The sequence below is a fragment of the Zootoca vivipara genome, chromosome 11, assembly GCF_965207765.1.
Source record: "Zootoca vivipara chromosome 11, rZooViv2.hap1.1, whole genome shotgun sequence".
In the NCBI taxonomy this organism is placed as follows: domain Eukaryota; kingdom Metazoa; phylum Chordata; class Lepidosauria; order Squamata; family Lacertidae; genus Zootoca; species Zootoca vivipara.
Window position 1 is genome coordinate 29563107 of NC_142594.1, and position 72089 is coordinate 29635195.

Below are 72089 nucleotides of genomic sequence, written 5' to 3' on the forward strand. Positions count from 1 at the left end.
ACTAGTAGTAGTAGTAGTAGTTATTATGCCACTCATCTGACTGGGTTCCCCAGTCACTCTGGGCAGCTTCGAACAAATTAAAACACATAATATGATAATTCATGGCATACCTTTGTTTTCTATGCCAAACTAAACCTGCAGTTGCCAGGGCTGGATTATCTGCAGGTCAGCACAGACACTCAGAGTAAAGTTGTTTCTTTCTGCAAAGAACCTGAATACAAACAGAGAAACCTACAGTGAATTTGACCCCAGTAAAGCAATTGCCAGAACTGACAGTCTGGGCCTCCCACTTCCCCTTAAGTCTCATCCCTGCCCAGCAGTTTTCCCTCTGTCAGGAAGGGGGGCCTTGAGCTCTCTGTGCTCTTTGCTCTGCTACAGGCAAAAGTCTCCAAGCTCTTGGAGACAAGGAGAGAAGGGAGTTGTACACAATAGGGCTGGCAGGCTCCTATTGCAGCCTCATCCCCCACCTCCTCTTCAGCTGCCTGTCCCACACCTGCAGTGCTTTCTGCCCCTTCTTCCTCTCTCTCACTCAAACCTGTTACTTGTTCAGCATCCAACCATTCCGTTCCCCCTTCCTCCTCTTCCATGTCCCACCTCCACTTCCCTGACTCAGAGCCGAGAACCTTTTGTCTCACAAGTTTTCAAATTGGGGTCTGCAGGCAATGTGTAGATATCAAGAAAAGAAAATACACGTTTTAAATGGTGTGGGTGGGAAATATACCACTTTGCTTTAAACATGCTTGAAACGTTGGGGGCGAGGGGGAACTCAAAGGACCTGCTGATTTATCAGTAGTGACAAATACTTGCTTCTAACATGTGTTCTTGCCTTAAAGCCTTACTAAAGTCTGACCTTACTCAGTTATCAACATGGCATGTTTTAACAAATGATTATATCATTTGAAGGATTTTTTTGACAGGCAACTGAAGAGGGAATTATCAGGCAGCTGCACTTACAGAAGATCTGGACTTGAAAGAATGGTCTTCTTTGCCATACAGCTGCCTGTATTATTATTACTTTAACTACTGAGTGATAGATATGAGCTTCGGGTTTACACACCAAAAGCGTTAAAATTTAACCTACAATTACCAACCCCTGCATGGCTCTGCTATTAATTTGACTATTAATTCTCTTCTCTTCGACTTCTTCTTCCTTTCCTTATTTTTGACTCATACTCCTTGTCCTCCTCCTGCAATTTCTTGACTTGCCCTTCCTGTCATTCAAACCTTGCTTTTTAGTAAATATGTGGAGCTGCTTCTGGGGGGGGGGATCTCTGGAGACTTCATTTGGTCAAGAATGCAGTCATAGGAACATTTGTGGATGCCCAGATATGGAAGCAAAGGACATCCATTGGACAGTAGTTGGTTACTACTAATTGGTTACCAAGTAGGATTCAGGATGTTGGTGGCTACCTTCAAACCCCCTAAATGGATTGGCCCTGGTTAACTTTAAAGAAAAAAACAGACTATGTGGCTCTACATAGGATCCATATGTCATTGCCTTCTGTGATGAGTCACTGATTTGCATGTTGCAACATCTGGCTAGGCCAGGAATCGGGGAACAGTGACTCCCCAGATGTTAATGGACTACTCCTATAATCCCTGACTATTGGCCATGCTGTCTGGGGCCAATGGTGATTCAACAGCTTATGGTGTGCATATCCTTATTGCAGGCAGTTTAGTATCTTTGGGCCCTTGACTGATCCTGCCCAGCAAAGCTAGCTATCTGATTCTCCTGGGCAGAAACAAATACAGTGGTACCTCTAGCTACGAACTTAATTCGTTCCGGAGGTCCGTTCTTAACCTGAAACTGTTCTTAACTAGAGGCGTGCTTTTGCTAATGGGGCTTCTTGCTGCCCCTGCGCCGCTGGCACACGATTTCCGTTCTCATCGTGGGGCAAAATTCTCAACTCGGGGTAACTTTTCCAGGTTAGCGGAGTTTGTAACCTGAAGCATTTGTAACCTGAAGTGTTTGTAACTCGAGGTACCACTGTATAAGGGAGCCTCCTGATTCAGTTGGGCCTTGCTTACACACCACAGGCTGCATTTACAATGCAGTTTATTCTGTTTCCCAGACATTTCCTTGTTATATTTCAGCTCTCACGTGACATAAAAGCCACTTCCAGAATACTAATGGACTTTAGCATATGTTTAGTGGTCATTCCTGTCTTATTTGATTCCAGAAGAAAAAAAAAGCCATTTGCTTAACCCAGAAGAGCATAGGAGTAAAGCAATGAAAAGGGGGTTTGGGTGGCTCTGTTTGTAAGAGTAGGTCCTGCCATATTGAATGATGGGTTCCTTGCAAGTGCAGAACAAACATTATGCAGAAGTTGTGAAAGTGCCAGTTCCATTGGATTTGGGAGTGGGCGCTGTGGTCTAAACCACTGAGCCTAGGGTTTGCCGATCAGAAGGTTGGCGGTTCGAATCCCTGCGATGGGGTGAGCTCCCGTTGCTTGATCCCAGCTCCTGCCAACCTAGCAGTTCGAAAGCACGTCAAAGTGCAAGTAGATATATAGGTACCGCTCTGGCAGGAAGGTAAATGGCATTTCCGTGTGCTGCTCTGGTTTGCCAGAAGCGGCTTTGTCATGCTGGCCACATGACCCGGAAAAACTGTCTGTGGACAAACACCAGCTCCCTTAGCCTATAGAGTGAGATGAGCGCGCAACCCCAGAGTCGGGTGGGAGATTAGCAATGTTGTCCAATGACATTTGTTGTGTGCCACGCTACACCCACTGGTGTGAATGAAATTAAATGCGGCATTCTGCCATATCAGTCCAAAATCCACAGTTCTGTAAAGCAACAGGTACTGCCATGTGAAAGGAATATCCCCCAAATCTGAATGTACTTACAGTCTTCTTGAGCTTGCATTGATCCGTTGGTCCCGATTTCCAGCAAAGCTTCTGAATTTTGGCTACAGATTTCTCTTTTCATTGACATACCATCGATGACCATTTTGCTTGGAGGTTCTGTTCCTGGCCCTTGCACATGCTTGCAGAGTGTTTATCAAAATAATAATAATAATTTTATTATTTATACCCCACCCATCTGACTAGGTTGCCCCAGTATAAGTGTGTCCCACCTTATTATGCTGCGCTCCTCCTCCTTCCCATTACACCCCTCCCCCTCCCCGTCACGCCCTGTTTTGTGGCATTTTCGGTCACTTCCGGGTTCAGTGCTGTGCCCACATGCGTGATGGTGAATCGGATGCGCATTAATCGGTCATTGCCTGTACTCTCCAGTTCTAACTCCTGGTTTGTTCCTAGTTTCTGGTTCCTGGCTTCTGATTTTCCACTAACTGCTGGCCATTGCTCAGTCCTGACATTCATGGAAACATAGAAAACTGCCTTACGCAGAGTCATTGGGCCACCTAGCTCTACAAGTGTTGCCTCCAGCGCTGGTCATACTCAGAGTGGACCCCTTGAAATAAATGGACATGACTAACTTAGGACCAGTGGACGTGGGTGGTGCTGTGGGTTAAACCACTGAGCCTAGGGATTGCCGATCAGAAGGTCGGCGGTTTGAATCCCTGCGAAAGTGTGAGCTCCCGTTGCGTGGTCCCTGCTCCTGCCAACCTAGCAGTTCGAAAGCATGTCAAAGTGCAAGTAGATAAAGAAGTTCCGCTCCGGCGGGAAGGTAAATGGCATTTCCATGTGCTGCTCTGGTTCGACAGAAGCGGCGTTGTCATGCTGGCTGCATGACCTGGAAGCTGTACACCGGCTCCCTCGGCCAGTAAAGCAAGATGAGCGCCACAACCCCAGAGTCGTCCGCGACTGGACCTAATGGTCAGGGGTCCCTTTACCTTTACCTTAACTTAGGACCAATAATTTCAATGGGTCTTAGTTGGGTCCAGCCCATGACTTCTTTTTAAAGGTGTAATCTCATAATATTTACTTTAATGTCATTCACAGAAACAATCACTGTATCAAATGATAGGTACATCACACGCACATGCTAGAAACAAGCTAACGTATTACGCTTACAGGAAAATGTTGTATCTTGTACTAAGTATTGCGATTTGTTTATTTCATTTTAAAATCACTTACGCTGTGTCCAAAACATTGTAGTATATTATATACCCCTTTCCTTTAAGCGTCCTGACCCTATTTTAAAAAGAGTCCTTTAAAAGATATTCTAAAAGGGAGATTCCAGCAGAACGTTCTTGTTTATCTGGAAGGAGCTACTTAAATGTTTAATGACATTAGCTCCTTGCAAACAGCATTCATTTCCTGCATATGCAAATGTTCTTAATGTGAAACCCCCATAACAGGTAGAATGTAGAAAGTTAATGAAGCCATGTAATTAGAATCACTATAGTGACTGCATTCCCCAGAGAACAATAATGTGATAATATACATGGGTTTTCACATTCTTTGGAAACAACAGCTTATAATTTGAAAATAGATAGTAAAATATTTTCATTATCTTCCTCTGTCTCCTAAGGCAAATGGCAGGTACAAATAGATGGTGTTTTTATTAACTTCCAGGGATGTGGGGGTGTATTCGCTATTATGGAATGGCAGAAAATATTTGAACCTTTTCTCAACCTCTGGATGCGAAAGCAAATAGCTATTGGTTTTGGTTAAGGTCTCCCCTTGCTTATTTGCTTGTTTGTTTTAAATCATAGGATAAAGCTAGAGGGAAACATGGAGAACAATGAACAGATTTTAAATCAATCAAAAAAATTTAAAAAAGGTTTTGATAGTTGACAAATAGGGTTTATTTGAATGTGGACAAAGTACTGTTATTGTTGTGGGCCTCTGTTTGTCTTGAGAGAGATTGGAGTCCACCTTCTCTCTGAGGCACAAGCCTGGGCAGAGTGCATGGAGGTCCAGGGCTACCCAAAAAAACAAGACCCGCCCCCCTCAAGCTCGCTGATGTGGTTCAAAGGAAAGCAGAGGAATACGTCTGGCACCAGTTTGGCTGCAGGAGTTGCTGAAAGGAAGCATAGAAGATGCTATCCAAACAGTCTTAGGGACTCCACTCCATGGGCGTAGCCAGGAATTTTATTGGGGTGGCAGGCTTTTGTTAGGCGGGACAGGCTATTGTTGGGGGGGGGAGAACCTCAGATTTGTGAGGAGTTCCAGCCGATCACGCAGCAATGGCGGGCGCCGTTCTCCTCAGCTGAATAAATAAAAAATATATTTATTTTTTGATCTGGATAAATTGATTAATTATTGGTGAAAAATAGATGATATTTTTAGAATAGAATATTTGAGTGTTAATGATAAAATGTGTTAGATTAATTTAAGATGTAAGATGAAAACTGCTTAATTGGAATTTTAAAATGGACCCAGTGAGGGGGAATTGAGGAAGTCAACAATGTTAAGTAAACGATATAAGATTCGGGATGCTTTTCTTTTTATATGTTTTGTTTTTGTTTTTGTGCTCTTTTTTCTTGTTTGAGTTTCTGTTTTTTTATGATTATGTATCCGGAAAATGAATAAAATTATTTGAAAAAAAGAAAAAGAAGAACCTCAGATTTGTAATGATTGGTATTGATTTGGGAGGGCAGCTGCCTCCCCTGCCCCCACCTGGCTACGCCTATGCTCCACTCCAGATTTGTCTAGGGTTCACTCCTTAGCTTAACCTTTTCTTCTATTGCAGATGTCCTGCAAGGCAGCAGGTAGGTAAGGTATTAGAAGTTTCAGTATATTAGAAGTATTGGACTTTGTTTTACGTTTTGCAAAATAACATAACACGGATTTGTCCATTGCCACTGCCTGTTCTTAGATGACAGAAGGACCATCAATGCATTCATCTCTCTAGAAATGGCTTCATGTAGAGGGAAGTCGGGTCCTCCATCATGGAGGGCACATGTTGCAGTGAGATCACCAGAAACTGCCTCCCTGTTGTGGGGCAGGACCGTTTGGATGGTTGCAACACACCACTGGTTGCCCCTCTGTTGCTGGGGCAGAAATTTGGTCAGCTGGGTTGGCTATTGGCTGCTGAGGGGCTACTTAAGCTGCTGCACATCGCTGGAGAGTTTCACTTTCTTGTGACGAGCAGCGGATCACCTGCCCTCTCTCTCTATATTTAGGATTGTTCTTATGGCCTTGCTATGCCTGTCTAGGGGTCGTCTGTTTTGGAGCAGTGGCCCAGTAGGAATTTTGCCATTTGGCTGATTGGCTGGTGCCACTTGGTTTTTGCCTACCGTGTAGCAAATCGTCACAACTTTGTAAGGTTGGCGGTTAGGCATTTGTTTCAATGTTTGGGGGAGGGGATGTGGTTGGCTGTGCCTGCCCCTCCATGTGGCTTATGCCTGGTATAAATGGTGGCCCTGGTGGATTTTTTTTTTTTAAAAAAAAAGTCCCCAGAAAAATTTGCCATAATTTTAGTCCATATTGCTCTTAATAAAAAAGGTAAATGACTCCTAGATGGTTAAGTCCAGTCAAAGGCGACTATGGGGTGTGTTGCTCATCTTGCTTCAGGCTGAGGGATCCGGTGTTTGTCCACAGACAGCTTTCTGGATCATGTGGCCAGCATGACTAAACCGCTTCTGGCGCAACGGAACCCTGTGACGGAAGCCAGAGCGCACAGAAACACCGCTTACCTTCCTGCTACAGGGATACCTATTTATCTACTTGCACTGGCGTGCTTTCGAACTGCTGGGTTGGTAGAAGCTGGGAAGAGCAACGGGAGCTCACCCAGTCACACGGATTTGAACTGCCGACCTTCTGATCAAGAAGCCCAAGAGGCTCAGCAGTGGCGGAGCTTCATACTTCAGCACCGGGGGTCGGAGAGCAGGCAGGGGCGGGGCTGGTGCACATTCTGGGGGCGTGGTGCATGTTCTGGGGGCGTGGCGCATGTTTCTGGGGGTGTGGTGCACATTGAGGGGCAGGCCGCGCCGCCCATAGGGCGTGGCACACATTGCGGGGTGGGGCGCCCAGCACGGGCGGGCAGGGGCAGCCACGATGTTGCCCTTGGGATCGTGCTGCCGGGGTGGAGTGCCCCTATCGACCTGCCCTTCCTATGCCACTGAGGTGCAGTGGTTTAGACCACAGCACCACCCACATCCTTTAATATCATGAGGCCTTCCTGAGTGAGAAGTGGAGGGTGCCGGCAGCAGGCTACAACCAGAAGATCTGTGAGACTGAGCCCCAGGAAGCACAAAGAAGCTCTGCTGGAACGGGTTTGACATTTGAAGGAGCTGCTTGGGAATAGCACAATTTGATCCCTGGTCCCTTATCCACATGTAAGAAACAAATGAAGCACATATATTGTTCTGCTTGATCCCAGGGCAAGTAGAAGCTGCAAGCAAGAAGTCTCACATGTAGTCCCTGCATGCAGGAATTCTTGCATGCAGCTGTATACACACATGCATGTGTCCTTATAGGGGGCAACAACAGGGTTGCCAACACCACACCTACACCACGCCCGAATTTCTAGGTGGCTTTGCATAGCTGACCATTGGGGTGGGCTGCTGCTGCTGCTGCTCAAGGCACCCCTCACTTGGCATGATATTCATCCTTGGGTTGGACCTGCTATTATACACACTTTTGCAAAACACTTTTTTTCAGAATACGATGCGCTTTGGTACCCTATCTACATTTAAATAGGTGCATTTTTCATGCACATTCAACCCTAATATATGCATTTTTGTACACCTGGTCAGAGAACTGCATTGCAATAATTCAGAGAAGTGCAAAATTTCACTGTTTCTGTACGGTTCCTAAAAATGAATGAATGAAGTGAATGAGTGAAGTGAATGAAGTGAAAATGAATGAATGAAGTGAATGAGGTCGGTTCACCTTTGAATGTGAACCGAATGGAAGTTCTCCCCCGTCCCTACACCTGAGCCATATCATGGCTTGAGATTTGCTGGGTAGCGGGATTTATGAATCATTCAACATGCCTGGTTTTGTATACTGTTCTGGAATAGGTTCCCCGAGGCAATCTTCACAGTCACATTTGTTTAACAAACTAATGCATTTCTCATGCTGGTCTGAGTGTGGATTTGAATGTACTTTTAGCATGCTAAGCTAGGCATTTTCTTGTAAGCATGATGCTCCCTCCTGACTTTGGCTAGAGAAACTAGAGGCGAGAAGACGGAGAAGTGGAACACTTTGGATAACTAATCCTGGTGCCTTCAGATGTTGTCGGACTACCACCCCCATCACCCCTGACCATGGACCATGCTGGCCGGGGCTGATGGAAGTTTGAGTCCATCAAAGGAGAGTCCATCAACAACAACAGAGGTTTCCCCATTCTTGGAATATGGACTTAGGGATAATTATTGAGTTGGGATAATTAGGCAGATCCCCACATTATGTTGTTTTAGACACATGATTATACCTTCTTTATTTCAGCAACATAGAATTTAGCCACCTAAAGGAGTTTTACTGATTTCATTAGGAGTTTTACTGATTTTGTGATCATTACTTTATATTTGTTTTTAAATCATTATGTGGATTTTAGCTGATTTCTATCCACAGTTTTATTACGTTCACCGCTTGGAGAGCTCTTTGATTAAATGGTTTATAAATCTTTTTGAATGAATGAATGCAGATACATCCTACAAGCTTTGAAAATGTGCAGCAAGTTAGTGCTTCATAAGTGCAAAAAACATCCTGTTCAACTTTAAAAAAATAAAAGTTTCTCTATCATGCTAAGGCACAGTCCATTGAAGAGTGTTCCTTCCTAGGTCTGATCCCCCACTTCACAGTACAGGTGAATTTAGAACAGCACCGCCTCAGATTTGCGAGCTGTGCAAGTGATTTAAAAAGAAAAAAAGGCAAGCGGTGCATGGTGGCTATAAACAGAATCCGGATAGTAAAGCCTGAGACTATTCCTTCTGAAGAGGGAAGGGGAAAGAAATCAGATGCAATAAAAGACAAAATGGTTTTCTGTCCGAGTGCCAAACCATCTGTGAGGTTTTTATTCCGACTCTATTGACACTTATTGTGGCACTTGTGGCTGTAATTATACTGAGCTGATAAATCCAGCGTTAAGAACATTATAAAATAAAGAGATGTATAACAAAAACCTGATTGCAACGAAGCTATGAAAGTGGCAGAGAAAAGACACAAGGAGCGCGGCTAGAAACATTGCTAGGAGGATATTTGGCAGCTAGATGGCTTTGGAAAGGACAAGAAAGTTTGCCATAACCTTGAGCAATAATCACAGAATAATCCTTTGCCACAGTCTGTTGCAAAGCTGCCTTTCCTGATTTTTTAAGCAGGCAAAAAAATTACCGAGTGAAAAGTTGTTTCTCTTTTACTTTCTTACACTTGCAAGCCATCTTTCTTCCATCATGCAGCCCGAAGTGGCATACAGTTGATTCGAGGAAGTCACCCGCTGACCAGACCAAGGCCTGCTGAGCTTCATCACGGTGGTAGGCTCATATGCCTATAGACCCAGGAGTACCCAGCATGGTGCCTCCAGATGTTGTGAACTGTACCTTTCATAAGCCTCAACCAGCATAGCCAATAACCAGGGATGATGGGAGTTGTAGTCCAGAAAATCTGGAGGGCACCATGTTGGCTACCTCTGCTTTAGACCAAAACCAGGGAAATAATAATAATAATAATAATAATAATAATAATAATAATAATAATAATAATAATAATTTATTTATACCCCGCCCATCTGGCTGGGTTTCCCCAGCCACTCTGGGTGGCTCCCAACTGAATATTAAAAACACAATACACCATTAAGCATTAAAAACTTCCCTAAACAGGGCTGCCCTCAGATGTCTTTTAAAAGTAAGATTTAAAAGTTTATTTCCTTGACATCTGATGGGAAGGTGTTCCACAGAGCGGGTGCCACTACCGAGAAGTCCCTCTGCCTGGTTCCCTGTAACCTCACTTCTCACAGTGAGGGAACTGCCAGAAAGCCCTCAGAGCTGTACCTCAGTGTCCGGGCTGAACAATGGGGGTGGAGATGCTCCTTCAGGTATACAGGACCGAGGCCGTTTTAGCTTTAGCCCAGATTTTTCCCTTGCTTTGCAACTTTGGCTAACTCTGAAAGGGGTTGTTTTACTAATCCAGACCAATCTTCCTCACTATAAGCACTTTACTACTGCTTGAACCAATGGTGGTGCAGCCTTCTGAATGAGATGCTACTGTTCCCAGGGCCATTACTCAGAAGGGAAATGGCTGTCTCATTGGCCAGTTAATAATTTTTCAGGACTCACCCTGGCCCTGACTAAATGGGGATTGACATGCCCAATTTAATAGGGGTGTCATGCCACACCCTAAGCTCCCACTCAGGAAGGTGACTCAGATGGTATTGTCCAAGGGAGTAGACAATGAGCCAGGGGGTGCAAGCAGGTCAATCCTGCAAGTGGAGTCAGTCAGGTTTAAATAAGCGGCTCCTCCCCAAAGCTCTTTGCTTTGCCCCAATTTTGCTTCTTCCATATGCAATATGAGCTTTGCTAGTTGCCTGTTTCAGGGAGCTGAGTAGGAGGTTTGGGGGAGCCCCAAATTTGCCCTGGGACTCTCTCCCCGCCCCCTACTTCATACTGCTTGGAGTTCTTGTTCTGGAGCTTTCAAATGATTTGATTTAGTCTAGGGAGTAGTCCTGAGTCTTCTTTGAGGTGTAACGGCCAAGAGTACTTTGCCAGTGTGTCTCTGCATGAGCTGGGATGAGGGACCTCAGCTGGTGTAACCCCAGGTGAACCTGGGCTCAGAAAAATGCATTAAACTCTCCCCCTCCGAAATACTACTGTCATTGATCATAGGATCAAGTCTCTGGATGACACTGGAGAACCATTTACATTCCTTTCTCTTGCGTGTCATACATTGATTAATTTAAACACTGGAGAAAGGAAGATAAAATTCTTCTGTCCAAATGGGTTGGGGTTTTTTTGGTTTGGTTTGGTTGGGTTGGGTTGGTTTTTTTTGCCATCATCTATATAGCAATTGCATATGTCCGTATAGTTTATGCTATGGTTTTCTCAGTAGTGATGTATGGAAGTGAGAGCTGGACCATAAAGAAGGCTGTTCACCGAATAATTGATGCTTTTGAATTATGGTGCTGGAGGAGACTCTTGAGAGTCCCATGGACTGCAAGAAGATCAAACCTATCCATTCTGAAGGAAATCAGCCCTGAGTGCTCACTGGAAGGACAGATCGTGAAGCTGAGGCTCCAATACTTTGGCCACCTCATGAGAAGAGAAGACTCCCTGGAAAAGATCCTGATGTTGGGAAAGATTGAGGGCACTAGGAGAAGGGGACGACAGAAGACGAGATAGTTGGACAGTGTTCTCGAAGCTACAAACATGAGTTTGACCAAACTGCGGGAGGCAGTGGAAGACAGGAGTGCCTGGCGTGCTATGGTCCATGGGGTCAAGAAGAGTCGGCCACGACTAAACGACTAAACAACAACAACAACATAGATGAAAAGAAAGCACTCCAAAACTAATTTGCTACATTAGTTCCTATTTCGGGAATATTTCTGTAGTCACAACATTCTGCGCTAACACCACCCGGCAGGAATGTTGCAGCTTCCCTGGTTTCATCAGCTATTTACAGTAGATGTACCCCGGTGAGATGAAATTAGGAACAAAGGATAACAAAATATACTGTGCTGATAATCGTCTGGGAGATTGCTTTTATATATTAGATGTAACATGAAAGCTTCAGAAATGTTTAGGGCAGCCAATATGCATTTTCGCAGCGTGATTTAATAAAATTGCAGGATGTGACTCTACAAACTAGTGTAAGAGTCATTACTTTCATTAAGAATATTACAGAGAATAAATTAACCTAAAACAATAAAACCTGAGTTGCAGATATATGTAAGTCATTTACATCTTCTTGTAGACTCATTTGGTGGAGGAAGAGAATGAATGTGTTATGTTGGGTTTTTCATTAGCATTTGCATTTCAATTGACTTAGAGGCATACCATAAGAATGCAAAGGCAATAAATATCAGCCATAAATGAGAACCCGGCACAAGGCATTTTCTTTCTTCTCCTACCCCCCCCCTCCTCTCCCCACCCCCAAAGATGTTCTGTGCCATTACACTTTAATAGTTGTCTTGCATTTTCAATATGAAAATGCTTTAAAATGTGCTACAATTGTGCCATCAAAGAAATCGGAAGGCATATTTTATACGGCTTTGTTATATATGTTGACAGTCAATATCATATTTCGACAAAGAAGGAAGGGGGAAGGGAAGCTTTTGTCCTAATGCTTTAAAACCAGAGAGTGATGTCCCCTTTTCTACCAGGGTTGCTCAGATATTTGTTGTACACCTTCACACCACTTCTGTTAAATAGCATATGGAATTAAACTGCATTTATAAACATGATGATTTATTTACAGTGATTGACATTTTAAGGTGGTTTCATTAGCATCTTCTTAACATCCTGGTATACACACAAGGATGAGCTGCTTACTCCCGTCCCCGGGGAACAATAAGACTAACTGAATTTCCTCTAGCATCTAACCACAGAGCCAGTCTATTTATGCGCCAGCTCTTCTGGGAATAAGAGTCAGTATAAATTGGTATAACCATCTGAATTGCTTTCATTGCCTTGTATTACTTGCATCATGTTTTCTTGTGAACTACTTTGCCACGACTTAGGCTATCTCAGGGTTGCTTTATAATGAACCATGTGCAAGACAATCAGAATATGCTCAAAATGTAGATGCAAGAGATCACGACCGTCTTGCCCGTCTCCATCCTTCTGTGTGCCTGTCCTCCAATAATTAGATCCCCTGTCTGCCTAGTTTTAACTTCTTTTAATATTGTGTTTTTAATGGCTGTAACCAGTGCTGGAAACTTATGCTGAAGGGTGGGTGAGAAACCCTACAATTAAATAAATGAAAACAAAATAGACTCAGCATCTAAAACATACATCTCGTTTCCCTGGTAGACTGCTCACATACCTGAAGCCTGTGATCTATGCTTGTAGGTCATTTTGCAGATATACTCTGCAGTGCATGGTGGTTGACCATGCTGAGAGGGCAGGGCCATTTGTGACAGGGATGGGGCCAGCTGCAGTGATCCAGATACTGCCACACATATAGGCTGGATCTAGACACATCAAAGAAGCATTTCAGTTAAACGCGTTGCAAACTTTGTATGGGAAATCGAGTTAGCAAAAACGGAACTCCACAGTGCCATCTGGTGCCACAGAGTTAGAATGCATAAGCAACACATATAAAGCGCATTTTCTTTGCCAGTATAGCTGAGTCCATAGTGTCAATGAGTTGGTTTTTTATTCAATCGCTAAGATTTAGAAGACAGCAAATGCATTGTAAAACTGAAAACATTCCAATATCCTTGTAGGAAGCCTGATCCTATGCTTCTGCTACATATAAAGTGTCATCTGATATTTGGTTGTGGAGCAATGTCATCAGCTCTTCCCATCTGCGTTCCCTACAGCAGGGTTTGGGAATTTGAAGTCCTCCAGATGGAGTTGGACTCCATCTGTCATCAGCCCCACACAGCATGGCCAAGGGCCAGGGATGGTGCAAGTTGTAATCCAACAACGTCTGGAAGGTTATAGGTTCTGCACCCTGCCTTCAAGCCTTATCTGGCACTGGGTTTTGGCATTCCTAATTCCTCATAAGATTAAGATGCTAATTACTTTCTACAGCAGTAGAATTTCAGCAAAGATACACAGAACTATTCTGCTGGGCTTCTGGTTCCATTTTGAGATGTGCTGCTTATGAACAGGACCTGCTGAACCCCAAATCATTCCAAACTATCATTTGGCATGGCTTATTTTTAAGGGTTAATCCTAAAAAGACTGCTGTTTTTTCATTTTGAAAAGATGGGGCCTGGTGTCTCTGAGAGTTTAGTTGACTAGGAGGCTGTGGACAAGTCAAAAGCTGGAGGAAAAAGGAGAGTTCCTCAGGATAATCATGGCGGAAAGGAGATAGAAAAGCCAAACCAGGGAGGCCCAAGTGCTCTGAGGGTAAATTAAAGACCTGGGACAAGCAAATAATTATAGCATCAAGGATTGTCAACCCATCTCTTGTAAAGTAAGCGGACTGGGTTGTCCCATGCATGTTGCATTCTGACACTGTAGATGTTTACATGACTGATTCAGGTAATAAGATTGGCTCCAGCTTTGAGGGGTTCTTCAGCAAAGTGCCCTCTCTCTGTTTTGATCTTAAAGTCACTTTGCCTTAAAATATAAACATTCATAATTTTAAAATGAATTAAAACAATCCTATTAAAACAATAGAATATAAATAGCCACAATTAAAATATACAATAAAACTTTCCCAAATAGAAGTTTTCCCTCTGCAGGGCCGTCTCAAGCCGGTCGGGCGCCCTGGCGCTGTGGCACGGAGATTGCTCCGGTGCCCCCGCCCTAGAGCCGGGCCTGTCCCTCTGCCCTATCCAAGTTGTAACCTTGTAGTGAACATGCACAAGGACTTCTCTCTCTCTTGTTCTTTTCGCCTCTCCCAGCCAAAATAATTTAAACAACTCTCCTAACGGTTATGGCTAAAACAAGTGGTTAATGAAATGTAATGAATTCAGGTTAATGTATTGTTCTTTGGTAATCATTTTGTTCTTTTTTAAAAAAAACACAAGTAAAAACAAAACAAAACACAAAACTCTTCATCTCCCTGCCAATATTTATAAACTCCTAGAATGGGAATAATGAAGGGGGGGGGAAGGAAACTGTGTGTGTTTTTAAAAAGTGAACATTCTGCTTTGTGCCAGCACAGAGCCATCAGGCATGCACTGCAATCAAACTTGTTTAAAGTCAACAGAAACACACAGTCTGTTCGTAGCTCCCATGCTGTCCTTTTTAAAATTATTAAATCACTGTCAGATGTAAATAAACATGACATAAAAGTTCTCATTTCCCTTCATGTTGAAATGTTTCCTTATAAATAAAAAGGTAAAGGGACCCCTGACCATTAGGTCCAGTCGTGACCGACTCTGGGGTTGCGCGCTCATCTCGCATTATTGGCCGAGGGAGCCAGCGTATAGCTTCCAGGTCATGTGGCCAGCATGACAAAGCCGCTTCTGGCAAACCAGAGCAGCACATGGAACGCCGTTTACCTTCCCGCTGTAGCGGTTCCTATTTATCTACTTGCATTTTGACGTGCTTTCGAACTGCTAGGTTGGCAGGAGCTGGGACCAAGCAACGGGAGCTCACCCCGTCACAGGGATTCGAACCGCTGACCTTCTGATCAGCAAGATACTAATCCCATGAAAGGCTTTCCAAAAACTAATTGGATACAATCCAGCAAAATTTCACTATGAAAAAGGACCGTTTTATTATTTATTCCAGGACATAAACCCTACCAAGCCGCTTACAAGTAACACACAATTACATATTTTAAAGACACAATAGCAATATTAGCATACTAATAAACATTTCCATTGGAATCAATAGCGGTAACATGCACAGTTGAACATTTACATCCCAGTTACTTCAATGTGATTTGATCAAAGCCCGTATCTTCTGGACTGTTCTAACTTTGGATTAGATCAATAAAGCATGCTGCATAGTTTACCTTACTACGAAAACATATTAATGTGAATGCAATGTTCTATAATTTCACTTTGAATGCACTAAAATGTTCACCTTACTAAAAAGAATTGTGAGCCTCCTTGCAGAGTGAGTATCCTTGCAGAGAAATCCTAACCTCTAACCCTCGCTAGGCTGGCTTTACAGAGACGCTGAGCCACTTCCATATATTCAGCCTAGCTATGCAAGGTGATCGTGGGCAGAAGATCAGGCCCAATCACTGTGCCAGCTGACACAGACCCTCCCCTCGCCTGCCCTTGGAATGCCCCAATTTGTCTTTGAACTCTGCGTGGTGGAAAAGCATTAAATATTGGGTGGGTGAGCTAAGCAATAAAATGGGTCTACACAGTCCCCAGACCCCTTCTCAAGGGCAAGTGGGGTTAGCCTTAACCAGCACCAAGTTCTGAATAAAATGAATGTGGTTTATGTCCAGGTAAATGTGTTTGAGGTCCTCCTAGTTTGTTTTGGATCATCTCCACATTCCTCCAGAATAGCTTGTCTGGCATTACACCTTCCATTTTTCATTTTGTATACCCTACCTCTTTTTAAATCTCGCAATCATCCATTTATGATTATCATTAAAAGAACCTCATTGCCGAAAAGGAGGAGGGGAAAGATCATGCATTTTGAATGAAGGGTTATGAAACAAGGCAAACAGTATCAAAAGACCTTTTGGTCTCAAGATAATCCTCTGGATTAGACAGAACTGATTTAATCTTTGGTGACTTTTTGTTTTAGCTATAAAATGTGAATTATTTTGCAATTTGGTTTAAAGCTGCATTATAAAACCCATAAGCCATTATCATCTTGGTCACCCACCTCTGCACATGCTCCAGCTTGTGAAAATCCTCCTGGAACTGTGGTGCCCTGAACTGGACACAAAGTACATCAGGCGGGGTCTGACCAAGGAAGAGCAGAGTGGTACCATACTTTCCTTCAACTGGACACTGTACTTTAGTGGACCTTTATACATCCTTATAGTAAGCAGTACAGAATTCTAGCTCATTCAAGTCTGGCCTAATAAAACTGAAGCAAATCATACCATATGCCAGGAGAGAGAAAAACCCCATCATTTTCAAATGTTTACTTATATCTGGTAGAAAGATATAATTCATGAAGCATCACTGCTATACCCTATTTAGAGTTACAAAAGAATTAATCAAACTCAGACCCATCTACATGCTTCCAGCTACCATGCCAAACATACCAAACAATCAATTGTATATAGCCAGGCTCTACATTACAACCACATCTGTTCCAATTCTACAGACAGGGATTCTCACCTAAGAGATCTACAGCAAACCTTTTTGGAACTAAAATATCTGCTTGATGAAGTTAAACAACAGATCAACAAAGCCAGACTAATACCCAGAGAGAACTTGTTGCAAGACAGACCCCAAAGAGAAAATAACAGAACACCACTAGTTGGTATCTGAAGAAGTGTGCATGCACATGAAAGCTTATACCAAGAACAAACTTAGTTGGTCTCTAAGGTGCTACTGGACATTTTTAAAAAACTAATAATAATAATTTATAGTTCATCCCTTTACATAGCTTAGCATGTGCTTTGTGAGCCCTTGGCAATTCTCCCTTCTCCTTCCCTAGTGCCAGGTCTGAGGCTAGGCTCTGCACTTAAAATAATTGATATGGAAATGTTGTTAGTTTGTAGCAAATGGTAAAAGTTACAAAGTCACCTTCTCAAGAATGATTAGTGCTGAGTTAAAGCAACAGGGGATAAGAAAATAGACAAGATGTTAAACAATTACTTAAGCATACCCTGTACAGCTGAAATCAATGAACATTTGCCTGCTTTCAGAAATTAGATTTGCCCAAACAAAAGAGGAGAAATTAGAAAGTATCCAGATAACAGAGCTAACAGAGCTATGGTTATTAAAGGGGCTGCATTTCTTACAAGGGCATATAGGTTCCAGCACCAAAAAAGGCATGCATCATAGTGCAAGCACACTTAAGAGAGCCGGGAAACAAATGGGGGTAATTTGGTAGATACTGTTTGTATAAGTATATTAAGCCCCAGAGAAAAACATTTAAGAACAGATAAGTTGCCTTAATCATGGCAGCAGATTACAACCCACCCCCCACCCCCAGTTTATTTCTGGCATTGGCTCTGTCTTAATCATTAAAACAATCACAGACAGAACTTCAAAAAATCAGCTGCATCAATGCTAAATGAAAATGTAGGTTTAGTGCAGAGCCACAGGTGACTGCCAGAGAAAGATGCCAAAGCACAGTGCAGGAGCTGAAAGTGCTTTGAATTGTGCCAAAAAGCTGGTCAACTGCAGAGCTACTTTTCTTCATACCTTTGGGACTATAGGTAGGTAAAAGACGGGTTCAGGATTGGCATGAGGAATGGCTGAGTCCGTCAACTTCACTTTTTCACTTTTTCCAACCTTAAATTCGGTTCTCTACATTTCCAGATCAGTTTGCAAAAAAAGAGAAAAGGTTGAACTCCTCATGAAAACTCATCGGCATTTTACTTACTGCAAATTTCTCTTAATATACCCATTTTTAATGTGATTTTGCCTAATACACACATTTTTGCAAAGCAGTCTTCCCTAATGTAAGGACAACTACACTGTGAAAAATCTGCATGCATAAGGAGCACTGATCCCATAATAAGCACCTGAAATGGAGCCTTTGTGTTCAGGCATAGTAAACCACCAAATGTTCAGTTGTGGGGGGAAGCATCTGTTTAGCATGAAGAAGGGTTATGCAAAATTCCCCACATTTCCAGGTAGATCTGGGAGAGAACTGCTGAAATTCAGTGCAGACAATAGTGATCTAGATTCAGGCTTCCTCAACCTCGGCCCTCCAGATGTTTTGAGACTTCAATTCCCAGCATCCCTGACCACTGGTGCTGCTAGCTAGGGATCATGGGAGTTGTAGGCCAAAAACATCCATAGGGCCGAGATTGAGGAAGCCTGATCTAGATACCTCAAGGACTGCCTATCTCCATATGAACCTCCCCAGGCCCTGAGATCATCTTCTAAGACCCTTCTTTGTGTTACTCCTCCATGAGAGGTCCAGAGGGTGGCAAACACCACAATCGGCCTTTTCAGCAGTGACTAAGTGCCATGACATCATCATATAACCTCTTTTCAGCATACTGTGCTATATTCTAGAGCAAGATTTGAGAGTTTTGTCTACCATAGCAGTTCAGAGTGTTCTGCAAAAATAGGTACCGGTACCTCGTGCAAGTTACTGTCCCTTACCTTCAGCCTTGCCCCTAGCAGCATGAGGATAATAATACCTTATAGGGTTGTCATAAAGACTGCAGCGACCAAACGATGAGTTGAGTACAGACAGGATTTGAACAAAAGTATTTTTTCCATTTTAACTTTTGCTTGCTGACTGTAGATCCAAGTGGCTGTTTAACCACACGCTCATATATTTGGCTCGTCTGAGACCAGAGGTTATCGACGACGCAGTGACTTTAATAACTTTCAACTGTATCTTCCAAGCTTATTTCACAATATTAAATTAAAGTTTTAAACACTACCATTGGCTACGGAAAAGACAAGTTGACATTGTTTCTCTGATTACACTGATATCCCAACCATTTCCCCACATTGCTTTCTGTGATTTACATGGTATTGGCTTCTTTTTCTGCCCCAAGTTGCAACAAGCTTGCATGGTGGGTCAGGTTGCAAAAATGTTGCATGCTTTTGGGGGGGGGTTGCATATAGCCAGCTCTATATCCAAGAGGGGATTTGAACCACTGACTTGCCTCAGTAAAGGACCGGATGAGAGCCAACAAACTGAAATTCAATCCTGATAAGACTGAGATCCTGTTATAATAAATAATAATAAATTTTTATTTATACCCCACCCTCCCCAGTCAAAAACCGGGCTCAGGGCAGCTGACACCAACAGAACCACAATAAAACATAAAAACAATTAATTAAAATACAGATTAAAATACAGTATTAAAATTTAAAGTGCAGCCTCATTTCAAGTAGGCCATAAATCCAAGCCATGAGGGAGAAAAACACAGGGGTCAGGCTGAGTCTAACCCAAAGGCCAGGCGGAACAGCTCTGTCTTGCAGGCCCTGCGGAAAGATGACAAATCCCGCAGGGCCCTGGTCTCCTGGGAAAGAGCGTTCCACCAGGTTGGAGCCAGTACTGAAAAGGCCCTGGCTCTAGTAGAGGCCAATCTCGCCATCTTATGACTCGGGATCTCCAGAATATTATTATTTGTGGACCTTAAGGTCCTCTGCGGGGCATACCAGGAGAGGCGGTCCCGTAGGTACGAGGGTCCCAAGTCGCATAGGGCTTTAAAGGTCAAAACCAGCACCTTAAACCTGATCCTGTACTCCACCGGGAGCCAGTGCAGCTGGTAAAGCACTGGATGAATGTGATCCCGCGGCCGGGACCCTGTAAGGAGCCTCGCCGCGGCATTCTGCACCCGCTGGAGTTTCTGGGTCAGCTTTAAGGGCAACCCTGCGTAGAGCGAGTTACAATAGTCAAGCCTGGAGGTGATCGTCGCATGGATCACTGTGGCCAGATCGGGGCGAGAGAGGTAAGGGACCAACTGCTTGATGCGGCGGAGATGGAAAAATGCCACCTTTGCTGTGGATGCAACCTGCGCCTCCATGGAAAGGGAGGCGTCAAAGGTTACACCCAAACTCTTGACAGAAGGCGCTGGTACCAATTGAGCCCCTGCAAAAGATGGGAGTTGGCCCCCCAACCCCATGTCACCCCGACCTAGCCAGAGGACCTCTGTCTTCGAAGGATTTAGCTTCAGTCGGCTCCCACGTAGCCTTCCAGCCACAGCTTCCAAGCACCTGGTGAGTGTGTCCGGGGCCGAGGCAGGGCAGCCGTCCATCAACAGATAGATCTGGGTGTCATCAGCATATTGATGACAACCCAGCCCAAAACTCCGGACAATCTGGGCAAGGGGGCGCATAAAGATATTAAAAAGCATTGGGGAAAGGATTGCGCCTTGCGGGACTCCACACACCAAGGGGTGCCGCGGCGACAACTCCCTCCCTAGCGCCACTCTCTGTCCCCGACCTGAGATGAAGGAACGCAGCCATTGTTGGACTGTGCCCTGAATCCCCACGTCGGCAAGGCGGTGGTCTAAAAGTTCATGATCGACCATATCGAAGGCTGCTGACAGATCTAAAAGAATCAGCAGTCCCGACCCACCTCGATCCAGCTGTCTACGGAGATCATCTGTTAAGGCGACCAGAGCTGTCTCGGTCCCATGACCAGGGCGAAAGCCGGACTGAAATGGATCTAGAGCCGATGTTTCATCCAGAAACCTACCAAGCTGTTCGGCAACCACTCTCTCAATTATCTTACCCAGGTACGGAAGATTCGAAACCTGGCGATAATTGGATAGATCTAAAGGATCTAGAGATGTTTTCTTTAAGAGTGGACGCACCACTGCCTCCTTCAACTCCTCTGGGAAAGTCCCTGTGCCCAGGGACAAGTTGATGATCTCACCCAGGGGGGCCCGTACCTCATCTGGACACGCTCTAATCAGCCAAGACGGGCACGGGTCCAGGGAGCAAGTGGTGGGCCTTCCAGCTCGGAGGAATCTGTCTACATCGGCAGGGAGTATCTGATCGAATTGGTCCAATACTGAACTCGAAGACAGTCGAGGGGCCTCCAGTTCCGTTATTGTATCCAAATTGGCAGGGAGGTCACGGCGGAGTGTCAAGACTTTCTCCGCAAAAAAGCTCGCAAATGCCTCACAGCTATGGGTCAAATTCATATTTAAATTTGGCTGTTCCTCTAGGGTTGTTAGAGACCTAATTATTCTAAAAAGTTGTGCTGGGCGAGAGCTAGCGGATGCGATGGAAGCTGAGAAGTAGGATTTTATTGCAGCTTTCACCGCCATCTCATAGGCTTTCATAAGTTTCCTGTAAGATGTTCTTGAGGCTCCGTCGTGAGCACGCCGCCATACTCGCTCTAGCCGTCTAAGGTCCCGCTTCATTTTCCGAAGCTCCTTGGTAAACCAAGGGGCCCGGTTTCGGCAGGGTCGCAGAGGGTGCTTAGGTGCGATCTCATCGATGGCCGCCAAGAGCCGGTTATTCCAGTTCTCGACCAGCTCTTCTAATGAGCCGCCAGGGGGAGCAGGGTCCCGCAAGGCCTGACGGAATCCGTCAGGATCCATCAGCCTATGCGGGCGAGCCCAAATAGGCTCACCACCCAAGCAGGGGAGGGGCGGGAAGTCAATCCTGGCTTTCAGAGCGTAGTGATCAGACCATGGCACTTCCACAGTTGGGGACATGATCACGTCTATACCCGCACCAAAGATCAAATCCAGCTGTCTGGCTGGTGTACCGACCACCTAGCGCACCAGCAGCCACCCTGTCGGACCTGCTGGAGGTGGTGGCAGGCTGGGCCTTGGAGTTCCCTAACCTACTGGTTTTGGGGGACTTCAACGTCCATGCAGATGCCACCCCCTCCTCACGGGTTCCGGATCTGGTGTCTTCCATGGCGACACATGGGCTCTCCCAGTTTGTTTTGGGTCCCACACATCAAGCAGGCCACACGCTGGATTTGATCTTTGTTAGTGGGGGGGGTGTTCTCTAGAGGTTGGCGGGTGGGTGGTGAGTCTGGGCCGTGCCTCAGCACGCGGGTGGCAAGGCTTCGGATTGGCTGGCACCAGGAGGAGGGAGGGAGGACACATTGCCGTGGTGTGTGTGAGGGAGGGGAAAATTGCAAAATAAAAAATAAAAAAATGGCGCAGCCTGAATGATCACACCAATCTAAGCTGTGATTCCAGGACCGGGCCAGTTCCAGAGAGCAATTGGGCCTGATCCAATCCGCGGACCTTAGTTTGCCGATCCATGCAATAGAAATTGGTAACCAAACAGGAATTTTGAGCAGGTGTCTCATTTGACATTCAGTAAAAATAAATACTTAAGAGTAGATTACAGCTTATCCATTTACAAGGACTTGTTTTTGTTTGTTTTATATGTTCAAAAAACCAACAACCCAGGTTATACAGCCTGTTCTGGGGATGAATCATCAAATGAATAAGAAGCGGGGTTTCAGGATCCTCATATCAGCTTCCCATTATGTGTATGAATTTAAGGATTTAAAATATGTCATTCACACTTTGCTCCAAAACTCCTAACCTAATGGCAGCTCCCAGTTGATGCATATAGATGTTGAACTGAAGAGGACTCTCCTAATGCTATGTTTTGGACATGATCCCTGCAACACAGGGCCAGAAGGTTACCATGATCAATGGTATCAAAGGTCACTGAGAAATCAAGCGGAAGGGGGAGCTTGTATCCTGTCTCTCTGTCTCCAAAGGCCATTCATCAGGGCAACCGAGGCTTATTGAGTCCCAAACCCAGGCCTCAACTCAGACTGGCATGGATCCAGATAATCAGTCTCATCCTGGAATGTCTCCAGATGTTCCACCACAACCCAGTTCCATTCACCTTCCCCAGAAAAGGAATATTTGTGACTGGGTGTTAGTTACATTCTAAAGAAAGCATACAATTTTCTATGAGTAATTTTCATTTGCAAGGGGGGAAAATATGAACATTGATAAAATAATATTAGTGCCAATGAGATTTTTAAAAACCCTATACCTTTACAATACAACCCTATGTATTGAACCCTAGAGTTCAATAGGACTTACTCCAGGTAAATGTGTAGAGGAGTGCAGCTTTAATGCCTCTTACAATGTCCTTAGTTAATCCATTTTCCCTATCTGGGGAAAGTCAAATAGCCTGATTGTGAATAATTCACTCTTAAGCTGTGTAAACATGATAGCATCATACATTCTAGAAAGAAACTAATTACAATAATGGACTGGAGTTTGATAATCCAGAATATTGTTTTCTAATCTAATTCCTTTTCTAAAATAATTACTCAGAATCAATCACTGTCAGGATTATAAAAAATAATCAGATTGGGGTGGGAGGCTGCTGATAGCATCGTAGAGTCCAATTTCTTCCCCTGATAAGATGATCCAATCAATTGAACAACCAGGACTTGTTGAGGATCATTCCAAATGCAGTTTAAATGCACCCTTTTGCATTTCCATATCTTTCTTTGGTATTTTATGTTCCATTTATTTGTGGGAAATACACATACACAGCGGACTTGAGATGGTATTTGTAAAATAATTACAACCCTTTTCAACTTATCTAAGGGAAAGCTTTCATTGCAGAAAATACAATCCCCATTCCCCACCCCCAGTCTCTAGCACCACTTTATGATCTATTCAAAAGGATGACAACCAACTGGGTCTTAAATGCTTTCTTTTGAGTTTTAGAACAAGAAAACTGTGAAAAAAATACGCCTCTGAAGCCAGTCAACTGCTGTGCCTTTGCATATGGTTGATAATCCACCACTGCTAAGATTGAAACACCTATGTATTTTTGTTATTATTATTATTATTTTTTAAAAAAAACCTACTTAATGGACATTTCTGCCTACAAAAGAGAAAGTAAACATTCTTTTCTTTTCTTTTTTAAAACTTTGAATACACAGGAATGGTGGGCTTCAGACTGGCCTCCCTTTCCTAATGCATTAAGTCTGAATTTGGATATAGTCCAAGATTGCAAGTAAAAATGATTAAACAGGTTATAAGGAGTTCTGACAGTCTCACCACAATTAGTAAGATCAGGCCCCAAAGTCAATTTTACTTCCCCTATCGCCTGCTTGGGGTCCATTGGTTAAGGTTTATATATGTTTAATAAGATGAAGGTGGTGGTGTTTTTAATAATATAATTTTATTGTTTTGTGACACGGCTGTTACATCAGTAAAGAAAACAAGTGGGGAACCGTAAACTGTGTCAGACCATGCATTACATTATCAAATAGATAAATGTGGGGAGGGTGTTGAGTTGATGGTTTTGTTGTGCTGAGCATCTATGTACAGTATTTAACTAAATCTCTATGCATTCCTTCCTCTAATTGGAATTCATACAATTTTTCAGAATGACCAGGGTTAATCAATGGCTACTGACAGTCCACCCTGGGACTTAGGCCCCATCTGCACAATACATTTAAAGCAATATCCTGCCACGTCAAACAGTCATAGGTTCCTGGGAAGTGTAGTTTGTTAAGGGTGCTGATAGGGAGACCCATATTCCACTCAAAGAGCTACAGTTTGCAGAGTTCACTGGGGAGAAGGATTGTCGGTTCAAGCATCCTGGAAGTTGTAGCTCTGTGAGGGGATTAGATGTTAGCTCTCAGCTGCCTTAACAAACTACACTTCCCGGGATTTTTGGAGTGGGGGGGGGGGAAGCCACAACTCTTTAAAGTGGCATGATACAGCTTTAAATGTATAGTGCAGATGGGGCTTGATACTAGACTGGAAGGGCAGGACAGATTCTAGGAGGAAGTAAAGAAGTCTGCTTGTTATGCGTTCAGGGAAGGAACTTGGGAGATGAAACTGTACATCAAGGTGAGCCGACATAGTGTCCTACAAATGTTTTGGACAACAATTCCCAGCCAGCTCAGCCAATGGTCAGGGAGGATGGGAGTTGTCCAAAATATGGAGGGCACTGGAACTCAGAGTTGAGCATCTGATTTGCATGCAGACGATAATCCCAGGTTCAATCGCTTGCATCTCCAGCTAGGGCTAGAAAAGACTCCCTGCCTGGAGAGCCAGTCAGCATAGATCAGGCATGTTCAAAGTCTGGCCCAGGGGCCAAATCTGGCCCGCTGGTTGGTTTAATCTGGCCCCACCGGCAGTCTCTTTCCTGGGTGTGGGCATGGGCTGAGGTTCCACTGGGTGGTTAATCGCTGCAGCCGCCCACCGTGTGGGTCTTGGAGCCGACCATTCGTTGGCTCATGCATGTGCCTTGCTCTTTACCCTGGTAGTTGGCCAGCTCTCACATGTGCTCAAGGACCCATCCAGCCATTGTCTTGCACATGCACCCTCCTGTTTATCCCTGTTGGTTGTGTGCCCGCACTGGTCCCACCCACCCGTCAGCTCTTCCATGCGCCCGCCTCTGTATTCCATCCGTCAGCCGGTTCTTGCAGGCGGCCAGTGTTCAGCCTTCTCTCCCACCCGCCATTTGGCTTGCACTGCCGCTCTCTGGTGATCTCTCACTCCCAGTCGCCCTTCGCCTCTCCCTCTGTGCTGCCTGTGACCTTAGCCAAAAGGTATATGAAATGCATTCTGTTACTAATCCTTTAAAAAGGTCCGGAACTCTGGGGGGAAATCCTTTAAAAAAGGCCAACAACTTCAATCCTTAAAAAAGGGTCAACAACTTCGGGAGAAATAAGAAAAAAAGGTCAACAACTTCAATACTTCAACAACTTTGGTCGGCCCTCACGCATGTTCACTTCATCAAATCTGGCTCTCTTTGAAAAAAGTTTGGACACCCCTGGCACAGACAATACTGAGCTGAGATGAATGGCCAAATGCCCAACTCAGTATGAAGCAGCTCTGTGCCCTAAAACCTTGCAGGTGGGTTGAACTCACTTCTAACTTCTGGGAATCAACCAGAGAGACTCTAAGCAGAGGCAGATTTAGGGGTATGCGACCGGTTCACCTGCACTGGGCAGCCAAGAGGGCACCACAGCAGGACCACAACAATTATATAGAATGGAAGGTGAGAGGCAGGGAGCTCTGAATTTTGGCATTGCTCAGGGTGCCACTGAAATTTGAAAGCCCAAAGTGTGCCACTGCTCTAAACACACACAATCAATAATGGAAGGGTATTGGAAATGAGATTTGTTCTGCCTCTCTGGTTCTGATTTTGCATTGTTTTCACGGTGAACTAAGTCTGTTCCTGTTTTGTTTTGTTTTATTTTTTAAAAAAACAAATCTCAGCCATATTTCATAATGCTGCAGACATTTTATATTGGTGCACATTTCATAAACAACTCTCTGATGACAGCATAGGTATGATATATAGCATTATCCCATTAAGTAATAGCTAGGTTGAAACCATACCCAAGCAAGCTAAAATTTGAAGTTAATATGATAAGATAGCTATTCCCTGCTGATAGGAATTTCTTTCAGACTGTAGAGCACATTAGGGAAAACTAAACTTCCTCTCCTTTAGGTGTTGCTGTGTGTCCTTTCTGAGTCAGAAACATGACTGAAAGCTGTCTGCTTTGTACAAACTGTGTGGCCTTTATAAATTCATTATAAACAACTCTTTGTATATCCCTTTCACATTTCCTTTTTCAACAAACAAATACCTATGCTTATAGGGATTATTGCAATAGATGTAGACGATAATCTGTTATGGCAGGGATAGGAACATGTGGCCCTCCAGCTGTTGATGGGACTACATCTCCCATCTTCTCTCATCAATGATAATGGTGGCTAGGGATTATGGAAGCTGGAGTCTAACAACATTTTAAGAGAAACACCAAGGGAGGTATCCCGCTGTCCTTCCATAATCTGTTGTCTGACATAAGGGTGCTTTTTTTACTCATGTATAGATACATGTTTTCTCCTGTAGCTATACATGTGCACGTGTTTGTGTAAAAGAGTATAACTTATTAAAGCTTTAAAAAGAATGTCATAAGGCCATATGGTTATCAGAACCATTCCTTAACTCTTTTTTAGCGTTAAAAACCATGAGTGTAGATCCACCCTTAGATTCTAGAGTTCCTGCTTTCTGTGGGCATGGGGATTAATTGCCGCAAATGCCAAAGGACCATGCTGACTTATCACTGGAAATCTGGGGATGGATTCCCCACCTGCGAGACCTTGAGACGATGGTTTGCTACTGATCCAGCTCATACCTTTATGTTCTACCTCCCCTGTCAGTGGCTTTATATCACTGAATGCTAGCTGCTGAGACGCGAGTGGCGCTGTGGTCTAAACCATTGAGCCTCTTGGGCTTGCCAATTGGAAGGTCAGCAGTTCAAATTCCCATGACGGGGTGAGCTCCCGTTGCTTTGTCCCAGCTTCTGCCAACCTAGCAGTTTGAAAGCATGCCAGTGCAAGTAGATAAATAGGTACTGCTGTGGCAAGAAGCGTTTCTGTGTGCTCTAGTTTCTGTTACGGTGTTCCATTGTGCCAGAAGCGGTTTAGTCATGCTGACCACATGACCCAGAAAGCTGTCTGTGGACAAATGCTGGCTCCCTTGGCCTGAAAGCGAGATGAGCACCGCAACCCCATAGTCATAGAATCATAGAATCATAGAATCATAGAGTTGGAAGAGACCACAAGGGCCATCCAGTCCAACCCCCTGCCAAGCAGGAAACACCTTTGACTGGACTTAACCATCCAGGGGTCCTTTACCTTTTTTTACCTTGCTGGGAACTGCAAGTGGACAGAATGTTGTTGCCCTCACAGCCAGCTTATAGAGTTCCCACAGACATCTGGATGGCCACTGTAAGAACAGGATGATGGAGTTGGGCCATTGGCCTGAACTAGCTGACTCAATGTTCTTAAGTCAGGGCTGGTGGGACTTCTAGACCCAAAGCATCCTGAAGACCACAGATTAGCTATCCCTGCCTTCTAGGATCCCTTCCCATGTGCACAGCCATGGATTTGGCAGGATCTGTGCAGACTACAGAAAAAGGTGTCTTGTCAATGGATATTTAATAATACCAGTCACACACAAAAGCAGGAACAAGCTCGTGGTGTTTATATTTTCAAACCCTCGGATAAAGAGCGCTGTACCAAATATGGAGTATATTATTCTGTGCAAACCCAGGCTATCATTCTATATGTCAGTCCCGCTTTCATTATTGACAGGATATATAGCCCTTTGTATTACCGTCCACCTTTTCTTTGTGATTAACATTTGCGTAAAAGCTTTTTATTTAGAACTGTCAGCTTTAATAGAGGGGAATGAGACTGATCAACACATGCGACAGAAGAAGTCTCTTCTTGGAAATTGCATCGTACCCAAGTGTCAAGTTCAAGCAGTGTGACAACTCTCTCACTTCTCTCCTGAATCGCAAATGGGGAATTCATCAAATTGTTATGATTATGTAGCTACCGTCATACTAGTGTCCATTAAGAATTTGACATTGTTTGAAATAGCCTCCTGCGTTCTAACCGCCACAACGCACAGACTGAGCTCTCTCAGCCCATCTTCCATCCTTGCTGGCAGTTGTGGGCAACTGAAATCCTCCACCTTTCAGCCATAAAAACCAAGACCATATTCACACCATATATTTAAAGCACTCTGGTCCCATTTTAAACAGTCACGGCTTCTCCCGGTGTATTCTGGGAGCTGCAGTTTGTCAAAGGTGTTGAGAGTTGTTCAGAGTCCCCTATTCACTTTCTCAGAGCTACAATTCTAAGAGTTTCCTGTGAGGAGGGATTGACTGTTAAAGCATCATCTCTCCCTTCGCCGCCTCTTCCTGCTTCTTTTCTTCTTCCTCCTCCTCCCTCCACCTCTTCCTCCTCTTACAGTTAACCTGAAAATACAGTTAAATTCATGTGACATTACCCACCGTCTTTGCACATGCAATGACCCTTTTGTTACTCCATGGATCTTTCAGCCTATAAACAAAGCACATGACAGCAGCCACAGGACCACTTGTCATGGTGTATGAATTTGTGGTACAAAGTGATGGGGAAGAAATATTGCCCTAAAAATGGCACATTTTTAAAGGCACAGTTCAGTAATCCGCATGCACGAAAACTCAGGCATGTTTTGAAAGCTTGGCATACAGGAAAACATTTTCCCCAAGTTTTCAATCAGCTGGGCTTTCAAATCATATCCAATTCTGAATTGCAACAAGGTCACTTCTCAAATCACTAACCATGATCAACTTTAAATAGAACAGAGCAATTCTGTTTGTCCAGAGTGCCTTTGGTAGATGTCAAAGGGAGAAGGGCTTTCTTATGTTGCTGGCAAGCAGAGAATTGAAATGGCAGCTTCTGCAGAAGGGCTATTTCTGAGAAAGCAGCCACATGGGTGCCTAAGGGAAGAAACAGTCACTTAATTTGTGAATCAGAAAATTGGTGGATGACTATAGAATGGGTTCCCATCACCATCTTGAAACAGAAACTTGAAAGATGTTCTTGACATTCAGAGATCCCAGATAAAGTTAGCAGAGATTCATTGAAGTTTGGGTGTTGGGTTGTGCTTTCAGTTGGATCATGAGATTGGCCCAGATGTGTTACCACAAGGAGCAATTGGGGACGGCTGAAAACAGAAAAGAGTCAGTCAATAGGAATGAAGGTGACTGTTTCTAAATAATGTTGTTAGTCGGGCATGTGCACATCTTGATGGAGCTGCTAATTAGCTTTTTGTTCGTATTTAATCCCACTTCTCAGGGAGTGACATGGCAGAAGTAACAAGGTAGACAAGGCATTTCAATGAGGTTTTCTAACTTTTTGTGTCATTAGAAAACAGAGGACAGGAGGCCTTTGTGCTCAGCCTCCTCCCCCTCCCTGGACATTTATCTGCTTTGAGGCTGATGTCCTCTTCACTCCTACCAGGGCAAACAAATGCAATATGCATGGCAGAGCTTTTGCACCTTTAATAATAAAAAATAAACAATGACACCTTGACCTGCCTATGATGCTCTCTGTAGTGATCAAGCTTCTGGAGAAGCTTCTTCCTTGTGGTCCAAATCATTGCCCCTCTTTGCACCTCTGGTGTTAATGTCACACTCAGTGACAGTCAAAATAAATAAAAAAATTCCTTCCAGCAGCACCTTAGAGACCAACTAAGTTTGTCATTGGTATGAGCTTTTGTGTGCATGCACACTTCTTCAGATGCCAGGTGACAGTCAGTTATTTATCTGACACTAACAGAGAAATCCTTACTTTCCATTGCCACCACCAAGGCTCTGCCACATACCCTTCAACATGTTGAATCCCAAACCAGGATGCATGGCTTCCCACCCGTGCTCCCACATGAATCACATGACCTGCGTGAGATCACAGAGCCCAAAAAGACGTGTCTTTTTCAAGGCTGTGCTCTCACGCATGTTTCGGAGTGCTGTGCAAGATCGCAGCCCATCACGGCGCCCAAAATGCCCCCCCCCAATGGGGTATCCCAGTTTACCAGGAAACTTGTGGGGTATGCTACCACATCCTTAGCTTGACCACTAATGGCAGCAGTGGTGGAAGGGGTGGCATATCAGATGAGCTCAAGGTTAGCCAGCCTAATGTTGGCTGGCATGTGCTGTGAGATCAGCTTGATGGCAGGATAGCTCAGCCCTATTCCCTACCTGCCCTAAGAAGCCCTTGTTTGTGGGCTTTCTGCCAGGATCTACTGGCAGTGATACCTGCCACATTCAGCGGGTAGAAGGAATAGGTTGCATTGGTGGCTGCTGGTGAGAGACTGGCTGAGCTGGCAGAAGTCAGCGGAAGCATTTTTGTTTTCAAACCAGTTTTATAATGTCTGTCTGCCTCTTAGGGTTAACCTTGATATGGTGAAACACCACCCTTCATATTAAGTGCAGGTAGCCATTATGTGGAGGGTGGAATATGATCATTATCATAGACACATTAGTTGGGGAGGGGGGGATTTAACTCTTTGCTCCCCTGATGAAATCACCTTCTCTGAAGCTGCTATTTGAGAATAGTGCCTGCTGTTCCTGCAGGCACCAATGGGATTTTTTCTTCTTATGCAAATTGAAGCTTCAGAGGGGGGAATTGTTGTTTTTGGTCAGGATCGCAGCAGCAGTTAATCTCCCACTGTCCCAGTTGCTATTTACAATTTTTTAAAGAAATGGGCACATTACATGCAGAGATGCGCTTAATGTCACATGTCATTGGAAGAGGTGGGGAGAACATGCCGAGGGAAAGGTGTAACTGAAATGTTAGGATAGGAGAAAAGGTTGAGGGTGGGTCCAGTTGTTGGCAACTGCTTGCCTTCTTAATTCTGGCTCTTAACCCTGGGCTTCAACTCCTCATTCTGGATATTCTTAGCAGGGTAGTCAGACTTTAATACCTGGCAATACCTGCAGGCAGTCAGTGTAGACTATATTGAGTTAGATGGACCACCAATCTGACTCAATATGGCAGCTTCCTATATGCCTAATAATAGTACAGTAAGCATCCCTATGAAATAGTCTCCTACAACAGATTTGCTTTTGTAGCAGTGAATTGTTAGATAAAGCGCTCATCGGCGTTTAACTTTAAAGTAGTTAAATCGGGTGGGGGACGAGGAGGGTATCACTTCTGTTATCTCTGCTTCACTTGTCTTTTTGTGTTGTCAGCAAATCAGCTTCTTCTTTTTCCTTTCCCTTTCTTAAGCATTTCAGCAATGTATCCACTATCATGCTTCGCATTCTAAATTTCAAAATCAATTTCAGGAGGCTCTCTTCTGAATCCTAATCATTGAAATCATATTCAAATGCACATGCAACTCATTCCATTTTTAAAGTCAATATCAGCTCTGCCTTTTTAATGGATTATGTAAGGACTACTGCACAAGAATATCTGGCTGTCTGAGTTCACAGATTATTATTTTTTTAAAAAGCTTGATAGACAAGGAGATGCAACGGTTTAGTTACTTAAATCGTCATTTGACCTACACTTGGGTTTTTTGATTCCCACATCAGTTGTGTCTGTATCTATAATCCTTAAAGCAAACATTGGCTGGAACAAGCTTGAATGAAAAATTGATATTGTAGTGGATGTGGTCAGTGGAATTGTTTTGCAAGCTTATTGGATCTTCAAGAAGTCTGACAGCATGAAGAGATTTCACTTGTTTGGATTGATCCTAAAAGTCAGCATCTATTTCTATGAATGAATATTTTAATAAAAGTCAATTTAATTAAAAAAAATCTCATTGCTAAAGTTTTCAAGCATTTTTCCTTTAGCTTTTCTCCCCCATAGCTGGTTATAATTTAGTCTGTTGACATACTGTGAACTCTGGGCCACTCTGGACATATTTTTCATGGTGTATTCTGGATTATTTGTGTTCATGATGGTACCAGGATGGTTATACGTGATCCCATTTTCAATACCTACAAAAGTTTCAGGGTGGACATACTCCTTCATGCCCTGTAACTTCCTCCTGAAATACTGTAACTTTTGATATTGCAAATGTTCCGGCTCATTTTGTTGTTGCTGTATCCATTTTTGTTGCAAGCAACACAAAAGAATTGATAGACATACCCTGCAACATGTTGAGTCCCCAAACTGGGATGCAAGTCTTCTGTTTGTGTTCCCAAATGTGATCCACGCAAGATCATGGAGCCCCAAAGATGGATGTTTTCAGGGCCATGCTCTCAAACACGCATTTTGGGGACCCCGAGCCAGATTTCTTCCCCGCCCTAAGTGCTTTTTTTCAGGATGAGATCATGGTGCAAAATTCCACCGTCATGCCATTTGGGGGTGGGGGGGTGGGATGTCCCATTTTTTCTGGGACACTTGCTGGATATGGATAAAATGCAATGGTGTGTGAACGAAGCAGTATAAATCCACTACAAATGCACTGTTGCGTGTTCAGACCCAGATACCTCCCCCCTAAATAAACACACATCTGACTCAAATTTTAGTTTTGGTTTTTGGCAGAATTTAGGCCACAACTTTATTGATTACAGAATGTGAGTGGCTGCATAGGCTCTGATTCGACTAGCTCCCTGCACCCTTGCACTGACCCAGAGCTCTATCATAGGTCAGCCAAGGGTGAACACCTGAAGTAGGTAGAAAGCTCGGGAACAGGTGCTCCCCTGGACTCAGGCATGGGTACAACCCCTTTTCGGGGGTTGACCAAACCAAGTTGAGTCCCTGGATTCCTTTAATGGAATACCCTTCACATAGGGATGGCGAGAGCGTTCTCCCATCCCTATCACCTGAACCAGTGCTTATCCGCAACCTTACAAGTTGTGATGATTTGCTACGCAGCAGGCAAAACCCAAATGACAACAGCCAATCAGCCAAGTGGGGAAAATTCCTGCCGTGCCCCTGTCCCAACGACAGATGACACACATGACGGCATAGCAAGGTCAATCGCAAAATGCCCTAAATATAGGGAGAGGTGGGCAGGTATTCCGATGCACAAGCCGAAAGAGTCACGTGCATGGGTATATATAGGTCCCTCGGTCCATTTAGACAGTGCCCCAATGGCCAGATTAAACCCAGCAACGAGGGACCTACCAATCGGGTGTTGTGGCTATCCAATAGACCCACCCACAACAAGGAGGTCAGTCTCCATGTCTCACTGCAACACGTGCCCTCTTTTGGGAGGACACACTTTATTACATGCAAGGATTGCAGAATAACACACACACACACACACACACACACACACACACACACACACACAATGAACAACCAGTGTGGGCCTGTAATTACTGGGATCATAGTAAGCGGCCTTATACTGAGTCAGATCATGGGTATACCTAGCTCAGGTATACCGGGTACCACTGACCAGCAGCAGCTCTCCAAGGTCATGCAGGAGTTTGCCCCAGCCTTGCATGGAGACACCACGGATTGAACCTGGCACCATTTGCCTGCAAAGCCACTGAGGTGTAGCCTTTCCCATGTGCCCCATAATGCATGACACTTCACATAGCACTTGATTTGTACAGTAAAGCAACCTACTTACAGCGTAAAATCAAACAACACCGCTGAACTTCCTGACATTTAGATAGATATTTTTAATGTGTGACGTTCATGCAAGGACCTAAATTTTACTGTATTTCAGGAGGCTGAAATACACTGGAGGGAAAAAGTGCATGAATTAATTTTGCAACCACTTCCATTATGACATACATATTGAGAAAAGATTTGTGTCCAGATGTAAATCTCAAATTCAATCTCCATTGATGGGGCAGCAATGAACTTTTCAGCCCTCTGCTCCTTTTAGAGTTATTTATTGTTGTACAGGTCGGTGTTTTGTTAATATTCCTATAGCAGGACAACATATTGCCTTAATTAAAATAACTCATATTAATTTATGAAGCTCTGATGGGGATTTGTCATATAGTGATTAAGGAGCTGTGGGAAGATGCAATCATAGCTAACAGGAATACAGTAGTTGTCTCTCGGTAAAGATCTCTTGACCTTACAACTCATTTACTCTTCAGCATGGCCCACTAATCTCCAGAAGGAAATGATGTGGAACACGTGAGGATTTAGGTCAGAACCTTGTTAGAGTCAGTGCAAAAGATTATTAGGATGCTCAGTAAATTATGACGGCAAAAGATTTGAAGTGAATATTATGCCAGGATGCCAGAAGTGCATATATAAACACGACATCAGGGTTGAACTTGTTTCTTTCTTTACCAGCACAGTTGCAAATAAGAAGTTTGTTGACTCTGTACAATATGCCTGATTGCAGAGCCAATAATAGCACGTGAGGTAGAGACAGATGGTTGGGAATCATAAAAGATAAATGGAAACATGTTTTGACTAAAAATAGATTTATGATTTTTATTTATTTATTTGGTAGCACCCTGCCCTACGCTAGGTAGGTGTTGTTCAACTATCACTAGGTAGGTGTTGTTCAACTAGGTAGGTGTTCAACTATCACTAGGTAGGTGTTGTTCAACTTTGGCTCCCAACAGCCCCAGCCAGCACGACCAGTGGTCATGGATGATGGAAGCTGGAATCCCACAACATCTGGAGGCCCACAGTTCTCCTATCCCAGGGCTATGGTATGAATTAATACACCCTGGTTGCTAATATGCTGTAGTTCCTAGGCATACAAAGCAACGATGCATTCAAAACTCATCTGTTCACTCATTGGACTGTTCAATCTTACTGCACTTACCTGCAAGCTTGTTTATTGCATCTGTTTGATGATAGAAAAAGGGTTGATTAAAAATAGAAGCATAAAGGCAAAGTTGACTTAGGAAGAGTCATTTAGCTCAATATTTACTGGCTGACATAGGTGAGGCTGAAATAAGGATTGGCAATAACCACCAACCTCTTTTAAGGAATCATGTGCTGTTTTCTAGGACATTGGTTTCCCCTCCCCCATTTTTGTTCCATGAAACTTGTTCACTTTCCACTTTTATCTGTATGCTTCTGCTATAAAGGTAAAGGTAAAGGGACCCCTGACCGTTAGGTCCAGTTGTGGACAACTGGCATTGCGGCGCTCAGCTTGCTTTACTGGCCGAGGGAGCCGGCGTACAGCTTTCAGGTCATGTGGCCAGCATGACTAAGCCGCTTCTGGTGAACCAGAGCAGCGCACAGAAATGCTGTTTACCTTCCCGCGGGAGCAGTGCCTATTTATCTACTTGCACTGCATGCTTTCGAACTGCTAGGTTGGCAGGAGCAGGGACTGAGCAACGGGAGCTCACCCCATCGCAGGGATTCGAACCGCCGACCTTCTGATCAGCAAGCCCTAGGCTCTGTGGTTTAGACCACAGCACCACCCACATATTTTGCAGCAATTATCTCATGAAGGCTATAGTGCCAAGAGGGCATTGCTTAGGGTAGATCACACATTTTGCATACAAAAGGTTCCTGGTTCAACTTCTGGTATCTCTAGTTAAAGTATGTAACAGAACTGGGAATAAACACTTCTTGAGATCTTGAAGAGCCCATCAAAGGAGACTGGACTGATAGTCTGACTCAGTGCAAGGGAGCTTCATAGAAAAACATCAGGCTGAAAAGTTAGGGATGCTTGAAGAGTTCGATCTGTGTGAATTCTAAAGCCAACTGACCTACAAATCTGCAGGCCAGTTATCCGCTGGTTTTTCCACTTCCTGGATCTTCTGATGCATTGCTTGTCTCAAAAGCATTTCAAAATGTCTATTTAGAGATAAAATGTGTACATATACAGTATAAAAGCAATGTTCACACAGGTCCCCCACCCCCCCCCCAAAATAAGCAGATTAATGAAACAATATGGTGCAAAGAACAGTGATCACTTGGGAAGGTGGCACAGACAGGAAACGGACCAATCCAACCATTGCTATGAAAAGTACACTCTATCTATCTAAACTGGCAATGAAAGGTATGTATAGCTGAAATGCCCCTCTAAACAGTTGGATATGTTTCTTGCTTGCTGCTGATTTCCATTTTCAAAAAGAAGAAATCCTCTCTTTGTGTTCAGGATCCACCAGATGGCAACCAGAAGCACACTTGTTCGTCATTTGCTGGATGTTCTGCTAGATGTTCTGTTCATCTGTCTTCCAAACCTGGCTCCTTGTCTGGCCTTTGAAGCTGTCACATTACATGGATAAAGGGAAACCATCTATCACTTTCTGCTGCTTACAGGCGCTCGCAAGTCCAAGGTGCAAAACGGATGCTGAGGGTTTTAACACCTGCATGGCTTATTTTGCAATGGTAGTCTCCACCAACTCCCATTGCAAAAGCACTTCTGTTTGCTGCATTTCAGAAAGATAGGTGGCAGATAACTGGATGCATTTGAAAAACCTAATATATCACTTGATTGTTACAAAATATCTGTGGCACAAGAAAGTCAGTAGAATTCTTTGCAGCACCATTCTTTGTAGCACTTTGTAGCACCATCTTAGTGCTTTCATAGAATGTTCAGCATCTAGAACAGGGGTCAGCAAACTTTTTCAGCAGAGGGCTGGTCCAATGTCCCTCAGACCTTGGGGGGACAGACTATATTTTGAAGGGGGGGAATGAATTCCTATGCCCCACAAATAACCCAGAGATGCATTTTAAATAAAAGCACACATTCTACTCATGTAAAAGCACACTGATTCCCGGACCATCCGTGGGCCGGATTTAGAAGGCGATTGGGCCGGATCCGACCCCTGGGCCTCAGTTTGCCTACCCGTGATCTAGAACCTATTGTTTACATGTTTATGCATTTAAATGTTGTGCTTCAAACCTGCACCATTTCATCCAAGCCAGCACTTTGAATGCAAATATTGGGTGTGGTGGTGACATTTACTTCACTGGGCTATACTAAACGTGGCAAATGCTGTTTACTTCTTCTACAGCATGAAATAAATGTGGCAACAAAAAAACGAGAAGAGATGTAAGCTTCAAAGGCAACAGACCCCCTTTTTCAAGCCTATAATTCTAAGAAAAAACTATCTCCCCTTCTCCAGTGTACAATAATGTCTAAACCATGCAACCTGCCAAGATTTTTTTCCCTGTAACATCAGATCAGGTAGAAAACAATTTAGAACAAGGAGAGAAAAACACTCTCTTCTGTTAATGATAGCATTAAATTACTTAACCAACACACCTGATTATTTTTTAAAATTAGACAGAGACCTTGAAACCAAGTTTATGGCCTGGAAAAAAAAGTGGGGTGAGGATTCAGGAGGAAATGTCTAATTGGACTACTGCCCCTTTCTAACCTGGATTTTGTTTCCAAAGAGCACTGGAGAAAATGGCTTATTTTATTTCAAAGCGCTCAGATTCTGCTATTTAAATTGTTGGCCCAAGCCTTCCATAATAAGCAAAGCCATGCCTTCTCTGATAAAATGTGCCACATATTGCTTGGAAAGTGCATTAGTCTTCTGTTTTGTTCTGCTCAACCCACATATCAGGACTTTGAGATGTATGAAATAATATTGATCATGCACAGGCTAAATAGGTTTTTCAACAGGCTCAGAAAAATACACAATCCAATCTGGTACCATCAGTTAGAACAATCCTTTTTTGCCACGGTACTTTCCAAAGGGCTACACTACATCCTTCTGTTTGTACTGAAAGTTTAGGAGCAAGTATATAAGCAGGCACAGCTTTCAAATATGTATGTACAATATAGTCCTATTTGGCAATGCTGGGAATCCTGTGGGGACTCCAGATGTTGTTGGGTTCCAGTTTCCATCAGTCCCAGACATGGTCAATGGTCAAAGATGATGGAAGTTATAGTTTAGCAACTTCTGGAGGGCCACAGGTTCCTTAGCCCTGCTATATGGAGAAAAGAATGGGAACAGACACACTACACCACACAGGCATCGAGGAGCCATAATGCGGAAGAAAATTCAATTGAAATGAAGACATATATTTAGGATCAGAAGGTTAGGTAACTAACTTCTAGTGCTTCTCAGTCACAAAATACAGATGCAGATATTATATTAGTCTTGTGCTTTTCAAGTGCCTTTTCTGCCACAGAAGGTAATAAACAAAAATAAAAGATGGAACATTTTGGGTTAAAATGTATCTTCGCTGAATGTGATTTATTGAAATGATAAAACTTTCTATCAGAACTATGAAAAATTGTGTTTCCTTGCAGACTATTTCCCCCCTCCCACCACCCAGTCTTTCAGATAAATCATGTCCCACCCCTCAAATGATAGCAGCAGGTGCTCTGAATTTGAACAACCCACTCAAATTTAATTGATATTGTTTTCCAATTTTTTTGAACTTAGTTAAACTCCAAAACTGCTTTTGACTAGGCCTTGTCTTCCTAGTAATTAAGCACTAAAAATTTTCATCAACCAGATGGCTCTATAATTGTGCACCTCGAGAGTATAGACTGATTGACTCCTCCATGTAAAAAGGTTCACAGCCAAGTGATATCACGGGGCTCTCCTGCCATCACTAGAGTGTGTTTATAAAGTCTACTGGTCTCAATTATGGATATGGTCCACCCATCTGGAACAGATTAATCCACTTTCCATTACTTTCAATGGGAAAGTTCGCTTCAGGTTAAGTACACTTCAGGTTAAGTACAGACTTCCGGAACCAATTGTGTACTTAAACCGAGGTACCACTGTATATGCTTGCACTATCGTACAAGTTGTTGTTGTTGTTTTTGTTTAGTCGTTTAATTGTGTCTGACTCTTTGTGACCCCATGGACCAGAGCACGCCAGGCACTCCTGTCTTCCACTGCCTCCCGCAGTTTGGTCAAACTCATGTTTGTAGCTTCGAGAACACTGTCCAAACATCTCGTCCTCTGTCGTCTCCTTCTCCTCATGCCCTTAATCTTTCCCTGCATCAGGGTCTTTTCCAGGGAGTCTTCTCTTCTCATGAGGTGGCCAGTATTGGAGCCTCAGCTTCATGATCTGTCCTTCCAGTGTGCACTCAGGGCTGATTTCCTTAAGAATGGATAGGTTTGCACTCCATGAGACTCTCAAGAGCAGGCACCCCCAAACTTCGGCCCTCCAGATGTTTTGGACTACAATTCCCATCATCCCTGACCACTGGTCCTGTTAGCTAGGGATCATGGGAGTTGTAGGCCAAAACATCTGGAGGGCCACAGTTTGGGGATGCCTGCTCAAGAGTCTCCTCCAGCACCATAATTCAAAAGCATCAATTCTTCGTGCTATAAATTGGAATAATGGTGTACAATGCAGATTTAAGAATAGGATGTCGAACGATTTCGGGTATGTTCGAAACCACTTATGCATACCCTCCAAGATGAAAATAGGGGGAGGTAGTTGGAACACAGTTAGAGGGCTGGGTCAGGTTTGCTCTCATTTATGTGGAAGGGAAAGTCACCAGGCAGTTTCTGCATCACAGGGTTCCTGGACACTTGTTGAACATCTCCATTTCCATTGAATGCTAATGATAATAAAATTGTTGGGCTAGTTAATCCAATGATAAGTGTCTCACCTCTTTGTTCCAGGTGTGGGTACAATGAGGGTGCAGCCAGTAGTCCTGTGCAAATCCCTCTGAAATTGATACAAAAGCACCCCATTCATCGTGATAACCTCTGCCTCCTCTATTATTCAATTATCATTTTATGTTGCCTGATAAACTGTATGTAAGTCATGCAGTAAAAAGAACCAATGATATTATTCAGGCTTGCAATACGGACTGTAAGACTGCAGAAGCAAATTGAGGTTAATTGGCTTGTGTCTTCACACAACCTCAGCCGGATCTCTTGAATCAAGCAAGATTCATTTTGGCACACACTCATAGCTGCCAAGTTTTCCCTTTTCTCACGAGGAAGCCTATTCAGCATAAGGGAATTTCCCTTAAAAAAGGGGATAACTTGGCAGCCATGGCACACACATGTCTTCTGCCATTTTGTCTTGGCTGTTTTGTCTGCTATGCCTACAAGCTGACTGCTTTGCACCAGAGGCTAGGACAACTTTCGTCAGCCTGGTGCCCTCAAGATGTTCTTCAGCTCCAACTCTCATCACCCCAGCCATGGAGATGATGAGAGTTTTAGTCCAAAACTTCAAGGAGGTGAAGTCTGGCCTACACCAATCTGTAGTGAATGCTAAATAGATTTGCTAGCTGCTTATATCCTTGGCATGCATTGTTTTATTTTTTTAAAAAATAAATGCTTGCTTACTTACTTACTTACTTACTTATTTGGACATGAAGGCTCTGGAATGTGGGGAGGATGCCCACATATTTAAAGGCTTACTATCCAGAAATAATGTTTCATTTATCTCCTTCAGGTTATCTGAAAAACCTGCAGGAGATATGAAGTCTACACACACACACACACACACACACACACACACACCACACACACACACACACCACACACACACACACACACACACACACACACACACACACACACACCACACACCACACACCAGCTGAGGAACAGGTTGATGAGGGACTCTTTCTTGCATTGTTCTGGTGACATAGGTGGTATTGTGGCCTTGCTCCTTTCTGCAACATGAAGCCAGCATCAAAAGTCCTGGGCCACTTGAGAAGAACCCATGACTTAACTCCTCCCCACACAGCATCACCCGTCCCAGAAACTGGGGGACAGCTGGTGTGGGGAGGAGCTAAGCACCAAATCTCAGATTTATATTGAGTAGGATAGACATGTAGTCCAGATTTGGACTCTGAATCACCTGATCCTCACTCACTCTCCATCCACAGCTAGTTGCTTGTAGATGGATTAACCTTCTCAATGCCGTGTCCAGACCCATAACAAATCATTCTGTGCTGTTCTCTGTTGGCAAAGCACCACAGAACAGAAACAGCACCTTTTGCTCTGCTGGCCTGCAAGAATGACACAGAATGGCAAGGTCAGACAGTAACCACAAACAGGATCAGTTGGGACTGGAGAACAGCATACGGCATATGTGAAATGGGACGATATGGAAGGCTTTTGAGAGCACTTAGCTGGCTGTGGATCCCTCACTATTTTCTATGCATACCTATTTCCACAGTGTGTTTAGTCATCAACTGCACCCCTAAAGGAATCTGTAAGAAGAAAGAAGGATGAATGTTTAGTTAGCAATACAGGATCAAGACTGAACTCTCCACGGGAATTCTAATAATTATTTGGTGGTTATCATGCAGCCAAAGTGCCAAAAGTAATTCCCTTATTTGAGTAACTCACTATGCAAGTGGTGTCCAGCTTAAATCTAGATGTCAATAACAGTAAAGCAAAGGTATTTAGCCCAAGGAGAAAAGTGGCAGATTAAAATATCTGCCATCATTTTACTTTGACAAATATTATGCTTTGTAAAGAGGGAAATGCAATCCATCATGGATAAGGGATAACAGATCCTTTCCCTCGCAGTAGGTTAGCCTCTGAATTTTAAGGTGAAGCCAGATGATGCATTAGCTCTGTTCCCTTATGTGCTGAACTTTTAAGAACAAATCAGCAACATGGGGGAGAGGGAGCAATTTTGACCAGGACTTTAATGAGTAGGGAGGCTTTAATCCCCTATCCCTCCCCATGGTCACAAACTGGATTTGGCTCCATCTGCTGCATTTTGTTGGGGGCGACTCGCACTGAAGTGAGCAGGCGCTTTTTCCTATGCACATGTTGGAGTTATGTGGGGAACCAATCCAAATCAGGGCTATACCAAGTGAGAAAGGGTTAAACACCTCCCTAACCCTTCAATTAGGGACCCAAGTGGCGCTGTGGGTTAAACCACAGAGTCTAGGGTTTGCTGATCAGAAGGTCAGCGGTTCAAATCCCTGCAATGGGGTGAGCTCCCGTTGCTCGGTCCCAGCTCCTGCCCACCTAGCAGTTCGAAAGCACATCAAAGTGCAAGTAGATAAATAGGTACCGCTCCGGCGGGAACTGCGCGCTGCTCTGGTTTGCTAGAAGCAGCTTTGTCATGCTGGCCATATGACCTGGAAGCTGTCTGCGGACAAACACTGGCTCCCTTGGCCTATAGAGCGAGATGAGCGCCGCAACCCCAGAGTCGGACACGACTGGACCTGATGGTCAGGGGGCCCTTTGCCTTTAACCCTTCAATTATGGCAGGGGTCAGCAACCTAAGGCCCATGGACTGGAAGCAGCCCACTGAGGTTGTTTGACCAGCCCACGAGCCGCCCCCAAACCAAGCTGCCCACTCGTGCGCTGCGCTAAACCAGCACAGGGACTCACTTCCACAGTGTCGAAAATCACATCTGCACATGCGCAGACGCCGAAAATCGTGGGGGGGGGCATGATCCGGGATCTCCGCAGGACTGATCTGGCCCAGGCAAGATAAACCTTGCTGAGCCCTGGATTATGGTCCCAGTATGGATCAGCTTCCCCCCCACCATACCCACTTGCTTTTAAACACACGGGGGGGGGGAGGAGAGAGAAAGAGAAATCATATATTATCTGGTTTCACCCTGAGATGATTGAGAAGCTTTTGATTCACTGACGCTGATCAGACTGCAGCTTACTTTCTTCCAAATTCTCAGCACATTTTATGTTCTTTACCTCTTTGTAGACTCAGTCTGTGCCTTAAGACTTTTCAGTACCATAATCCTCCTTCATGCTGGATACTTTATGACCCCTGAATGCAAATGAAAGGACCTCAGCTGGTGGTTCGGCTTGGCAGTTAAGGAATCTTCTCACGTTCCTGCAAGTCCTCATGCCAGGTTTTGGCTTCCCTCCCCCCGCCCCCCCGCCCTTAAATTACACCGAAATGCTGTCTAATTCACTTACACTTAGCTTAAACTGTTCAGGAGAGAGAGGTGTAAATAATTCAAAGCTAGACCAATTGAGTTTTAAATATCCAAGCACAACTGTCTCCAATCCAAAAATGCTTCATCCAAAGAATCTAAAATTTTGAAAGGGAAGTGTGCTGCATCTCATGTATTTGAGTAGAATATAGAATATAGGATTTAGATTGTTTAACACCTTCTGTCTTTGCTTATTTTACTTAGATGCTTTGCTTGTATCCTCAACAATATTTCCCCATCCATTTCAGCCTCCTGGTGGGTAAAGGAATATTGCTATAACCACGTCAGAAGGTTGTGTGGCCTGGGATGCAAGTCCTGTGGGTGCATACCGGTATTTGCAAGTCTCTCTTTCCCAAGTCATGGTAACTCTTTCTGCTTCCAGTCCTTAGGAAGCCCTTTCCACATCAACCCAACTATGCCTGAGCCCACGTTTCCCCCACAGAGCTCTTTTCTCCCTCCTGTGAAATGTAGCATGGAATGCTGTGCAGAATATTTAAAGGGGCACTCTGTTGAATGTTCAAAGCACATTTATACCATTGTACTGTAAGTTAACTGTACAGGGGATTCTTAATGAGCATTCAGATTTTATTTTGTCTATTAGGTCTCAAACTTCATCTCTCACCACTATCACCTAAGGTCCTCAGACTTCCACCCACTGAAGCAGAGGTGCCATCTTCCGAAGGTGACCGTGGGGGCCCAACATCATATGTGTGACATTGCGAGGAGCCAGCCCTCCCAAAAAATTGAGAGGGCTGAAACTGCCTCAGCCCCTAGCAGTGATGGCGAACCTATGACACGCGTGTCAGATGTGACACGCAGAGCCCTCACTGCTGGCGTGCGCCCCCATCAGCCCATTCATGCTGTTGTTGTTGTCCCCCCTCCACTTGTTCTCCCGCTCCTCCTACAGCTTGTCTCCGCTAGAGCTTGCCTCCGCTCTGCTACAGCTTGTCTCCGCTGTTGCTGGTAGCCAGAGATTAGTTTTTTAACTCTTTCTGTGCTGTTTTTTCTGGCGCTTTGGCAGACTATGATTGGGTGTAACAGCGTTCATTTTTAACCCATTCTGTGCTGGGTTTTTTGGTGCTTTGGCGGACTATGTCGGTGCTGCGTGTTAGTTCCAGTGAAGGTATTATTCGTCATTTATTTCTGTTCTCTTTCCCCCAAAAAAGCGCAGCAGCTTTGGGGCATCCCCCCCAAAAGCACAGCAACTTTTGCACCACCACCCCCCAAAAAACCCCAAAACTTTGGTTAGCAGCTCCACCCCAAAAGCTCAACAACTCTGGGCACTTTGTGATAAATAAGGGTTTTTTTGGTTTGGTTTGGTTAAATAATTAGTTCTTGGTTTATTAAATACAGTTATATATTACAATTATACATTTTTGTTATTTAAACTATAAATTTTGCGAAATTATGGTTTTTTTCTCGAAGTGACACACCACCTGAGTTATGCTCGGTTTTTTGGCAAATTTTGACACACCAAGCTCAAAAGGTTGCCCTGGCCTAGGAGCTGGTGCATATGTGCTGAAGTTAGTTCAGGCACTGGGATCTGCTCTAAATCTTCTGTTGTGAATACAAATGCAAAGGATTCACTAAGCTTCTCTGCAATCTCCTTCGCCTCCTTTGTTGCACCTTTGATTCCCTTGCCATCCAAGGGGCCAACCATTATAAGATGGTAGGTGCTTAGGTGTCAAAGGCCAGGGTAAAGAGGTGTGTCTTCAACATATGACAAAGACTATATAATGAAGGTGCCAGACCACAGAATTCTGTGGTGAAAGAATTCCACAGCTTAGGACCTCCACCCCCCCCCCACACACAAACAACAACACTTCTGATGCTGGAGGAAGTCCCACGAGGGCCCCTCTGCTGATCTTAACATCCACGAGAGTTTGTAGGGAAGGAGGTGGTCATTCAGATTTGGAGCCTGAGTGGATTAGGGCTTTGAACACCAGAGAACATCAAATTGGACCCAGAAATGAATTGACAATGAGCACATCCTACTGATAATTCATTGATTTCAGACACCGTGTCTCTGCCTTTTTATGATGCTACTAAATGGTCTTTATTATACTTCTAGGGAGGCAACGTATGTATGTATACATCCACACATAAACATATATCAGCTATCAATAAAATTATAGCAGATGCTAGGGTTGCCAGACTCAATAGAGGACAGGACTTCTGTGCCTTTAATTGCCCTGTTCTCTTTTGAGTCTGGAAACCTTAAAGAGAAACCAGCAGACCCTTTGCTTGGAAATTAAGCAAAGGGTCTGCTGGTTTCTCTTTAAAGTTTCCAGACTCAAAAGAGAGCAGGGCAATTAAAGCCACAGAAGTCCTGTCCTCTATTGAGTCTGGCAACCCTAGCAGATGCACAGTCTTCTTGTAAAATTGTTGCTTTCCAAACCTTTTCATGCTCTTACAATGTCGTAAGAGCAATGTTGTTAAAACCAAGCCCACTCTTCTCTGTGTTTGCAAGGCAGAAACAACTTGACACTCTGAATTTTTTTGTTCCAAAGGAAGGAATGGTATGCTGCCAGAATGTTGCTTACCATTAACAGCGCTGGCCTAAGGGAATGTTACTTTATTACCTTTCCAAACCACACTTCAGAGGAATTAATTAATTGATGCTCTTAGCAGCCTCATCCTGACAAAAACATATGATACTCAAATGTTAAACATGGAAGCTAAGATGAAACTGTCAGGGGAAGGCTAAAAGTGGTTATTAATATGGCTTTTGATAAATATCTTCTTGGGCTCACACTGTGCATCGTCTACTTTCATCTTGGAAAGTAGTTAATCTGATTGATGAAGACCCTGTTACAGATTGTCTCCATGCTGCGCTTAATAACTGCACATCCCCCGCCCCAAATAAAAGTCTCCTATTGAAAGGAGAGAGAGAGAGAGAGAGAGAGAGAGAGAGAGAGAGAGAGAGAGAGAGAGAGAGAGAGAGAGAGAGAGAAGCAGCCCCCTTTGCACTGTTATTTCCTGCAATCATCTAAAAGACCTTACAATGAAGCCCCCAGCTTTTGCCACACTTGTCTCAGAGAAGTGGCCCATAATTGCCACTCCATTCCCATCTGTAAAGGCTCGGAATTCACTTCCTCTCTCCACCCTTTTCTTCCTCCTGTGTTGCTGCAAAAGTAAAGCTCCAACCGAGAAAGCTGTCAGCTGCTCCTAATGATAAGCCCTTAAGGCATGGAAGACCAAGCCCATCATGACGTCCTATCAGGACTCAAGCACAAAGAGGCAACACAGCAAGAGTTTAATATCCTTATCAACATCTCGGAGATTAAAGCTTTAAAAAAATAAAATAAAAATAAAATCAGAATTGAAATTCGCCCCCTATACAAAGCATACAGCTGTAATTATACCCTCGTCAGAATGCACAAAGGCCAAAGATAATAAATGGAAATTGTAAGACCCTTATCTGTCTAAATCTCTGAAGGGAGTGTGCAAGAAACTGAGTACGAACACTTAAGAGTTCACTTAGGTGCGATTTTTTTTTTTTAAAAAAAGTACATCTTTGGAAGGTAGTGGAGGTATTTCTGGAGCAGAGCTTCCCAGCCTGTCCTGAGATTTTGCTTTAAAGTAAAACACAATAGCATCATAGGCCTAACTACATTCCCATGTCCTGCTGCAACTGAACCTGTAACCAAGCCTAAGGAGTGTAACCGAGGCTGCAATCCTATACTCGCTTGCCTAGATGGAAAGATCTGCCAATTCTGGTTCTTTTAGTTTATCCTTTTCCTAATCTTAGATCCACTCCACCACATTCCTGCAGCAATTTGTGATTGTTATGATGATGATTATTTTGAACAAATTTCTAATAAGCACATCTTTGTATACAATTTTGACTAACGTACACATTTTCTTCAAGGCACTTCTAGGGTCAGGCATTTTTGTATGGTATCTTCAGTAACATATTAATTCTTATGCATGTTTTCCTGTGATAGAGGCACTTTATGTAAATGGGTTGGAGAACGTCAGGTGGCTCCAAAGTAGGCAGGGTAGCAAGCAGCATGCAGTGTTGGCTGAAATGCCAAGTTCATGCCCTGTAACCCACTGCATCTTCTCTTCCCAACACAACACATGAGCACAGCACCATCTAAAAGTCCCAGCACCTCTACAGCCCATTGACTAGAAGTGTAGCAAGGGATACACCAGCTGGAAGCTGATATGCTCCTTATACAGGGAGTTGACGCAGGGATGGGGGAACCTGCAGCTCTCCAGATGTTTTTGGACTACTTCCATCACAGTTGACTATTGGCCATGCTTGGGTGGGGCTAATGGGAGACCATTAACATCTGGAGGGCACCGGGTTAAAGTCTCCTGATTGCCAAACGATTTCAGCAGCAAAGTAATACATTAATGGAAGTTGTACAATGGAACCTTGGTTTTCGAACGCAATCTGTTCTGGAAGACTAACTTCCGAAACGTTTGGAAACCGGAAATCAAAGGGCGGGCGGCAAAATCCATTCATTGAAAAAGTGGGAAAATGTGCCTCAGAAGCCATTCGACTTCCGAGGCGCGTTTGAAAACGGAAGCATTCACTTCTGGGTTGTCGGGGTTCGGGTTCTGAATTGTTCGTCAACAGAGACATTTGAGAGCCGAGGTTCCACAGTATAGGAGATGCCCCTTCCTGGGCCCATTGACAAAATCCTTTTACTGTGCCCCTCTCCCTAATAGGACTTGCCTACTATATGGTGCTTCGGTACGCGGGTGGCACTGTGGTCTAAACCACAGAGCCTAGGGCTTGCCGATCGGAAGGTCGGCAGTTTGAATCCCCGCGATGGGGTGAGCTCCCATTGCTGGGTCCCTGCTCCTGCCAACCTAGCAGTTCGAAAGCACATCAAAGTGCAAGTAGATAAATAGGTACTGCTCCAGGTGGGAAGGTAAACGGCGTTTCCATGCACTGCTCTGGTTCGCCAGAAGCACCTTTGTCATGCTGGCCACATGACCTGGAAGCTGTACGCCGGCTCCCTCAACCAATAAAGTGAGATGAGCGCAGCAACCCCAGAGTCGGTCACGACTGGACCTAATGGTCAGGGGTCCCTTTACTATATGGTGCTACCACTGCTTGCCCACGTACTCGTCTTCTCCCTTTAGGCCCATTCCACACAGTCATGCATCCAGCAAGGCTAAGGTGAGCAGAATCTTCTCCTTGTTTCTCTTACTGCTCACTTGCCCAGAGGGGACGAGGAGTTAAGCAGTGTCAGCAAGGAGGAGGGGCTTGAGGGGATGGCTCCAGTCCCCCCCGCCATCTGCGATGTGGGCCATGACAGGTGCCCAACTCCACAAAGCTGGGCCTGCATTTATTCAATGGCTATTATTGGACTTCTGAATTTGCCACGGTTCTTTGTTTATTTGCCCCACTTCATTTTAAAACAGACTTCCAAGTGGTTTGCGAAAGTGTAAAGAACAGTTGCCCAAGGTGTTGTCGTGTAGAAATCCATCACTGAAATACACAACGAAAGAACACCCTTTAAAGGGTTAAAAATAAAAGCCATAATTAAAATATGCAATAAAAGAACCCCATTCATCAAAGCGAGATGCTAATTAAAATAGGGGTCCAGCGATCAAGCGATCAAGGGAGCAAGAGGTCATTAGGTGGTCATAAGGTTCCAAAGTCATGCTGGGAATTTTCCTGGTAAGGAAAAAACCAGTATACCTAGGGACAGCCAATTCCAGGTTTTTGAAGCACCAAAAATTCCTTTCTTCCATTTTGGGAAACTTTATTTTTCTCTGCTGATGACAAATCTAAAGTGTTTGCTAAATAACAACGCCTCTCCCCTCCCACCTCTCTCCAAAGGCAGAGCTGACATTTCTAGTGTGCAAATAAACAAGAAAAATGATAAATGATTGAGATTATTTTGACACGTCTGACGCAGGAGGAGACAGGACAAACATTGCTAGCCTTCCAAATGAAAATAGGCTCACTTGGCAGAACCAGCATCAAGTTTGGTAGCATTTCGAAAGCAATCAAAGAATATGACACCTGGATCCATCCATAGTGCAACAAATTCAGAAGAAATCTCAAAATCACATAAAGCATGACCTGTCCATGTTTTCCCAAGCTCCTATTCCTTCTTCAGCCTTTTAAAATGGCTCACACTTATGTTGCTCCTACCACTTAGGGCACAGGCTGCTTCTCTCTCTCTCTCTCTCTCTCTCTCTCTCTCTCTCTCTCTCTCTCTCTCTCTCTCTCTCTCTCTCTCCCTCTCTCTCTCTCTCATAATAGAATTATTAATTGTGATATTTTTGATGCTCATATTTTATTGTGTATATTATAAAGCTGCTGAATTGTCATGCATAGATAATAAGTCAAGGGATGTAATGTTTTTGGTGTTATTGGGCACCACTCTGAACACAACATATATGGAAAAGTGACTACATTATAGGAGTGCCTCCCATTACATATGGCAGGTGCCATCTCTATTGTCTTATTGGCACCTATTGAAAACCTTTTTTTCCAATGAGCCCATTAAGTGCAGATTTTTAAATCCCAGCCTGTATCTGTCTTGGATATAGTTACAGGTAGGTAGCCGTGTTGGTCTGCCGTAGTCAAAAAAATAATAAAAAAAAATCATTCCAGTAGCACCTTAGAGACCAACTAAGTTTGTTATTGGTATGAGCTTTCATGTGCATGCACACTTCTTCAGATACAGAAGACACTTCTTCTTATCTGAAGAAGTGTGCATGCACATGAAGGCTCATACCAATAACAAACTTCTCTATGTGGAACAAGAAGCTACAGTTAGAACTGGATATGGAACAAGTGATTGGTTCAAAATAGGGAAAGGAGTATGACAAGGCTGTATATCAGACATCCCCAAACTGCGGCCCTCCAGATGTTTTGGCCTACAACTCCCATGATCCCTAGCTAACAGGACCAGTGGTCGGGGAAGATGGGAATTGTAGTCCAAAACATCTGGAGGGCCGAAGTTTGGGGATGCCTGCTGTATATTGTCTCCCTGCTTATTTAACTTATATGCAGAATTCATCATGCGAAAGTCTGGACTGGATGAATCCCAAGGCGAAATTAAGATTGCCGGAAGAAATATCAACAACCTCAGATATGCTGATGACACAACCTTGATGGCAGAAAGTGAGGAGGAATTAAAGAACCTTTTAATGAGGGTAAAAGAGGAGAGCACAAAATATGGTCTGACGCTCAACATCAAAAAAAACTAAGATCATGGCCACTGGTCCCATCACCTCCTGGAAAATAGAAGGAGAAGAAATGGAGGCAGTGAGAGATTTTACCTTCTTGGGCTCCTTGATCACTGCAGATGGTGACAGCAGTCATGAAATTAAAAGACGCCTGCTTCTTGGGAGAAAAGCAATGACAAACCTAGACAGCATCTTTAAAAGCAGAGACATCACCTTGCTGACAAAGGTCCGCATAGTTAAAGCTATGGTTTTCCCAGTAGTGATGTATGGAAGTGAGAGATGGACCATAAAGAAGGCTGATCCCCAAAGAATTGATGCTTTTGAATTATGGTGCTGGAGGAGACTCTTGAGAGTCCCATGGACTGCAAGAAGATCAAACCTATCCATTCTGAAGGAAATCAGCCCTGAGTGCTCACTGGAAGGACAGATCGTGAAGCTGAGGCTCCAATACTTTGGCCACCTCATGAGAAGGTGGAGGGCACAAGGAGAAGGGGACGACAAAGGACGAGATGGTTGGACAGTGTTCTCGAAGCTACCAACATGAGTTTGACAAAACTGCGGGAGGCAGTGGAAGACAGGAGTGCCTGGCGTGCTCTGGTCCATGGGGTCACGAAGAGTCGGAACGACTAAACGACAAAACAACAACAAAGGTGCCCCTGGAAGGAATTTTTTGTTTTGTTTTGTCTTGTCTTGTCTTGGATATGAAATTGTTTTTAAGTGTGAAATTGTTTTAACTTTTTAAATGTTTTTTTTATCATTGATATTTCTATTGTGAAGTTGATTCAAGAATCTTCATAGGGAGTGATTCATATATAGAAGCTAATGGCATGAGTAAATGCAAAGCCTTAGCAGTCCCTGGTTTGTTTGCTTTCTTGTTCATTTGCTTTAAAGTCTGAAGCCATCAGAGCAGTGTACAAGATGGTAAAAATAAGATAAAAAAATACAAATTCGGAAAAGAATCAAAACCATTCCTGCAAATGCTAAAAACAATTTAAAAAACCATTCCTACCAATGTACAATTAGTATTTCAGAAATGACTGTCTTGCAAATCAGGGAAAGCTGTCTTAAACAAAAAAAAATCAGTGGTTCAATTTTCACTTCAACCGTAAACTCAGAATCCATCTTGGCATTGGACTAACTTGTCCTTGATTGGTCAAATTTTCTTTCAAAAAATATCTGGCTGGTGGTGCGCCAGATTGGGACCATTGCCTTATATTCTTAATTGGAAACCCGCCAGACATGCCTATTTGCAATAGGGGGAAAGCTCCAGTTGGTGCCAATGAGAACTTTCTGTCCTTTATGAATAGCAGACAAGGGGTATAATTCTGACTGGGACCCCAGTGGGGAAGAAGAGTTAAAGCCTCACACCCACCACCAGCTCAAGGCCTCCCACTCAGATAGACAGACAAACAGACAGACAGACAGACAGACAGACAGACAGACAGACAGACACATAAAGTCAAACTATGTGGCAAACATCAGATCATCTTTGGCCCTTAATGGGTGACTAGGCAAATCCCTATCTGAGCTCCCAACCATATAATGAAAACCGCCTTCTTTACAGGGTGCAATGTTTATTGAGTGAACAGATGCAGTGCATTTTGAAGACTTACGGTAGAAAAGACAAAAGTCTTCTTCTATCATTATCTTTCCGTTTTGTTTGAATTTTCTGGCATATATAACACTTTCAGAATACCTCCGGTGAATCTCCATTTCTGTTCTCTAAATGGAGGTAATGGTTGAAATCCACAATCATCGATCTCAATGCCTGGGAATATAAATTGAGGGTCTACAGTGCACTAATTGGGGAATATGAGCAACATAATTATGATGATATGCCACTTTCTCTAAAATAATGAAATTAAGTGATGCATTATGCATTCTTTGTGCAAGATGTGATGGTCTTTGGAAAAAAGAATAATGTTGCAATGTCTAAGAACCCTGCACTACCTTCACCTTAGATTAAACAGTGGCTGTGGGCTTGTGAAAGTCATTTATATTTGGTATAACTCACCATGTAGGTTGCAGACATTGGGTAAGGAGGATGAACACCTTTGATGGGTGGTGAAACTCATTACAAGATGCCCCTGACTTCTACTACTGTGAGTTGCATACATAAGTACTTCAGAGATGGCAAACTCAGTATGGGGGGGGGTTCATCACTGTGCTGCTGATCCATTGACCACCTGTGAAGAGGAGACCTGGAAGAGGACAGTATCACTGAAATGGTATAAATAATTAAATTAAAAGTCCAAATGTGTGAGAGAAGGGCTGAGCAAGTGAAGGTTCGAATGTGACGGTTGTGTTTGCAAGAGAACCATGACGGACAGAATGACATGCACATTAAAACAGTGGAAGCCCCCCTTTGGTTGCCAATGCTTGTTGTTGTTCAGTCGTTTAGTCATGTCTGACTCTTCGTGACCCCATGGACCAGAGCACACCAGGCACTCCTGTCTTCCACTGCCTCCCGCAGTTTGGTCACACTCATGTTGGTGGCTTCGAGAACACTGTCCAAGCATCTCGTCCTCTGTCGTCCCCTTCTCCTTGTGCCCTCCATCTTTCCCAACATCAAGGTCTTTTCCAGGGAGTCTTCTCTTCTCATGAGGTGGCCAAAGTATTGGAGCCTCAGCTTCAGGATCTGTCCTTCCAGTGAGCACTCAGGGCTGATTTCATTCAGAATGGAGAGGTTTGATCTTCTTGCAGTCCATGGGACACTCAAGAGTCTCCTCCAGCACCATAATTCAAAAGCATCAATTCTTCGGCGATCAGCCTTCTTTATGGTCCAGCTCTCACTTCCATACATCACTACTGGGATAGTTGTGTCACAGTTGCAATGCCTAAATAAATGTCCTGTTTTGCTGACAATTGGAGACTGGATCTTATTGGCCCTCTAGCCAGAACCCACAGGGTAAAAGGTAAAGGTAAAGGACCGCCGGAGTCCATGACGGAGGCCAGAGTGCACGGAAATGCCGTTTACCTTCCCACTGCAGTGGTACCTATTTATCTGCTCTTGCTGGTATGCTTTCAAACTGCTAGGCTGGCTGTGCCAGAAATGTAAAGGATTTACTACTACTCTCCCATCGAAGAGCCTTTATGCTCACAAGATTAAACGTTTTCCCTTCTGCAGTGACCAATGGCAGATTCTCACATACTCCATATAAAGCCTGTTTGTTTTTTTAAAAATGTATTTATTAAAGGTTTTTTTTAACAAATAACAAAAACATTCAAAAATACAAAACACAAAAAGAAAGTACAAAACACAAAAAATACAAAATATAAAAAATACAAAAGCAAAAATTCTAACTTATAACCCTTATTTCTAATCTATTGACTTCCTCATTCCACCTCCTTCTGCATTTCTTTACAGATCATCCTTAGTAAACTCTAAATCTTATATAAACTCTAATTATTACTTTAATATTACCTTATTTCTCTATCGTTTATATCTTATCCTTTTACACTCTATCTATATCTTACCTCATAATTAAATTATAATTGTCTCATATCAAGCCTGTTTGTGTGCCCGCAACCTAGGAGTACCTGATTCAATGGACCATATTCTCTTAGTTGGCTCTTTACACAGCAGACCTCACAAAATGTTGGACGTTCAACCTTTAACTTCCAAGAAGAAGTCAAATGAGGTTTCTCCTGGCAGATCAAGACAAAGCTATCACTGCTTTAGTAGCCTCCCTTTTAGTCACAATCTTACCCAAAAGGTTTCCCAATGATCCATCCTTTCGGGGAACAGACAGGGCGAAACAGAATATCTAAGTACACATGATCACAGTGTGACCTTATGACCCTCCACAGCTTCACCCTTGTCCTTTTAATTATCCCAGTGACTCAAAATATTTTATACTGTGATGCCAGTAAAAGTATTTTTGATTTGATTTGAACTGTTAGGTTGGCAGAAGCTGGGACAGAGCACCAGGAGCTTACCCTGTTGAACGGATTCAAACTGCTGACCTTCCGATAAGCAAGCTCAAGAGGCTCAGTGGTTTAGACCACAGCGCCACCCACTCCCTATACCTACAGGGTATTGACCCCCAGTATTTCCCCCACAATAGGAAGTGCTTTATGCAAAGTCTAAGTGCCCTTAACAAACCACATTTCCCAGGATCCTTCGGGGGGGACGGACGGACTGTGTGCCTTAAATGTCCTTTAAAATGATGGTGAAGAATTGACTCAAGAAAGAGAGGAGGCGGGCATTGGACAATTCCAGCACCAGGTAGAAGGGTTTAGCCTCTGGTGCCGAACTTTCTCACAAATGCTTGATTGCAAATGCATGCATTTTGCCTGAAAGATAAGCAGAGAAATTCTCGTCCCAAAGACACGCTTCTGACAGAATACTCCCTTACACCACCAACTAAAACTCCTACCATCTCATTATGTTATGCTGAGGCTTACAAATCTAAATGGCACACAAGTGCCTTGGGCACTGTATTCCTCTGGAGAAGACAAAGAGAAAGAGAGAAAGGCGCAGAGTGATGGGGGAGGAGGAGTACACTTCCCTAGGGGTGTAATACGCTGAGCCAACTGCTGGTAAATCAACAATGTGAAACAGGGAGATGGTTGGAAATACGCAGCCTATCTACAGAAGAGCATCTGGTGAAGTTTTTGCTCCCGGAATGCCGTCACTCATTTGTTATTTAGGCTTTGTCAAGATATGTTCAAAAAGCAGCAGCTGGGAAAGTATAAATCAGTGGAAGTGAGCAATAAGAATGCAGGGGCATTGGGAAGAATGGAAATAAAGGCACATTTGCTTGCGTGAAGAAACAGCAGCAGCACCCTGAAAGGAATGATACCGGGCAACTATTTCGGTCCCCTGCTAGAAGAAAATACTTTGTGCCTTAAGACCTGCACAACTTGTGAACCTTGCCTAGTGAAACACAGCCCTTCAGACATTCTTTTCAAGCCTACCAAGTGTCTGATAACTATCCCTATTTTTCAGTCCCAGGAAGACAGCCAAGAAGAAGATGCCTATAAAGTCGCTGATGAGCAGCTACGCTGCTGAAGGGATGCACTGGTGTAGTATGTTATAAGTTGTCTTTTCAGCCTAGGCATGGCATGAAGTTCAGGAATCTAGGTTAGAGCACTGACTTATGCCTGGGACAGAGGCATATATTGTAGTCATTTAAAAAAAAATTAAAGTCAAAGGTAGGTTTATTTTGGAGATGGGGAGAAAATTGTTTGGTCTGCTTTTTGCAGTGGATTGTCCTGACCAGGGCCGGCCCTAAGGCAAGGCTGGGTGGCGCAATGCACCAGGGCGCCGGTCCACCAGGGGGGCGTGCGCTGCTGTGCCCGCAGCAGCCGCACTGCGCCCGCCAGACAGCCGCGCTGGGAAACGGGGCGGGGGGGGGCACCAGAGGGATCTTCACACCACGGCGCCAGGGCGCCAGATATGCTTAAGACGGCCCTGGTCCTGACACTATGTTTTTCTTTCTGATCTGACACTTCTACTTTCTTGAAGATCAGAAGGTAACTCCCAGTTGGACTACACACACCTCTGGATGTTGCAATGCAATTCTGGTACAGGAAAAGTGTGTGCAAAAATACACATTTTATGTATTTTTTTTAAAAAAAAATGCATCCAAGATGTGTTTTATCCATATGAATGCATTGAAGTGCATTGAAAAGTGTATATTTTACATTAAAAAGTGGATCTGTTATGTAACAAGCGCATACAAAATGCATACGATTTGAATGTGGACCATTAGTGCATTCTTTTTTAAATAAAAAAACTGTGCAAAAAATGGGACAGAATATATCAGTGATTGAGCACCACCAAGACTAAAATGAGATTGAAGTAGCTGCTCAGCCCATCCCTAGTTGTTGGTTTGAATTTCAAGGGAAGCTCCCGCTGATGCCTTCGCAGAGGAGATATGTCTGTGGCAGCCAACACTGTTGTGAGACTCACCCAATCAATGTGCAAAGAAACAGTAAAAAGTGGATGCAACACAATACTCAGTGAGGCAGTTAAAATGTCTATAGCACTGTACAATGCCCAGTCAATAGACAATAAATAGCTCACATTTTGCCAGTCCTGAACAGTGTCAATAAATCAGAATGCAGGAAAAAGGCAATTACAGGACAAGGTGAATAAAGAATGATCATTGTTGAGAAAACCAGAAAATAAGATAAATGCAGTGATAATGCAGGTGGCTACAAATTCAAAAGTGAATCAGATCAGAAGCAAAGGAACAGTATATATATTGAAGAAGATGCTTTTTACATACCACTGTAAGAAGGAAAATAAATTGTATTTTTATTGAATCATTTTTGGTTCTGTTTTATTGTAAAGTTGCACTAAGTTTGGTATGCAAGTGAGAAATGAGGTCTGCTTGTGCAATGGGACTCTTCTTTCCTTGCACCCCATCTGAAAAGGCCCCCAATGGCAGCAACAGCTGTAAAATTGTATGATTGATAGTCAAAATGGACTTGATTGGAAAGTCAAGGAAATCACTGTGTAAGTATATTTAGCTGGCAAAGTCAATTGCTAGCCCAAGGAAGACAAAAGCAGCTCTAATATTTGAGAGTTCTCTTGTACACTGAAGTGAATGATCCTATTTGAAATGCAATGCAATGGCATTTTCTAACAAATGATTTAATGAATGCGGTGTCTGCTGCTGCCATATTGCAGCAAAAACACTTCACCCCTTGTCAGTCATATCAAAGCAGCTGTCAAAATCTGACTATACGGGGGGGGGGAGAGATTCTCGACTTTTTAGAATTTCCTGTATATTTGTATCAAAGTAAAAGCAATAATTATAGCAGTAGCAACCAGATTTGAGAAAGCAAGATGCCTCACCCCATTTCTTAAGCATTGGAAGGTATAATTATGGAAGGATCACGTCAGAAAAAAAATTACTAATATTATAACTAATGATACCATTTCCCTACTTCCAGGGAGAAGATGAATTCATAGCTGTATATTGGGTTTTTTCCATTTATGCATAATTCTACACAACTGATTAGTCAGCCAAAAATCTCTTGATGGGCTTACTCATAGAAGTTGCTTGCTGTTGCTCTGGTGTGGATCATCCTGTTCCTCATTTTAGAGACTTTACCAGAACTTAAAACAAAGTTGGGGAACCTCTGGCCCACGGACCTCGTGAGGCTTTCAATGCCTCAGAGGTTGGTTCAACAGCTCATTCTGGGTGAACCACACCCCTCTTCCCTGGACCTGAAGTTATACATGATACCAGGTAAGGTAAAATAAAATCATGTATATCCAGGGCTGGAAATCTCAAGCCACAGCAAAACTGAAGAAGAATCTGGAACCCAGTTTAAGTGTGCTCCAGATTCTTCCTTTGTATCAAAAAGCTTTAAAATGTTGGCACCTTTTCCCATCACCCACCACTCAAAGAGTGCTTCTAGGTTTTCCTTTATTCCCTTTGCAGCCATAGCTGGATTGAGAGAGGTGTGGAATCTTCCTTTGCAGACACAGCTTGCATTCAAGCCACACCTGCAAAGTAAAAGAATTGGAACATTCAAATTCTTTCCTTTGAAGTCAAGTCACTTGGCACCATGGCGATATCAGGTGATTGACAGGTACTCCATGGAGGCTGGAGGAGCTCAGGATTTTCCCGTCCTGCTGACCAGATCCTATTCCCCACCAGGAATTTTAAAATTTATTCCAAAAGCCATGCTTACTCCTTAAAAAGCACGGGGGGGGGGAGTGTACAACAGGTGCATCCTTACAAGTAACACTCTTCATTTCCTGTATTCTGTGCCAGACTTGTGTGCTTCACTGATTGCAAGGGCTGCAACGCTTTGTTTGCCTTGCCTCACATTAAAAGTCCCACCACTTCCCTCACTTAAGACTCGCGCTGGATTATAAACTGGAAAAATCGACATCCTATCTCTGTTAACCTTTGGCAAAGCTTGAGGAACTATTCCTTGCTCATGAAAAAGCCATCTAATTGCTAATCTATAATCCTTTTAATATGCTTCACGTTTCTGGATTGATCTATTGCCAGCTGACCTAGCTGTACTGGAAGCTATATTAATCCCATTATTCACGTGTTCCAATGGAATTCGGTTTAATGAAGGCTGAAAGGCTTGCATGCACTCGGCAAATATTAAAGATGGTTACACTTCCATTGTGCCGCACCTAATTACATAGCATTCTTTTGTTTAATGGCGGAAATTTAGTTGTTCTGCCACAACCTAATTTATCTGGCTTAAAAGCATCACCAAACATCCTTATCTAGTGCCTTGTTATTTTTAAGGAACTGTCTCCAGCTTATTATTTCTAGTTTGAGCTTTTTAACAATGCTAATAAAGCTGTATGGAATCCAAAACATATTCTATGACAACAAGGAAGATATATTTCAACATACCCTCCAACATTTCTCCGATAAAAATAGGGATGTCCTATTCAATAATGATAATTTTACTATTGGTATACCTCACACATCTTACTGGGTTTCCCCAGCCACTCTGAGCAGCTTCCAACATATATACAAACATAATAAAACATTAAACATTAAAAAAGCCTTCCCTATAAAGAATTGCCTTCAGACAGCTCAGGAGTCGAATAACTCCATACACTCTAACACAGGCATCCCCAAACTGCGTCCCTCCAGATATTTTGGCCTACAACTCCCATGATCCCTAGCTAACAGGACCAGTGGTCGGAGACATGGGCGTACCCAGGATCAAAACTAGGGGGGGCAAGGGGAGGGGCCAAGGCACGGAAGGGGGAGGGGCCACAAAGTGGGCGGGAATGGCGAACTCGCGCTCCGCCGGGCTGTGCCCCTCCCTAGAAGCAGGGCTGGTGGGCGGAGGCGGAGCCCAGCCCAGCGGAGCGCGAGTTCAGCGTTCCCGCCCGCCGCGCCGCGCTCTCTGGTTCACCCACCGCGCTTGGCCTTGCCAGAGGGCGCGGCGGGGAGCTGGAGAGAGGGCGCAGCGCGACGGGCGGGAACGGCGAACTCGCCCTCCGCCGGGCTGTGCCCCTCCCTAGAAGCAGGGCTGGTGGGCGGAGGCGGAGCCCAGCCCAGCGGAGCGCAAGTTCAGCGTTCCCGCCCGCCGCGCCGCGCTCTCTGGTTCACCCACCGCGCTTGGCCTTGCCAGAGGGCGCGGCGGGGAGCTGGAGAGAGGGCGCAGCGCGACGGGCGGGAACGGCGAACTCGCCCTCCGCCGGGCTGTGCCCCTCCCTAGAAGCAGGGCTGGTGGGCGGAGGCGGAGCCCAGCCCAGCCCAGCGGAGCGCGAGTTCAGCATTCCCGCCCGCCCCGCCGTGCTCTCTGGTTCCCCGCCGCGCTTGGCCTTGCATGAGGGCGCGCCGGGGAGCTGGAGTGAGGGTGCGGCACGGCGCAGCGGGAATGGCGAACTCGCGCTCCGCCGGGCTGTGCTCCGCCTCTGCCCACCAGCCCTGCTTCCCCTGCCCTAACTTGCCCCGTGGTGGGTACGCCCTTGGTCGGAGATGATGGGAATTGTAGTCCAAAACATCTGGAGGGCCGAAGTCTGGGGATGCCTGCACTACACCTTTCTCTATATAGTGTTATACTTTTGGGATTCGGATACCTGTAGATCTGTGAGTTTAGAATCTATAAGAAGAAACCTTTTAAACCAAGCAGACTAGTCTCTTTGTAAGACAATGGCCTTAGTTGACTAGCCAAATACTGGCATTTACATGTCTGAAGTGGCGGTTCTGTTGCCATAGAGACACTTCACCTGCCTGCATGCCATGTCATCCTAGGAGGAGGAACAATTGGCCAAGGGGTGTTGTATGTCCGATAGCTTTTGACTGATACTGGAAGCTGGAGACACGGAGACCTGTCTTCCTCTGTGCTGGACCCAAAGCTGTGGCTTGAGGCTTTCTTGGAAACCTATCGGGGGGAAAGGATCTATTGAAGTGTTAATGCTGTGAGCCCCTCCAACCTATGCTCAGGTTGTATATATGTGTAAATAAAACCATGTGTCCTAATGACACAACAGTCTCCATCAACCATCATTCCAATAAAAGCAAATTCTAGCTAAGCTGGAACCTATGGAGTCTCTCAGCACCTGAAGATTGGGGACGTTCAGCAATATAATGGTTGTAGTACCAGAGGCACAACCCACCTAAGATCTGGCATTAGCCTCTTTATGGATCCTCCTAACTCACGTGTTTAAGACCTCACTAGTCATCAATTCATACAAACCTCCTTCTAGCAGCTATGGTGTGTTGTGCTGACTTGCTAGCAGCTACAAAGTGCTGTTGTGGCTTCCCCTGCTGATGTTATACAACAGGCTTCTTCTCAGCCAGAACTCAACAGAACTCAGTTCTGCCACCTCTCAGGTGTGCGTCCTTGCCATTATAAGAGAATAAGTGAGGTGTTCATGGTGAATTCCGGCACCTCTTTTTCTAGAAAAATCGCACTGCTGGTGGCTCTGCGAAGGATGCGAGAGGACGGTCCCCAGCCACACCACAGTTTAAACTTGCTGCAGCCACGCATTGGCAACGTGGCCAGTCAATGGCAATGAGGGGGCCAATCTCTGCCCCTAGCCGAATGCCTGGCTGCAACACCGCTCACCAAAAAGCCCTGCTTTCAGGCTTCTTATAGGCTTTTATAGGCTTCTGAAAACAGGATGCTGGACTAGATGGACATTGGCCCGAGCCAGCAGCCTCTTCTTATGTTCTCTTCTTATGTCAGATTCCCACATCCTCTGCCCCCTCAGTGTCTCCATTTCAATGCTCCTTGAGCATTCCTACAGCTGCAGTGTGGCTGACCAAAGCGTCTTTCACAGCCTTTGTGAGACCACCTTCAGATCTTCGTCAGTGTGTGTCATTATTAATTATCAAATGCTTATAGTAACCCTACTTACAGTTTTATAACATTCAAATTTCTTCTGAGGAGCTAGATCTCCCGCTGATTTCAAAGCCCGAATACTGTGGCTTTTTCGAGACAATCACTTTTTAACTTCTAATTTTATAACATTACATGAGGGCCACTGGGAATGCTTCAACGCTCTCCTTTAATGACAGCAAAATCCATATTTGTTTTGGCTGATATTTAACGGATTATTAATTTTTCAGTTTAGTTTAACTCTTCTTTTTCTTTAGTGCAGGTGTAATAGACTGTGGATTCCTCAATGTGATCGCATTATAAAAGTTTAAGTGGGATTTGTAAAATTGGGCTCTCTTGTAAGTTCACGGAAGGAGATGCAGGTAGGTGTGCCAATTGCATTAATGAAAATTCTCAGGATTATAGGATTTTCAAAACCAGGACACTCCAGGGCATTAAAGAACATAAGTTAATGAAACTCCATTAGGAGTTTCATTATCTGCATGCCTACATTAAGACTAAGATTCCATGCAAAGTTTTAGGCTTAGGTTATAGGACTTCCTGTTCTACTGCTCTGTAGATTTCACCCCTTAGTAAAGTGGTGCTGAGTGGATTCACTACTATGCTTCTAAAACTGAATGAATATTAAAACCCTGTGATGTGAGCAGGGTAAAGGTAAAGGGACCCCTGATCATTAGGTCCCAGATGACTCTGGGGTTGCGGCGCTCATCTCACTTTACTGGCCGAGGGAGCTGGCATACAGCTTCCAGGTCATGTGGCCAGCATGACTAAGCCACTTTTGGCGAACCAGAGCAGCACACGGAAACGCCGTTTACCTTCCCACCAGAGCGGTACCTATTTATCTACTTTCACTTTGTGCTTTCGAACTGCTAGGTTGGCAGGAGCAGGGACTGAGCAAGGGGAGCTCACCCCGTCATGGGGATTCGAACTGCCAACCTTCTGATTGGCAAGCCCTAGGATCTGTGGTTTAACCCACAGCGCCACCCACGTCCCATGTGAGCAGGGTACGACTTATCAAAAGCCCAGGCTCCTATCATCATCATAAATTCAAATCTGACTTTGACTTATTCTTGTTCATTGCTTAATCCCCTGATTGAGTAGGACCACTCCTGACTAATTCTGCAATCTTAACGTCACTTACCTGAAAGTCACTGGCGGAGGAAGAGGAGTGCGGGGGGGGGGGAGTGCACCACCCCCAGCAGTGAGATCCTGCTGGGGTTCCATCACGGCTGCCCCCCCCACCCGTGCTGGGCACCCTGCCCCTGCAGGCGGCACGCCTCTGCCCCCAGAACGTGCACCCTGCCCCAAGGCACCCATTTTGTTACATACACCTGCAGCACTTTCTCAAAAATCCAAATGTGCTTCCTGGTCCAAAATTTAATGTAATCTTCATACAAACCAGCTGTCAGAGGAGTAGTTTAGGCCTATAATACACCCCAATTTCATTTATTTTATTTTTTAAAATATATTTTTATTAAGGGTTTTCTTGGTTTACAAAGATAAGTGCAATGTCTCTCTTAGCATTTTTACAAATCAGTTTCATTTGTTGAGACATTGGTGAGGAGAGGGGAAGGAAAGTAGGTGGGGGGAGGGTGGGGTGGGGTGGGGTTGGGTGACAATGGGTTTTTTTCCCTAATAGGTGTGGGTTGGGTTTTTTTTGTCAGCGACGCTTGTGTAGGTTCTCTGCTGTTTGCTTGTTTTCCTTTGATGGTGAGAGATGTTGGGGTTGGCCTAGAATATGGTTGTTCCTTTGTGGTTAGCTGTGGTGGTCTTTGTTTTGTGTGTGAGTGGGGTGGGTGAGTGTTTTGGGTCAGGTTAACCATATTAATTCGTATGCTGTTGGTGGATTTTTGTCATTGTCTTGTTGGGCTGTGTATGTGATAAAGGGGAACCATACTGGGGTGAAGCCGTCTTCTTCTATTTGTCCCCGTGTCAGTTTCAACTTATTGGTTAATTTTTCTAGTAGGCCTGTTTCCCATACTATTTGGTACCATTGGTCCATGTTTACTCCTGATAGGTCTTTCCCGTGTCTGGTTATGGTGCTTCTGGTTGCTGAGAGTAAGTGGGTTATGAGTTCTGTGTGATGCAGGTGGGCTGCATTCTCCTGAAATTTCTATTCTGCTCAATACAAGACTGATTAGAAGCAAAATCAAAGAAACAAAAAATTACAGCCTTCTGAAGGTTATATTATGTGGACTTACTGCTATAACAATGTCGAAAAACAGTGGAATTGTTGTTGTTGTTGCTGCTGCTGCTGCTGTTGCTATTGCTGTTGTTGTTGTTTTTTTAAAAAAACAACCTTCCAACCTAATATCTGGTGTACAAACACTTCTGAAAATGCTAGTATACCCTGCCTCAGCCTCAAAGGAAATTATTTTAAGACAACAAAATCCCCAATTACAGAGCAATACAGTGAACACAAAGTTATTTCTATTTTTACACCCTGACTAGAGCTAGGCATCAACTTGTGTTGCCTAAAAGGTAAACTCTTTGTAAAATTTTATAACAGTTTTGATTTAGAAAAGTGGATCGATCTAACATACTTAAACGGCATTATGTTTAATAAAATAGTTACAACCTTGAGGCAAAACATCAAACAGAGGTAGCAACATTAATCAAAGAAAGTCGCTGAAAGAAGGGAGGATTTAATAAGGATAAATGTAGTCAAGCAAAGCATCATGTTAACCCTAAATTCGTTGCTGAGCAAGTGACTCCCTTCTTCTAAGCTGGGCTAAAAAAAATAGATGGCTGTTTCAATTCAGGTAAAAATATACACTTTGTTCCAAAGGCTGTTCAAGCAAAAGGCTGGGCAAATCTTCATCTGCCTAGATGCCCTATTTCCCTTCCAGTAAACACCCCAGGGTTGAGGAAAAAATGCACCAATGCTCTGCTTGTGTATTGTTTGGATCCAATCCATAAACTCCTGTATTGATGATGCCCCCACACTTTTGTCCCTTGTTTGATATCGGAAGAATAGATCAGAATAGATTAGTTTACCTGCTTCTTGCACTCCATCAACTGAGCCTCCAATGCTATAGCGCTCTAGGAGCGGACTATAAGGTTTAGAGGCATTGGAATGTTCCACACTTACCTTTGATAGTGGTATAGCTGCTGTTTGAGCTGATGTTTTGAATTGGGAATTTGGAGCTTCCTGCTCACCGTTATTAGAGAGCGGGCGCAGTGTTTTCCTTCCACATTAACAGTGGGTTGTGCATGAATTAAGTTGAGGTGACAAAACAAGACGCAACACAAAGGTAGTATTTATTTATTATTACGGTCGAGGACCAGTTCATAGAAAAATATAAAATACAGATAAAAATAAAAATAAAATACTGTGAGTCCCTTTTGAAAGAACAGTTTCAGGGAGTGTAACGTATATATGACACTTTGTGGAACATTTAAAATACATTGTTAAATATATATACAATGCTGAAAGTTTAACCCTTGAAATAGAAGCTGCAGAAAACTGAGCCTAACTCGCTCGGGTACCATATGTTGGGAAATTCAGACGGACTCGGGAGAAAGTCTGTGTCTGCATAGTTGGGCACAGAATCTGGCGACTGCCCTGGTTATCTCCTGGTCTTTGCCTAGCAGGAGCATGTTGTATAATTGCTTTTCCGGGAGGCTTGCTAACCTCACCAGTATGGGATCCAGGATCTCCCTTCGAGCATCTTCATAGAGGGGGCATCTGAAGAGGAAGTGCTCTGGGCTTCCTATTTCCCCTAGAGGGCATACGCAGAGTCTTTGGGCGTATGGGATTTTTTTTTTAAAAGCCCCTCCAGCACAGGCGTGGGCAATGCCGCACTTCTGGCAAGTGTAAAAGCCCTTCTTGCGTTTTTTGACAGGAGAAAGGAGAACACAAAGGTAGTAAATTCCGGGGGGTGACCCAGAGCAAAAGCAGGAGCCTCCTTTTATTGAGATTTTGTTACAAAGTAAATCATTAACAACCAGTGCAGTCTTCCTCCAATGACAGCCAGGACATCCCAGAAAAGGTGGTACTTCCCCATGTGTCACATCCTGCCAACACCCAAATTTCCCACCATAAGGGAAGTGCCTGATCCTCATGTATCCCTCAAACACCTCCCTGTCACATGTGCACTCTTTACACATCCCCCTCCTCTCAATCTTGTGACTACTGCTAGCCTCCCAAAACCTCCTCCCCATTCCATTGTTTTCCTCCCGACCTGGGTTCAACCTCTCTGGTTTGGACCTGCTTCCCCTGTTACAACTTGCCCAAACCAGTTCCATCCTGTTCTCCCCACCTCTGCCCAGTCCTGTGGTGACCTGCTGCCCTGCTCTGTCCCAATGACCCAACCTATAGATACGTGTGTGCTTATACCGACGTACAATGTGGCTTGCCAGCATTGCATGCGATAACAACCTTTAACATTTGACAGCTCTCCTGCCGGGCTTGATGCGGCTTGCCGACATCAACCCCAGAATCACTCCCACAGCTCCATGGCTGTAGTCACACCCCTTGTGCAACCTCACGTTCCTCTAGCCAGCGAATGTGAGAATTGAGAGTATTTTGCACAGGGTAGTCCTTTCAGAGGGATGATATATCACACCTTCCAACATGCTGCAGAGGAAAATCAGGACGCACATCTTTCAGGTTCACACTCTCACAGGAACCAGGCAGGGCCGGCTTACCCATAGTTGCTAGGGGTGCAGGACACCCAGGCGCTGGGCTCTCAGGGCCTCCAGGCTGAGAGTCCAGGGCCGAGATTTGGAGTCTGGGGATTTAAGAGCCAGACCAGATGACAGCCGCTGCTGAGCAGAGCAGAGGCTGTCAGAGTGCTGCAGGAGCTGAGGCAGCCGGCCGGCTCTGCCCTCCTGCGCGCCTGGGATTGGCGGGCCGCTGAGAGGCCCGCCCAGTGCATGCATGCTGCTCACACAAGGCACGCAGCTTCCCTCCCAAGCTTCTGTGGGGATTGCTCTCCTCCCTCCACCCGCAGTGGCATGGGAGAGAGTTGTGTGCCCCCCCTCCACAAAAAAACCCTCAACAGCTCTGAGAAAAAAGCTCAACAACTTTGGCCTTTCCCCCCCCCCCAAATGCTCTCGGCAGTATTTTGCACTCCGGTGCCACATATGCTAAAGATGGCCCTGATCCAAGGATCCAATTAGAAGCCAGGCTAGATGGCTTCTATACTTCTGGGATGTCCCACTCAAAGTGGGACTGTTGACAAGTATGGTATAGTATTGCCTACTATTGTGAAATTTGAACCATTTGGGAGTATCCGAGATTAGAAGAGTTCATATGAGAGCAACTATGTGTGTCTCAGTTGCGGCTTGGCCCAGGTCTCCCATTGCTTTCCACCATTTTCTCCTCAGAATAGGGCCCAGCCCAAGTGGACAACTTCAGCTGGTCAGAAGAATGTGTTGCTAAACAGATGCCTCCCGTGTTATCCCCACCCTCTCCACACAGAAAGCAGGATGATGCTCAAAACCCATTCCACACAAATGAAAATATTGAGAATCCCTTCCACGTCTTTCACAAATGTTGGATTTGGGAGAGGTAGAAAAAACTGGGTCTTGAGTACATTCTTCTGGAATAGCAGCTAAATCGTGTGGAAGCATATATATATATATATATATATATATATATATATATATATATATAGCATATATATAGCATATATATAGCATATATATATATATATATATATATATATATATATATATATATATATATATATACACACACACACACACACACACACACACCCCGACCTAGCAACTATACTACTATAAAAGGCAAGGTTAGTAAAGACTGATATGGTTCTTCAATTATCAAATAAAGGACAAATGTGTGGAGATGGTTATTTTTGGTTTTCTAGCATGCCCAGCCCCAGTATTCTGTACTCCACAGGATTGCATTAGACCAAAGAAACATCCTTCCCCCCTAAATATCTTTATTAGTTCTCATTACAGCAAAATACAGATTCAACCAACATAACTTGTATAAACAATGGGTAAGGAAAGTATGCATGTTTTACAGTATCAAGAAATAAAATGTATGCCATTAAACATTTTTTATCACTTTTATTATTGATGCAATTATTTTTCACTATAGGTCTGCTGTGATATTAATAAACCGGTATTACACCATAATCATCAGGAGTATAAACAAGGTTAAAGTAAAAAAAAAGACAGGGGAAGAGGATATAACAGGACGTCAACATCTTAAATTGTCACAATAGTCAAACATTCTTATTTACTTCTGGAATCAAGTCATTTAAATGATTGAGAAAAATCCATATTTGTCACAGTGGCCGGAGTGGACTACTTCAGAGTAACGACGCTACGCAGCTCTGCATTTTATTCTTTTATTGGTGCTGCGTATTTACAGTGCTAAAGTCATTGCTATTTACACGGAGTGATGTGATCAGTCGGTTTCAGAACCTCCTAATGGCTTTTGGCGCGTCTTTCTCCAACACAAAAGCTTTGGCAGACCCATCCTCTTTCCCCTCCTCTTTCTGCGTAGTTCTGGCGTTGGGGGGATGGGTCTCCCTCCCTTATTCGCCCCTTCCTGTCCCACCTGGGACCCTGGCTCCTCTACCTTGCCTGAGCCTCGGACACGACTTCCTGCTTCCCCACTGGAATCGGAACTCTCTCTGCTTTCCCCTGTGCTCGGTGATTGGCTTGAACTCAGGAGGGGAGGGACTTCGCGATATCCCCTGTCCCTCACATCCACCCCCCTCCCAAGCTCTCCTTCACCCCTCCCCAGGTCCCCCCCCCCAGGTGTCGGTGACGACTGGAAGCCTAAGAACTCAGTGCTTTCCGAGCCCGTTGGTGTGAACACCTCCCCCCAGTCCTGCAAGCCCCCCCCCTCCGCCTGGGAGGATGGGAATCCCAAAAAGTCCGTGGCGTCAGAGCTGGTGGGGGTAAAAATGTTCTGCCAATCTGCTCCTTCCTCTGACTGGGTGGATCTCGGTGACACCCATACCTCATCCTCTGGTTCCTCAAACTCCGCTTCCCAGCGCCATGGTGAACTGCTCTCCCGTGCTTCCTCCCCCTCCCCCTCCCTTTCCATGTGCCAGGGCTTGGGTCTATGGGGAAAGAGGGCGTGAAATTCTTCTACCAGGAATTCCTCCTGTATCTGAGTGGCTGGGACCCATTCATTCTGGGACGGTGGAGCATCCTCCCATGCCATGAGGTACTCCAGTCCCCCCACCCCCCACCTTGAATCCAGGATGGCCGTGGCCTCATTGAGTTGCTCCCTGCCTTCCCTCTCCCCCCCTCCCTCAGGGGTTTGTTCGCTGTCTCGGAGCCTGCTGCTTTCCCTGTACGGCGACAGCAGCGATCTATGAAACACAGGGTGCACCCTCATGTCCTCTGGCAGTGCCAGCCTGTATGCCACCGGGTTGACCTGTTGCGTGACCGTGAAGGGGCCCAACCTTCTGGGCGCCAGCTTTTTGCATCGTCCTCTGATGGGAAGGCCCTCCGAGGACAACCAAACTTTGTCCCCCACCCTAATGACCTCCCCCGGTCGCCTGTGGCGATCTGCCCCCTTCTTGTACGCTTCCTTGGCTCTCTCCAAGTGTTCTCTGAGCTGCTGGTGCACCGTCTCCAGTTCCTCTGCCCAATCCTCAGCCTGTGGGCCCTCCTCCTCCTCCTCCCCCTCCCTCTCTGGGAAAGATCTGAGGTCACGCCCGTAATTGGCCTTAAAGGGCGACACCCCTGTGGAGACGTGCACCGCATTGTTGTAGGCAAATTCTGCCAGTGGCAGGCGATCCACCCAGTCCGTTTGCCGCTGGCTGACGTAGCATCTCAGGTACTGCTGCAGAATGGCGTTGACCCTCTCCGCCTGTCCATTGGTCTGCGGGTGTCTAGCCGTCGACAAGCTGACCTCCACCTGCAGGAGGTTCATGAGCCGCCGCCAGAACCTGGAAACAAATTGGCGGCCACGATCCGAAATAACCCTTAAAGGTAATCCATGCAGTCTGAATACGTGATCCACAAACAGTTTGGCTGTCTCTTCTGCAGAGACCGCCCTGGCACACGGTATAAAGTGGCACATTTTGGACATGAGGTCCACCACCACCAACACTGCGGTCTTGCCCCTGGACGACGGCAGGTCTGTGATGAAGTCCATGGACACTACTTCCCACGGCCTGTGCGGTGTGGCTAAGGGCTCCAGCAAACCTGCTGGTGGCGCTCTGACCACCTTTGCCCGCTGGCAGGTGTCACAGCCCCTTACATAATCCCTCACATCCTCCCGCACCCCTGGCCACCAGAAGTGTCTCATGACTAGGTGAGTGGTTTTATCCCTCCCAAAATGACCCGCCGTTGGGTTGTCGTGCATCTGCTTGAGGACCGTACGTCTAAGCTGGGTGGTGGGCAGGTACAGTGCACCCTTGTAGAAAAGCAGCCCCCTGCGTTCTGCAAAGTCGTTTGCCTGCTCCCCCCCCCTCTCAGTTCTCTGAAGATGCGGTTGGCAAATTCATCCGCTGCCGTCAGTGCTGTGAGTTCTGCCTCGCTCACCACTGCTGCTCCGCAGGACCAAGCTGACGGGGGGGGAAATGTGCCTGGGTGCCGGTGGCGCCTCCTCCTCCATGTACTCTGGCTTGCGGGAGAGGGCATCCGCCCTGACATTCTGCTCTCCCGGGATGTAGTGTATGGAGAAGTTGAAGTTCGAGAAGAACTCTGCCCACCGTATCTGCCGCTGGTTGAGCACCCTGGCAGTTCTCCAGAACTCCAGGTTCTTGTGGTCTGTGCACACCTGGATGGGGTGCTTGGCGCCCACCAGGAAGTGTCTCCAGTGCTGGAACGCAGCGTGGATCGCAAGAAGTTCCCGATCAAACACCGTGTAGTTTCGCTCTGGCTGGGTCAACTTCCTGGAGAAGAAGGCACAGGGTCTCCACTCTCTGTTGGCGTCCAGTTGCAACAAAATGGCGCCCACAGCTTTATCAGAAGCATCTGTCTCCACGCGTAGGGGCGCGTCCTGAACCATGTGGAACAGGTTCTGGTCTGAGGCGAACACCCTCTTGAGGCTTTCAAACGCTGCTTGCGCCTCTGGTGTCCACCTGAACTTCTGCTTGCCTCTCAGGCAGTCAGTGATGGGAGCCGTAACGCGAGAGAAGTTCTTGATGAACTTCCTGTAGAAGTTGGCGAAGCCTAGTAGGCGTTGGGCATCTTTGCGCGTCCTGGGGCTGTGCCAGTCCAGGATGGCCTGCACCTTGTCCTTGTCCATCGCCAGCCCCTTGTCTGACAGCTTGTAGCCCAGGAAGTCCACCTCCTTGGTGTGAAACTTGCACTTCTCCAGCTTCACATACAGGTGGTTCTCCTTCAGGCGCTGCAACACCTCCCTGACATCCTTCACATGCTGCACTGGGTCATCGGAGTAGATAAGGATGTCATCCAGGAAGACCAAGCATTTCCTGAAGAGGAGGGACCCCAGGACGTGGTGCATGAAGGCCTGGAAGCATGCTGAGCCCCCTTGCAACCCGAAGGGCATCACCAGATATTCAAAAGAGCCCAGAGGCGTGAACATCGTGGTTTTCCATTCATCGCCTTCCCGGATCCTGATCAAGTTGTACGCCCCCCTCAGTTCTAGCTTGGTGAAAATCTTGCCCCTGCGTGCCGCTGTCAGGAGATCATCCACTCTGGGCATGGGGAAAGCCACTGGCTCTGTCACTGAATTCAGTCGTCTAAAATCCACCACAAGACGGCGCTGTTGCGTGTCTTTCTTGTCCACCCAGAAGACTGGGCTGCCCCCTGCTGCCTTGCTTTCTCTGATGAACCCCCGCTTGAGGTTCTTGTCGATGAAAGCGCGCAGATCCTCCAGTTCCTGGTCTGACATGGCGTACAGCTTGGCTGGGGGTATAGTTGCCCCTGGCACCAGGTTGATCTGGCAGTCAAAAGGCCTGTGTGGGGGTAGGTGGTCGGACTCCGCTTCGCTGAAGACCTCCTGCAGGTCCCAGTACGGCTTGGGTATCGCCTCACCCCCTTTGATGTGCATGGTGGCCACCGTGGCTATCGGAGGCCCCTCCCCTGGTTGGTGCTGCATGCAATGTTCCAGGCAAAAGTCCGATCCAAAAGTGATGCATCTCTGGTGCCAACTGATGGAGGGGTCGTGGCGCGCCAGCCAGCTCATGCCCAAGACGATGGGGGGGTCTGAGATGGTTGTGACGTTGAATGCCAGTGTCTCTGAGTGCCTTCCCACCGTCATTCTCATAGGGGGGGTTTGATGAGTGATGGCCCCTCCCAGCAGCTCTCTGCCGTCAATGGTTGCCACGTGCAGAGGAAAATCCAGCTGCAGAAGCTGGATCTGGTGCTCTTCTGCAAAGCTTCTCGAGAAGAAGTTCGCTGACGCCCCACTGTCAATTAGGGTGAGGACCGTCAGGGGATAGCCATTTGGGAGCGTGAGCGTCACTTCTAGAACCACTCCTGCTCTGGGAGGGGTGGGCTGGCTCTGCTCCTCTCTGTGCGGGCGGGTGGGCTGGGGCTGTTGTCTGCTGACTGTGCCTGGCTGCTGCCCCTTGTCTCCTGCAGCCAGGCTTTCCCGTTTCCCTGCTGTGGTGCTGCATCAGTGGGGGAGGGCACAACCGTTCCCGCCTTTCCTTGCCACTCCCTGCGATGTGGGCAGTCTCTGACGAGATGCTGGGGGGAGTTGCAGAGAAAGCAATTCCCACCCCTTCCCTCCTTGCGTCTTGGCGCCACTGGGGTTTGAAAAGCCCGCGCGCGCGCGCGCTATCAATCTGCATGGGTTCCTGGTCCTGACTGGCCCCAGGCGTGGCTTGAAAGGGTTGTTGGGGGAGTGGCTTCTCCTGCGACCGTGGGAACCAAGCCCGCTTTGCGCGCGTTGCTTGCTTGTCGCTCCACCGGGATTCCTGTCTCACCCCCACCGCCAGAGCCGCTTTGCTCAGCTGATCCATATTACTGGGCTTTGGACCTCTCGAGAGCTCATCCTTCACCTCCTCATGCAACCCCAAGTAGAACGCCGCTTGCATTGGGGGTGACTCGAGTTCCCACCCCAATCTGTGCACCAGCATGGTGAATTTCGCCCAATACGCGCGAACTGTCATATTTCCTTGGCGTAAATTATGAAGTTCCTCCTTAGTCTGGTCCATATGACTATCGGACGAATACATCGT